The sequence below is a fragment of the Artemia franciscana genome, chromosome 1 (genome assembly GCF_032884065.1).
Source record: "Artemia franciscana chromosome 1, ASM3288406v1, whole genome shotgun sequence".
Classification (NCBI taxonomy): domain Eukaryota; kingdom Metazoa; phylum Arthropoda; class Branchiopoda; order Anostraca; family Artemiidae; genus Artemia; species Artemia franciscana.
In genome coordinates this window covers 11,790,529-11,862,617 of record NC_088863.1, presented here as the reverse complement: position 1 = coordinate 11,862,617, position 72,089 = coordinate 11,790,529, and the positions used below count along the sequence as shown (strand labels likewise).

Sequence of the window (72,089 nt, the reverse complement as noted above, 5' to 3'; positions counted from 1 at the left end):
TGATATAGGACAAATGTTTTGCAAGTGATTGGGAGGAGTCTATGTGGACACCAAGAAACTTGGTAACTTCGACCTGCGGGATGAGATTGGTATAATATTCTAGGCTAAGTGCTTGCTGAGCTTCATTTTTTTGTAAGGGGTTCGAAATAACACAAACTAATTTTTTGCTGTTAATGGTCATGCGGTTAACAAGATACCACTCCTGTACTCTATTCAAAAGGGTTTGAGTAGAGGTGATGACCGATGGTATATTAGGACCGGTGATAAAAAGCTGCTATCGTCAGTAAAAAGTAATAGGTGTACTGATGGAACCAGGTCTGTAACCAAATCATAAAAATCAAGGAGAAAGAGTATTGGACCAAGAACAGAGACCTGTGGGACGCCCCTCCGGACTGGTGAGGGATGTGACGTCACCCCACCCAGACTCACACTCTGTACTCTACCAGAGAGATAAGAGCCTAACCATGAGAAAGTAACTCCACGAATACATAGGCTGTTGAGTTTACTTAATAAAACACTGTGATCAACCAAGTCAAAGGCCTTTGAAAAATTCAGAAATAAGCCCAATAAAATATTTTTAAGGTCAATTTGGGAACGTTTAAAATGTGTGGCGTCTATTAGTGCATGAGCAGTTGAAAATTTGGCACGGAAGCCATATTGATGATGAGAAACCAACGTTTCTGAAGAATGAATCCCAAATGAAAAGGAAGAAAGATGTCGGAATATAAATCTCTCAAGCACTTTAGATATAACTGGGAGAAGTGAGATTGGACGATAATTACTTATCTCAGACGGATCGTCTTTTTTATGAATCGGGAAAACAATTGCTGATTTAAATATTTCTGGGAAGACACCATTGGTCATAGACAGGCTTGCTATGTGCACAATGGGTTCACAAACATAAGAGATACGGTCCTAAGAAGCTTATTACTTATGCCAAAAAAGTCAGGTGTAGTACTATTAGAGAGAGATTCGATAACTTGAAATACCACTTTCTGATCAGTTGGAGAGAAAAATATGGATCTGGGATTCTTGCTAGGGTGTACTGACTGGGAGAAGGAACAGGAGATAGCATTTGGAATATTAGTGAAATAATTATTAAAAGCATCCAGTAGTGAAATTGGGTCAATTAATTTGCCACTGATGTCCGTAAGGTTAATAGGTACAGATCTTGAATTCCTTTTTTTTTTAAAGAATTTCATTTATTGTGGACCAGATTTTTTCCAAGTTACCTTTGCAGTGAGAAATTTTTGAATAATAATAATTTTTCTTTGCTTCCAGACGAGTTTAGTATACAAGTTTCTGTATTTTTTGTAATCAGTCAGGTCAATAACGTTACTGGTTTTGCAAGCTAACTTATTGAGGTCATTTTTTCGGTATGAAGAGATTATCAAGCTATTGGACATCCAAGGGCGTATATGGGTAGTTTTTCGGTTTTATTTATGGACTGGAAAGGTTGAATTGATAAAATCACTCAGTCCCTGTGTATAACTATTTGTGGCTGAATTAACATCCTGATAATCCAAAACCTTGGTCCAGTCGAAGGATTTCAAACTGGTAGGGAGGATAGGCTTGAGGAGCTGGTAGGGAAAGTGATCTGACAGGTTGGAAAATGTTATTTTGGACGACAGGTGGTTTCCCAGGGAAGTGGATACAAAAATGTTGTCAATTACAGTAGCTGTAGACCTCATAGGATCAACTCTAGCAGGAAAAAGGATTGTGGGAAGAAGACCACTTGAGGTGAATGTTTCAAAGAAGGTATCACAATCATTATTATTGCTAACATTTAGTAAATTACAATTGAAGTCCCCAAAAACTATTGTCTTCTTTTGTGGTAAATTAATAGAACTAGAAAGGGATTCACAGTCTAATAGCCTGGTGAATTCTAGACTTTACTGGATGTGAAGAGAAATGCCGCCAGAGGACTTGGTTAATTTTCTTTCAATATGAATAGCTTGAAAGTTAGGGTGGGAAAATTCATTAGTATTAGAGTAAGACAAAGTAGTAATTGTACTTTCTTAAAAGCTTTCACTCCTAAAAGACGGGGATGAAAGGGGACCGAGTCGGCTGAAGAGGCCTAGAATTTTACAGAATTCATTGCAAAAATACAAGCCAAAAGAGTAAGATAAACTTGTATTTGTTCTTTCTTTAAAAGCTTTCACTCCCAAAATACTGGGTTGAAAGGGGACCGAGTTTTGTCAAGAACCCTAGAATTCTACAGACTTCATTGCAAAAATACGAACCGAAAGAGTAAGACAAAGTTGTATTTGTTCTTTGTTTAAATGCTTTCACTCCTAAGAGACAAGAGTTTAAAGGGGGCAGAGTCAGATCGAGAGATCTAAAATTCTACAGACTTCGTTGCAAAAATAAAAGCCAAAAGAGTCAGACAAAGTTCTATGTGTTCTTTCTTATAAGCTTTAAATCCTAAGAGACAGGGTTTAAAGGGGAATGAGTCGGGTCAAGGGACCTAAAATTCTACGGAATTCATTGCAAAAATACAATTCGAAAGAGTAAGACAAAGTTATACTTGTTTTTATCTGCTGTCACTTCTAAAAGATTGGGTTTAAAGGGGACCAAGTTGGGTCAAGAGACCTAGAATTCTAAGGACTTCATTGCAAAAATACAAGCCAAACGAGTAAGACAAAGTTGTATTTGTTCTTTCTTGAAAGCTTTCACTCCTAAAAGACTGGGTTGACAAGGGACCGAGTTGGGTCAAGAGACCTAGAATTCTTCGGACTTCATTGCAAAAATACAATCCAAAAGAGTAAGACAAAGTTGTATTTGTTCTTTCTTAAAAGCCTTCACTCCTAAAAGACTGGGTTGACAGGGGACCGACTCGGGTCAAGAGGCCTAAAATTCTAAAGAGTTCATTGCAAAAATGAAACTCAAAAGAGTAAGATACAGTTATATTTTTTTTACTTTTAAAGCTTTTACTCCTAAGATACTGGCTTTAAAGGAGACCGAGTCGGATCAAAAGACATAGAATTCTACACACTTTTTTGCAAAATAAAAACCAAAAGAGTAAGACAAAATTGTATGTGTTCTTTCTTAAAAGCTTTCAGTCCTAAAAGACTGGGTTGACAGGGGACCAGGTCGGGTCAAAAGACCCAGAATTTAATAGATTTATTTGCAAAAATACAAGCCAAAAGAGTAAGACAAAGCTGTGCTTGTTCTTTCTTTAAAGCTTTCGCTCCTAAAAGACTTGGTTTACAGGGACCGAGTTTTTTCAAGAGGCCCAGAATACTACAGATTTCATTGCAAAAAAAGGCCAAAAGAGCAAGACAAAGTTGCATTTGTTCTTTCATTAAAGCTTTCACTCCTAAAAGAATTGGTTTACAGAGACCGAGTTTTTTCAAGAGGCCCAGAATTCTACAGATTTCATAGCAAAAATACAAGCCAAAAGAGCAAGACAAAGTTGCATTTGTTCTTTCTTTAAAAGCTTTCACTTTTATAAGATTTGGTTGATAAGGGCCCAAGTCCGTTCAAGAGGCCTAGAATTCTACAGACTTCTATGCAAAAATACAAGCCAAAAGAGCAAGACAAAGTTGCATTTGTTCTTTCTTTAAAAGCTTTCACTTTTATAAGATTTGGTTGATAAGGGCCCAAGTCCGGTCAAGAGGCCTAGAATTCGACAGACTTCTATGCAAAAATACAAGCCAAAACAGTAAGACGAAGTTGTATGTGTTCTTTCTTTAAAAGCTTTCACTTTTGTAAGATTTGGTTGATAAGGGCCCAAGTCCGTTCAAGAGGCCTAGAATTCTACAGACTTCTATGTAAAAAAAAAACAAGCCAAAGAGCAAGACAAATTTGCATTTGTTCTTTCTTTAAAAGCTTTCACTTTTATAAGATTTGGTTGATAAGGGCCCAAGTCCGGTCAAGAGGCCTAGAATTCTACAGACTTCTATGCAAAAATACAAGCCAAAAGAGCAAGACAAAGTTGCATTTACTCTTTCTTTAAAAGCTTTCACTTTTATAAGATTTGGTTGATAAGGGCCCAAGTCCGTTCAAGAGGCCTAGAGTTCTACAGACTTCTATGCAAAAATACAAGCCAAAAGAGCAAGACAAAGTTGCATTTGTTCTTTCTTTAAAAGCTTTCACTTTTATAAGATTTGGTTGATAAGGGCCCAAGTCCGGTCAAGAGGCCTAGAATTCGACAGACTTCTATGCAAAAATACAAGCCAAAAGAGTAAGACGAAGTTGTATTTGTTCTTTCTTTAAAAGCTTTCACTCCTAAAAGGCTGGGTTGATAGGGGACCAGGTGGGGTCAAAAGGCCCAGAATTCTATTGACTTCTATGCAAAAATACGAGCCTAAAGAGAAGTACAAAGTTGTATCTGTTCTTTCTTTAACAGATTTCAGGGAACCCCCTCGGGTCAATAAGTCCAGAACTCGACTTCTATTCCAAAATGCAAGCCGAAAGAGTAATACAAAGTTGTATTTGGTCTTTCTATAAGTGCTTTCACTCCTAAAAGGCTAGGTTGAAAGGGAACCCAGTCGGGTCAAAAGACCCAAAATTCTATGCAAAAAGGCAAACCGAATGAGTAAGACAAAGCTGTATATGTTTTTTCTATAAATGCTTTCAATCCTAAGCGGCTGGGTTAGTTGGGGACCGGGTCGGGTCAAAATGTTCTGAATTCTATCAAATTCTATGCCAAAATGCAAGCAGAAAGACTAAGACAAAGTTATTTTTGTTCTTTCCATGCATACTTTCACTCGTAAAAGGCTGGGTTGATAGACCAGGTCAGGTCAAAAGGCCCTGAATTCTATTGACTTCTATGCAAAATGCAAGCCGAATAAGTAAGTAAGACAAAGTTACATTTTTTCTTTCTATAAATGCTTTCACTCCTAAAAGGCTGGGTAAATATGGGACCGGGTCGTGTCAAAAAGGTCCCATAATTCTATTGATGTCTATACAAAAATACAAGCCGAAAGAGTAAGACAAAGTTGTATTTGTTCTTTCTTTAGCAAATTTCAGGGGACCGGCTTGGGGTAGCCCCTTAGTAGTTTTTTAGTTATAAATTTCCCGGTGCTTGCACGAGATTGCACGTATTGCTCGAGAAACACTTGAGAATTTGGATCGCGAACACGAGACATTATCTGCCTTTCGCGGTGTATATACCAGACAATTAGCTTCGACTCGCTGGGCAAGTACATAGTAGCTATATCTTAATTTAATATTTAGTTGGTATTTTGGTTAGTTTAGTTTAGGTTACGTATTTAATATAATGCCCTCTGGGCATTATATAATGCCCTTCAATAATTCTTGGTTGTAGTTTTCATAGTTTTGTGAAACTACATATACTAAAGAAGTATTATACCAAAAAGTATACCACTATGTATAGTGCTAAAAAGTATTATTTTTCATCATGTTTTGTTTTATTTCATTAGCATTTACCAAACTTTACTTCTCGATTGTTATTCGTATAATAATAAAGTACCAATTTCCCTACTGTTTACGCATATTATTTATTATTGTGAGAGTATGTATACATTCTCGTATGGAGGGTGGTTAATTTTCTGCTTAGGATGATTTTCCATGGAGAGGGAAGTTTCCAGGGGTAGAACTTATCAGGGGAAATTATACACTGGAGTATGGCCAGTTTGGAATTTCGGGACTCTAAAGTAATTATAAGGAAACCACAAGAAAAAGAGCTGAACAGGGAAAAACCATGGAAAAAAGTGTGCTGCCCCATGGTTGGCTGCCTGCTAATAGAATTTTACGCTTAATATGGAAAATGTTTTATCTAATTTGTGACTGAGTGACCCCTTTTCAGTTTTTGCCATACATTTTTTCTATATTATTTGGTTGGAACCAAAAAAAAAATTCTTAGCAATGAATGGTAAGTAAACAACGGTCATTGTCAATAACGAAAGTATAAGAGCCGAACTATTGATAACTTTCACTGAGAGAATCAGCTTTTTATGGTGATCCTAAACAGGTACTTGGTTATTAGTAATTAGTTCAGTTATTAGTACACAAGAGAGTTCATATAATTATAGAAAACATAAGGAAAAAACTTAATAAGGGGTAATTTCGGTAAAAAATGTCACCAGCTTTTGCTTGCATTGCAAGAGGACCCATGAGCTGATATATGAAGCCACTATAATCAGAAATGTTTATCCGTAACGGAATGCTGGAAATTTTTATATTTTCCTTCTGAGCATTTTTTTATTATTATTAACATTTTTTTTTTAGGAGTGATTGTACTTATCAAGTTGTCACTTCGAAAAAGATGTAATATTTTTCAGTTATGAAGCGTAAAGGGATCGAATATATTAGTTTTTGGTCTTCAAATTTAGATTAAACATATTGAATTAAAAACTTTATTTGATTTTAATAATTTTAGTTTTAAATTTTTACTTTTAACAAATTATTTTGACAATACGTTACTTCTTATAAATAATTGAGTCTAAGGGCCAAAAAATGAGAAAAAAACAATTGAGTCTAAGGTCTATCAATATTGTCAAAAAATATTGTCAATATTGTCCAACACTTCGTCATTGCTCCACAGAACTTAATAATGGGATATCTTAGTATCTTAATAATTTATCTTAATATCTTAATAAAATAAATGTATCTTAACATCTTAATATCTTAGTTTTTGTAAGTAAGCTATTGTTTTGTGTGTTTTTTGTAATTAATTACTTTTTTTCCTTACGATATACTTTTGCTTTAATTGACATACTTTTTCCATTGCCATTAGAAAATATTTGTCTCTAAGCTTCATTAAATTAAAAAAAAAAAACAAGTTTTTTCAACTGAAAGTAAAAATCAACATTTAAACTTAAAAAAACAGAAATTATTACGCACATGAAAGCTTAAATTTTATGAAAGCTAAAATATCTTAATATCTTAATAATAGGATATCTTAATATCTTAGTTTTTGTAAGTAAGCTATTGTTTTGTGTATTTTTTTTGTAATTAATTACTTTTTTTTCATTTTGATATACTTTTGCTTAAATTGACATACTTTTTCCATTGCCATTAGAAAATGTTTGTCTCTAAGCTTCATTAAATTAAAAAAAAAAACAAGTTTTTTCAACTGAAAGTAAAAACCGACTTTTATATTAGCTTATGGAACAAAAACCAGTTTTTTGACGTAACACCTAAGCGTACCACTTTTCGAAAGGGTCCTTTTTGGTTTAGAACCGACATGTCATCACCTTCCTATTAGCCTATGAAGCAAAACAAGTGTTGTAACGTCAGGTCTTAAATGTGCCCGGATTCCATATTTGTATCTTTTTTAATCAAATTGGCATGGCCGCAAGAAACCTGTTTTGTAGCATGCCATGAAAGGCTCGGCCTGTTTTCGACTGACCTCAATAGATGCCATAAATTCCAGGAAAGAAACACTTTTACATACAGCTGTTAAGAATAGAAATCTAAATATATGTCATCTATTAATTTCTAAGGGTGCAACAATAGATGCCATAGATTGTAGGAGAGAAACACCTTTACATGTAGCTGTTACGAATGGAAATCTAAATATATGTCAGCTATTAATTTCTAAGGGTGCAACAGTAGATCCCAAAGATCGTTGGAATAGAACACCTCTACAGACAGCTGTTAGGACTAGAAATCTAGATATTTGTCAGCTATTGATTTCAAGGGGTGCTACAATAGATACATTAGATACTTGGAATATAACACCTCTACATACAGCTGTTATGAATAAATATCTAGATATGTGTCAGCTATTGATTTCAAAGGGTGCTGCAATAGATTCAATAAATTATAGGATAGAAACACTTTTACATACAGCAGTTAAGAATAGAGATCTAAATATATGTCGGCTATTAATTTCTAAGGGTGCAACAATAGATGCCATAGATTGTGAGAAAAAAACACCTTTACAAAGAGCTGTTGCGAATTTGAATTAGAAATTTGTCAGCTATTAATTTCAAAGGGCACTGCAATAGATGCCATACATTCTTGGAATGAAACATATTTACATATAGCTGCTGCGAACAGAGATATAGATACTTGTCGACTACTAATTTCAAAGGGTGCTAGAGTAGATTCCATAAACTCATTTCTTCAAACGCCTTTACATAAAGCTGTTGACACTGATCTAGACATTTCTCTGCTATTGATTTCAAACGGTGCTACAATAGATGCCATAGATTTTATGAATGAAACACCTCTACATTATGCTGTTTTGTCTGGAGAACTAAAAGCCTGTCAGCTATTGATTTCAAATGGTGCTACAATAGATGCTATAAATTCTAGTAACTCAACCCCTTTTTATCTTGCCGCGCAGAACGGTCACTTGGATGTGTGTAGATTACTATTGTCAAAGGGAGCAGGCATTAATTCTTTAAACTCAAATAGTGAGACACCTTTAATGCTTGCTTCTTTCTCTTACACCTCAAACGTAAGAGTGGCTAAATATCTTTCAGAAAATATCGCAGTTTTTCATCCTTACACGTTGAAATCCATACCCCCAAATTTGCGATAATATTTTGGATATACCGGAAAATTTGAAAAAATACCTAAGTTATAAGGATGAACTTAAAAGTTTTACGACTAATTTTTTTTTATTCATTTTGTATGTTTCGTTGGTATACCGTAAAATACACCAGAAATATGAGAATTTGGGCTAGGAGAAGGAGTGCTTTAAACATGATTTTCTATAGCCATAAAAAGCCATATTTAGGTAGATTCATTAAGACTACTGGTTTGGTTCATTCCCTATAAGTTTTGTTTAAGATATATTTTATCTGGTTAAATTTTTATATATAGTTGCATGAGATTGGTCATTTGATTTGTTAGATGAAGACTCAAATTTATGAGTTTCAAATTTGATTTAGATCATATCTAATATGATGCTCTGTCTGTAGTGACTTGTCAAAATTCCAAAAGAAGATTCCTTATAAATAAAAAATCCAAAACAGTTACTTTGCAAAAATTCGTATTACCTTTATTATTACATTCATATCTTGACTAAAATGAGAAGCAAGAAGGGTTTTATTTTCTGAGATTATATACCCTTCTGCTCTCCAAATGGCACTTGAGATATTTTTTTCTTAAAAGAATTCAAACATGTGGAAGTTGATCACGCATGAAAAACGGCACTTAAAGTGTAAAAACACTAAGCTAAGCATTAATGTAATGGATATTAAATGAAGGTTTTTTTTCTGAAAGTAAGGAACAGCATTAAAACTTGGAACGAACAGAAATTATTGTTTATGAAGGGGTTATTCCCCTCCTCAATACCTTGCTCTTTACGCTAAAGCTTTTAAGTGCTTTAAAAAAACTTCCTTTTCTAATTAAGCGACCCATGTTTCAGTAGCTGTTCTTAAAAAATTATGACAAACAATCAAACTAGCGTAAATAGCAACGTATTGAGGGGGGGGCAGCCTCTTCATATACAAAAAAATTCTGTTCATTTGTTTTAATGATCTTTACTTATAGTTAAAAAATCGTATTTTTAATTCTTTCAAATCGCCCCAGGTAGAAATTCCTAAAAAATTCCCCCCAGAAATTTCACTCTCCATGAAAAACTCTACCACAGAAAGTCTCTATGCTTCCCAATAACAAATGATGTACGTAGATTTTACAAATTTCATAGCTTAAAGGCGTCTGAAAGGCCTTAGATATAATACGTAGTTAACATACAGATTGTATATTCTTAGCTGAAAAGATACTTAGGGATATGCAACCGTTTTTTACGCGTTTCTTTAACTGATCATAACGGTAAAACATATTTGTTTTAGAATGTCAAGATGGAGTTTATTCCATCATAATCTTAAGATTTAGTCATTTTTAAATAACAAAATGTCATAACAAATTTGTAAGTTTTTGCACTTTTTACTCCTACAAAACAATAATTATAATGGATATTAACTGAAGTTTTTTTCGGAAAGTAAGGAGCAAAATTAAAACTCAAAACAAACAGAAATTGTTTATGAAGGAGTCGCTTCCTTCCTCAATGCTTTGGTCTTTACGCTAAAGCTTTAAGGACTTTGCGAAATGCTTCCTTTTCTAATCAAACGACCAATGTTTATGTAGCTGTTCTTAAAAAATTGGGACAAACAGTCAAACTTCAGTGTAAATATCAGTATTGAGGTGGGGGGTATTCCCTTCATATACAAAGTAAATTCTGTTCATTTTAGTTTTAATGATCTTTACTTTCAGTTAAAAAATATGTTTTTTTTTATTCTGATCATTTTTTAAATAACGCCCGTAAATTTGGTCCACTGTTCTTAAATATTCCCTTCTCACAGGAAACTCATGCGTAGAAATTTCTACCACGTAAATTAATTCCCGTAAAACCCCTCCAGACAGTAAAAAACTCGCCCCCGTAAATTTCCTTGCGGTCGATTCAGCTTGAAAAATCAGATTTACCGACATTATTTTAAAACTTATCAGAAACTTTATTAACTTTTTGTTCGACTGAAAGTAAGGAGCATCCCTAAACTGAGAACAGCGAGAAATTACTCCATATATGAGGGAGTTCGGCTATTTGTCCCAAGTTTTAAGAGCGACTCCTGAAGCCCAAAGGGTATCTAATTAGAATAAAAAGCTCTTTCAAAAGGACTAAAAGCAATAGCTCAAATAGCAAGGTATCGAGGAGCAAGATAAAGAACAAAAGATGACCCCCCCCCCCCTTGTATGCAGAGTAATTCCTGTTCGTTTTTACTTTTAATGCTGCTCCTAATTTTCTTTTTTTTTAAACAAAAAGGAATGGACAATTCATAGTCTAAAAATAGGCACCAACTACAGATTGAATCTGAATATGGCTATGTATAGTACTTTTTCGACGACCAACTTTCAGAAATATGGTCAGTTATGTGAATAATTTGAGAACATTAGCTGGAATAATCATTTTCTCTTACAGCTAGGATTGAAGCTGAATGAGTTCCGTACCTATTTCGTATATTTTGCTCAGAAAAATTAATATTTATAAAAAGCTCCAAAGCTAACATTAAATCTGTTTTGGGGAGAGGGAGCTTCGAAATTTTAATTGCTGTACATGTTAAACAACATTACATATACCTTACAATACATTTAGTTGTTTGACGTCATTAAGTCACTTACTCTGACCTACTATACCAAATGATTACGTTGTTGTTTTTGGGTCTTTGATTAGACTATAACAATCGAAGAAAAAGACAGCACTTATTGAATCGCTATGTAATCAGTAGAAAAATTCGTGAATCTAAAAGAAAGACGTTTTTCCTTGGCTCGTAGATGCTTTCATCAACACTCATTAAATCTACTCGAATTGGGTTCATTTTCTTGTTTTATTTACTATGTTTTATGGCACAGATAAAGGAATAGTATTACAAGTACCTCTTGATGTCATAATTCCCTCATTTTTAAAGAAATTAGAGCTTATCAACGGCCCCTTTCACAAAAGTAATATTATAAAGTTGGTATACATTTCTTAAAGTCAAATTTTATTGAACATAACATATACACGTTTTTTAAACATTAGTAAATAACTCTTAACATGGTAATATTAATTAAATCCTATTCGAAATACTCATTAAGCTAACACACGCTTTTGAAAACATCATGGGATCTTTTGTTTCATTGTTTTAGTTAATTATCAAGAAAACGCTGGATAGATAATGCTTAAAATAAGCTCCTTAAAATAAAAAAGCCCTTAAAATAAAATTCTGACACTTTAAAAAAAGAAAAAAGACTATATTAAGCCTGAAAACAAAGAAATATAAGCTGTGCATGGTTATTTCCCTTAGAATTACTCGTAGATAGATAACAACACATGAACTACTTAAGCTGGGAATGTGAAGGAATTTCTATAGTTAGGACTTAGGTAAAAAGTTGTCCCCTGGCTTCTGTGACATCTCTTGTCTTTTATTTTTAGCTAAAGCACCCTTTTTGGAGTGGTACTATGCAGTAGATTTATACATATGTTATCAATGGTACAAAAAGAGGACGTGGTCTTATCTGAAAGCAAAGTTCACCTCTAACTTCTCAGCAAAAAGCTAGGCAGTTATTTTCATTAATTGGTTTAAAAGTTAGAACGTTCTAACGATCAGATTCTGATGTGAATCTGTCTCTAGGAAAGAAACTCCTTGACTTCGTCTCTTCGTGTGTGCAACCGAATTTTTATTTTAACGGAGCATTGGTGACTTCTTTTTGAGAACCTCAACAAGACCCCAGACCTCAGCCTAAATACTGCAAACCTCCTAAGCAGTTGATGTCAATTCTAGATGCGGTACCAGTGAAAGCGTGGGAAAAATCCCTGGTGAAAAACAAAAACCAAGTGGAGATATCTGGGACAAAAGAAAGGAAGGATCACCCAAAACCAACATGTTAGATATTGTCGGTGACAATTGAAACAAAGCTATACCTCTGGCTATGCACAGTACCAAAAGCAAGAAATTTCGAGTTATGGCCGAAGGAATAGGTGATGGTTCTGATTTTGAGTCAAGCACTTCTGAAAGTGATAATGAACCAAGAGAGTTGTTGGCTGGTGCTGTCGATGTTGCAGATAAAACAGGCAGTGATACTAAACATAAAAGGAAGAAAGCAGGACCAAAAAAGCGAGAGGTTGAAGGAGTAGCTGATACTTCTTATACAGGTTCGAGCAGTTCTGAATGTGAACTAGAAGAGCTGGTGATCGGTACTGTTGCGGATGTAGACAAGCGGAAAACGGGTGCTGGCTCTAAACGTAAAAGAACACAAGTGGCAACAAAAAGACGACGCTTTGTATGCTCGTGGGAACAAGATAAAAAGCTGAAACATTTTGTGATGAGATCACTACATGACGGCAAGACAGCATGGTACAAATTCTGGTATAAAACTCTGAAGGGGTCAAAATACAATATGTTTGTACACAGCCAGAGGGAATCCCACAAAGAGAAGGTAATGATAAGTTCTAGTGCCTTTTTTAAGTGACCCAAAAATTGGAGGTCACCAAGGCCCACTCCCACGGTCATTTTTCCCCTACGTCACCGGATCAAAATTCTGAGGTAGCCATTTTGTTCACCATAGTCGAAAAACCCAATAACTATGTCTTTGGGGACGACTTACTCCCCCGTAGTCCCAGTGGGAGGGGCTGCAAGTTACAATCTTTGACCAGTGTGTACATATAGTAATGTTTAATAAGAAGTGTGCAGACGTTTTCAGGGGAATTTGTTTGGTTTGGGGGGGATATTTGAGGGGGGAGGATTATTCCATGGAGGAACTTCTCATGGGGGAAGAAATTTCAATGGAGGGGCGCAGGATTTTCTAGCATTATTTAAAAAAAACAATGAAAAAATAAACATGAAAAGTTTTTTTCTACTGAAAGTGAGAAGCAGCATTAAAACTTAAAACGAACAGAAATTATTACGCATATAAGGGGTCTACCTCCTCTTAATACCTCGCTCTTTACGCTAAAGCATTTTTAGTAATTTCAACTATTTATTCTACGGCCTTCATGATTCAGGGGTCATTCTTAAGGAATTGGGACAAAATTTAAGCTTTAGTGTAAAGAGCGAGGTATTGACGAGGGTTGAAACACCTCATATACGCTATAAAAACATACGAATATTGAAGTTCGCTACGTAATTTAATTCGTAAGTTACGTATATTTTTCACTTACGAAAACGTTCGTAAAAATTATAAGTTATAGTTGCCTTTTTAAGTAATCAAAATATAGGAGGGCAACTAGGCCTCCTCCCTCGCTCCTTTTTTTCTCAAAATCTTCCGATTAAAACTGTGAAAAAAAAACATTTAGCTCAAAAAATTAATATTCAAATTTCGTTTTAATTATTTATATGTTGAGAGCCAAGATCGAACCATGCATTAATTCAAAGACGTCCAGAAATTAAACCAAAAAAACAAGTTTTTATAAATGAAAGTATGGAGCGACATTAAAACTTAAAACGAACAGAAATTACTCCGTATATGAAAAGGGCTTTTCCTCCTCAACGCCCCACTCTTTACGCTAAAGTTTGACTTTTTCTCTTAACTCTACATTTTAAAACAGTAAAAAACTTTAGCGTAAAGAGCGGGGCCTTGAAGAGAAAAAGCCCCTTTCATATACAGAGTAATTTCTGATCGTTTTAAGTTTTAATGTCGCTCCTTACTTTTACTTAAAAAAACTTTTTTTGTTTGTTTAATTGTAGATAGGAGCTTGAAACTTCTACAGTAGGATTCTCTGATACGCTGAATCTGGTGGTGTAAATTTCGTTAAGGTTCTATGATTTTTACGGGTTGTTTCCTCCTCACCTGTGCTTCCAAACTTTAGTCTCTAGATCGTGCACGAAAGATTCAGGATCAAAAATCCGTCGGTAATCCTTCAATTCGTCGCAATCCAAGTTTCTATCACCAGTCACGATCCGGTAGGGCAATGGGGAAGAAGCTACGGGGTTCTGCTCCACCTCAAAGTTTGTCCCTTGACCTAAATCTCTTGACTTGTCTATTTCTTCGGCGTACCACATTATTAGGTATTTTGGATATTTACATCTACCAAGAATTCAATTCAAGAGTTTAAGTTTGGAAAATATTAAATATGAAAATTATCATATGGTAGACCGGACAACGATCGGAACGGCCAACGTTTACCCAAAACAAATAATCTCAGTATAAAAACCTATTGAGAACTTCTGATGGATTATAAAAGCTCTGACGGATGGCAGTGTATGTTTTTAAGATATCTGGTGTTGATTAATTCTTTCACCAAAAATATCGGATTGGATAACGTCTTATGGTGATTGATGCTAACAATTCAGTCATTCTCATCTCTGTTTTCATCAGCATTTATCTTAATTCACCATGATTCACTATTTCTAATGTATCTGTAATGCACTATTCACAATCTTCATACTCTAATTGTGACCATCAATCCCCCCCCCCCCCGCGAGTAGCTCTGTTTTCTTTTCTGTTTTCACAAAAAAACAGAATAGGAACAGAATCTGGTTCTTGCTTGGCTGTCCTTTTTTATTCAGGCCCTGTTTATTTTTTTTTTATGTTCCTTCAGAAAGACACAACAGTGCCAATACTTAGAGGGGGCTGACCAGGTAGGGAAGGAATCACTTCTCTCCAAAAACTTAATTGACTTAATTGAATTAACTTAATCGACGCTATTGGATCCCGCATAAGATTTTTTAAAATTACTTTACTGAATCTTGACTTAATTTATTTTATCAGTGTGTTTTTGGGTAAGTCAGTTATTTTTATATATTTTTCTTATATAATATAGCATTGATGAGTGCTGTTGATTATATTAACTTAATAAAGCTTTTTAAACAAGACAAGTTTTTCAAAAAAAATTAAAGAGCTCCATTAAGCCAAGAATGAGTAAAAACAAAGTCGAATAATCCTCAAAGCATAAAACTACAAGAAATCACCATCAATAAATAAATGAAAATCAAAACAAACAGAAACTACAATAAATAACCGAGTCAGACTCAAAATGAGCAAAAATTAATATGAGTGGGGCTGATAACCCATAGATTGTCAGTTTCTTTGATATGTACTGACATTTGTTCTTTGAAGTTTTGATAATATTTCCGTTACGAAAGTAAGAAATTTGAAAAAATTTCAAATGTATTTTGTTTTAAGTAAAGCGCAAATTGTGTTCTGGGCCCCCACAAATGAAGCCAAAGAAAAAGAAAGGTTTGAGTTTTGTAAATGAAACCCTACTAAGTTCCAAGCTTTTGTAGGTATCTCCCCATGACTACCGCGCCCTCCTAGGAAATATGAATCCTATTACTTCAAATAAGTCAGGCATATAAGATTTCGCCTTTGGACCGTAGCAGTTGATAGCCTAAATTACAATTGAGAGATATTGCTGAAATACTGTCTGGCCCACAATCTTACCATTGCAAACCCTTGGCTCCAGAGATCTGATATACCTAGTATCGTGCCAATGGGTCAACGAAGAAGATGCTCGACTAGATTATCATGCGTCAGTGATGGCTATCGTCTATACATGATTGTTGCACCTTTCGAGGCGCTGAATTTGGAACACTGCTTATTGCAGTCAAAATCAGATTTCGCTTTAAAGCTGTATAAGAAGGCCAATCACCGCGGAAAATTGACACCTACGGCATCCAGCAAGACCCCACTCTGGCTGAGGCGGTATCCGGTGGAAGTATCCAACAGATTCAAGATCCTTGAGCAGTACAATAATAGTGAAGCGGCATTCAAGGTCTTAAAAGAAGATTTTCTTGCTGCAGCAACTAGTGTTGCTGGATTCCAGAAGTGTAAGAAAAAATACTGGATCAGTAATGAGTGATTTGCCATCATTGTCTGCAGACGAGAAGTCAGCCATTTCGGGAACGACGACATATATTCAATCAAACAACTCATAGTAACAAACTGTGAGTAAGGAGCTATGTGGATCAATAGTAACCAAAACTCAATAAGAAACATATTCTTGATAACAACAGATAAGAGATACAGATTGTAACGCTACGTATCAACAGTTATAAGCCTAAGAATATATGCCCAATTTTTGAGAAGAGGAGGGGGGTGAACAAAAACAAAAGTGTTTTTGTTCACCCAAAAACATTGTGAACATAATGAAAATCTTACGATCAGATTTAGCATAACCGAGAATCCTACTGTAGAGGTTTCAAGTTCCTATAAACAAATGTGTGGAATTTTACTCTTTTTTTGCCAGAAGAAAGATCATAAATGCGTGTTTAGTTGTGTTTTTTTCTCAAAGATGATCGTATCGAACCAGTGATCCTAGAAGATCAGGATTGGGTTCATATGATCTGAAGTTGAAAGTTCTAGTACCCTTTTTAAGTGACCAAACATATTGGACGGCAGCTAGCCCCCACCCCACGCCCCTTTTTTTCCCAAAAGTTACCTGATGAAAATTTGGAGATATAATTTTTATTCAACATAGTCAAAAGATATAATAACAACGTATTTTAAGGATGAATTGACCCCCCCCCCCCCCCGAGTTCCTTGGGGGAAGATCTGTATAAACTTGGCCCACTGTTTATATATAGTATCGGCTATTGGGAAATATACAGACATTTTTGGGGGGAAGGGACCATCGGAGGCTCTTTCCATGGAATGGGGTCAGATTTCTCGGAATTATTTGAAAAACAATCAGAAACTAAATAAACAAACAATTTTTTTCAACTCAAAGTTAAGAAGCAACATTGAAACTTAAAACCAACAGAAGCCTCATTACCTCGTTCTTTCCACTAAAGTTCTTTTTTAGAACTTAGAGCGAGGTATTAAAGAGGGAACAGCCCCCCTTATATGCGTAATAATTTCTGTTCGTTTTAAATTTTATTGTTGCTCCTTGCGTTCAGTTGAAAAAACTTGTCTTTGTATTTATCAAACAAAGGGCATAACATCTTGAAGCACTAAGATTTTTATTGAAGGCAAGGCATTCGAGCTTCAAGAGGCCGTTATAAAAAGGATATAGGAGTCACATACAAGATCCTTTGTGAGAACTCAACACAACACAAGGAGATTACGACTTATCTCCAAAACGTCTTTTCGAGGAACACGAATAAAACTTATGACCAATTACAGTGCCTCCGCCTCTGGGAAGATCACTTTGAGAAGCCACTAAATTAAGAGCCACCCGACCAAATTGACGACCAACTTACTGCTTCTGCGCCCAATGCTACACCTTCCCCAATGAGACTGAATTCACAACAGAAGAAATGCAGCCCGAAAACTGAAGAACAGCGAAGTGCCAGGAATATGCGGCCTGACACAAAAAATCCTAAAAAATGACCGTCCATCCATGATCATGTGGCTGCATATGCTGTTCAATATTGTGTAGCGCTCTGAAGTAATCCCATCAGACTGGAAGACTACTTGTGCCAGTCTACAAAAGAAAAGGAAGCAAAGCAGAATATAACAACTTTCATGGCATAGCTTTGTCAAGGGAGACGCTCTCTAGGCAGAACAATTTCAAAAATTGAACGCTGTTGATTGTTTGACAGAGCATAGAGATACTCCGGTCTTTTAAATTGCCATCCTTTTCGAAGCAGCTTGAGTATTGCTCGCTGACCTGTACTTTGCAGGTCAAATCAAACAACCGTTTGACTCATCTTCGACCCAACTACATAAGGCTTTAAACATGTCAGAGGTAGACCACGCACAAGAAGGGTGGGTGTCATCTTGCGATTAGCTTACTATCGGCAACATCAACCCGATGAAGCTCCAACTCTTTAACTCAGAGTAATTCAAGTCAAAACAGTGCCCATGGATATTGCCTTGGGGGAGGGGTACGAGCCATGCAGACAGTATTCTTTATACCCCAAACTCTATGCACGTACCTCCCTTTTTTACGGATCAGACACAAATTTTGAGGGAGGGTTCTAACCTCTTCCTGGATACGGCTGTGTATGTATATATGTTTACTTCAAAGCTTGCAAAATTCTATATAAAACTACAACAAAGAAAGTCTTTCAAATAATCCCATTTAGAAGTTCCTAGGCACTAAAGCTCACTATTTAATCAAAACTTCGAACACTCTTTAATATGTAGCCAATAATATCAAAAAGTAAAAAGCCCTGTTTTTCATTGAAGGTCGTTTTTCTCTCTTTTGCCGATAGTGTCTTTGCATATATTCTTACCTGTAGTACCAACTGCTTGATGTCTATGTTTTGCCAATGTAGAGTGGGCTATCTATTACAGAGAAACTAACGATCAACTTTTATCAAGTACCTGAAGAATCTCCTACGACTCCTTCTGACAACGCTAGTGAACATGAGGTGTTTCGATTTAGTTCAACATTCCCCTTAATATTCTCTGAAAGGTTCACCTGAATGCTCTTTAGCCTTGTGGACACCGAAGGTCAAACATGCCAACCTTTCTCAATAGTAAATACTATCAAACAGTTCGTGGTAACGAACTTTGACCGGGTTCGTTTTAGCGACGAGGCTTAATAGCAACCGAAACTCTAAAAAACAGAATTTTAATACCAGTAGATTTATCAAAAGAATTGGCTTGTTATGGATCCCAAATAAATAAGATTCATTAAGTTTATTGTTACCCGTCAAAGGTTACGAGCCAGTGAAAATTTGCCTGATTTCGAAAAAGGAGAGAAACACCCCAAAAATTAAGGGAATTTCCATGAAAATTGCCCCATCAGATTAACCGTATCAGAGAACTCTACTTTAGAGGTTTCAAGCTCCTACCTAGAAAAATGTGTAATTTTATGTTTTTTGCCAGAAGAAAGATCATAGACGCGTGTTTATTCGTTTTTCTTCTTTTTTTTCGCCAGGGCTGATCGCATCGACTCAATTGTCCAAGGATACCACGAGAGGGCTTCTTCGGAGGGAAGATTATAATGCCCTTTTTAAGAAGCCATGACGATTTGAGGACAGCTAGGCCCCCTCCCACGCCCCTTTTTTCTCCAAAATCGTCTCATCAAAATTTTGAAACAGTCATTTCGTTAAGTATAGGTAAACAGCCTGATAACTCTGCATTTGGAGATGAAATGATCCCCTTCCTCACAGCCCCTAGGGGAAAGGTCTAAGTTATAAGATTTTCCCATTGTTTAAGTATAGTATTTTTACTGGGAAAGATCTCTTTGAGATTCTCTTCGTTTGAAATTTTACTATTTTTTACTATTATTACTTACTTTCAGTTTTAAAAACTTCTTTTCTTCATTTAATATGTAAAGAAGGAGTAAATTTTTTCCGTGAAGATGGTGCCGGGTTTTCTGGCATTATTACATGTATAATGGTCACCCCCTCCTCAACACCTCGCTCTTTGCACTAAAGTTAAAATTTTCCCCCAATTCTTTATGAATGACTCTAGATTCACGAGGGCCGTTTATTTAGGATAATAAGAAGCTTTTCTAAAAGTACTAAAACAAACTTAAGCGTAAAGAGCGAGGTTTTGAGGAAGAGACGACCCCCCTTATATTCGTAATAATTTCTCTTCGTTTGAAATTTTACTATTTTTTACTATTATTACTTACTTTCAGTTTTAAAAACTTCTTTTCTTCATTTAATATGTAAAGAAGGAGTAAATTACATAGCTTACGGACTTTATCCAGAGGGCTACGGATTGGGGGGGGGGGAACCAAAAGACATAGTTACTAGAATTCTAAACTATATTCAACAAAATAATAATCTCAAGATTTGATTGGATGCGTTTAGGGAATTGATTGGCTCGGGAAGGGATGGGATGATTGCTCTCTAACCTCTTCTGACTCTTAAAAAGGGTGCTTGAAAAAGGAACTAGAGCATCCAATTTCTAATCGAATGAGCCCCCTACAAGATCAATTTGACCAATAGCTCCACAGAAGCCCTCCAATATGTAAGCAATGAGCAGCTTGCATAAGTTACAGTCCTTTCCTCAGAGACTGGGTGGATTTGTCAACTCCTGAATAGTAGTTATTTGAAACATCTAAACTTTTATCGGATGCATTTTGGGAAAAAAGGGCGTGAGGGAGAAGGCTAATTACCCTCCAATCCCTTTTGACTCTTAAAAAGAGCACTAAAACTTTTGATTTCATATTGAAAGAGTCCCCTTCAAATTTTACGTGATCATCTATTCCATAATAATATTGTATGTTAACAATGGGCAACTGGCATAACTTGCAGCGTGAGCCCCGAGTGTTGGCGGAGATTTACCGAACTTAGAACCAAATCTATTTGACCTTTGAACCATTTTTAACGAAATTGCTATCTCAAAAATTTGTTTGATGAGGGGAGGTTATTAAACCTGGAACCAGCTATTTGACTGTGGTAATATTTTAAATAAAAAGAACATCTCAAAATTTAATAAGAACCAGCTGTGGGAAAAGGGAGACAAGGAGAGCAGGCTGGTTGCTCTCTGATCCTTTTGTTAACAATGAGCAACTGACATAACTTGCAGCGTGAGCCCCGAGTGTTGGCGGAGATTTACCGAACTTAGAACCAAATCTATTTGACCTTTGAACCATTTTTAACAAAATTGCTATCTCAAAATTTTGTTTCGAAGTATCTGGGGGAAAAGGGCGATAGAGGGGTGGGGAGAGAAGAATGGTTGCCCTCCGATCACATTTGACTCTTAAAAAGGAAATTACAACTTACGATTTCCAATTCAGCTAACTTCTATGTCGAACATACAGGAAAGAGCCCTCGAAGGACAATATGTGCACTCAAGATATGTTTCGCATCTTATGCAAAAAGAAAGGCCATACATGCTACAACATGTCCGGCTAATAAAGCGACAATCAATACGAATTCCCTACCAAAATGAATCTAGAACCCGCCGGTGCTAAGCATGCAGTTGCAATGTGAAATTTAAATAGAAAATCTCCTTAACTGCTCTGTTTTTATCAAGGACCTTCTTTCAAGATATGATATTGTGTGTTTGCAGGAACATTTTGCAACCTCTCTCAGTCTTACCTTATTGAACCTGTCACCAAACTATCAGGTTTTTACGATCGCAGCCAAACGCTCTCACACTCATGGCCAGCCATCTGGCAGCCTTGCGACTTACGTTTGATCCTCTCTATTTACTTCTGTGTTTGACTCGGGATTAGACTTTCTCGCTGTCAAAATCCAAGATATGGTTATTGTGAACCTGTACCTCCCTGCGGACTATCGTGATGATCGATCAGATAGACTGTTTGCAATAAGCATTGTAAGGCTATCAAAGTGTATTGATAAAATAAAAAAGTATGAACTATCGTGTCTGATAACAGGTGACTTTAACTGTGATCTGGATAACATGAGCGGCAACAACTGTTCAAGTTCTAATCGTGCTAATATGTTACTCGCTATGCTAGGTGATGAGTTTATACTCACGTCTAAGAATAAGAATTTTTTATATATTCATAATTCGGGAAGTGTGTCAAACCTAGATCATGTTATGCACACTCGATCAGTTACATCGAGTGAGCTTCTTGTTTCTGATTCAAACTTTACGTCACACCATTTCCGTTTTTTTTTTTCAATATTGATTTAAATTTTAGTGTTTTGCCTCCTCCTGGAAGGCTCCAGAAGTGTCCTTATTTTGTTTGTGATTGGAAATGTGCGCCTTTGAATTAATTTCAGTCGACTAGTGATATACTAGTTTCAAATATCCGTGTTCCTTTTGATCTGCTGATAGTTAGTTTAACGAAATATCCGATGGAATCACGGATTTGGTTGAATATTTATTTTAGTGAGCTTGTGCACGAATTATGTCTCGCTGAACAGTCAGCAGTACCGTCTAGACAGGTCTGGTCTGGTACCGAAGTACCAGGCTGGTCTGCAAATATTAATCTGCAGAACGTGTGTAACTCGGCAAAATTTTGGCTTTCGGTTTGGCGTGAGGCTGGCTGTCCACGAGACGGTTGGGTGAATAAGGTTCGAATTCATAGTAAACGTAATTTCACGAAAGAATCACACTACACAGTAGTGCAATTATTCGTTCTTCATCTCAGGCTGTCCTTACCCACCCGAATAAACTTTGGTCTTCATTGTTTAAAGAAAGGTCTCATGTAACAATGACCTCAGTATCTCGAGATAATTGGGTTCAGTATTACAGATGAATTTTCGGATCCTGATATCCGGCTACAAAAAAGTTTCGGTGTGAAACTGGAGGATTTCTTCTCACGTAAGCGAGAAAAAAACAGTCCGGGTATTATAATTACGAGGTGTTTTGTCCGTACTGCTATTAGAAAACTAAAAAAAGGAATCTTGTGGTTGTGATAGTATATCAATTCTTCACCTGCTGTTTTGCAGCGAGATGTTCCTTGAGCACCTTGCCCTTCTTTTTCAAATGATTTTTAACCTGGGTATTGGGCCTGATTCTTTTTCAATAGGAATACTAACACCTGTGCCTAAAAAGGGATAGCCACCTTGCCAGTGCTCGTCATTCCGACCTATAACTGTGGCTATAGTTTTTTGTAAGTTATTTGAGGCACTTATTGTTGACGAACTGCGGTCAAAATGCACAGTTTCAGACCATCAATTCGGTTTTCAGCCTAGTCTAGGCTGTGGCCATGCTTTTTCTGTTCTAGTTTCGGCCTTGATAGATACTGAGAAAAGCTATGAGAGCATAGCTCTCGCTGCGTATGATGTTAGACGGGCCTTCGATTCACTAGTTCATGAGCAGATTTTTTTAGACATGGGCCTAGCAGGTGTTGACCCATGTATGTTAAACCCTTTATATGATATGTATCAAAATTTTAAAGCTGAGTTTGAGCTACCGACAACCCTAAACTTGACAAATAACCGGGTGCTTCCTGTTAAAAAAGGTGTAAGGCAGGGTGCATTGACATCACCTACCGCATTTAATAAGAGCAACGTCAAACCGTAATCTAAGTCAAATATGACATACATTCTGAGAGGAATTGATCCATCACTAATAAATTATGCAGACGATGTACTTAATCTGAGCCGTCTCCTTCGCGGTTTGGAGAATTTTATTCAGTTCCAAGTAGAATGTGGAAAAATAGGCCTTCAGTTTAATGAGAAGAAATCAGAAGTGATGTTATTTAATGCTAAGCAAGGGTCTGCCTTTTTTCCTTTTTCATTCAGGCACTGTTTATTTATTTTATGTTCCTTCAGAAAGACACAACAGTGCCCATACTTCGAGGGGCCTGACCAGGTAGGGAAGGAATCACTTTTCCCCAAAATTAGCTTTTGAGGATGTTTCTTGGGGGGGGGGTCTTCCTCCTAGCCATGGGAATGATTGAATTCATCACATAACCAGGTCCTTATCTAGACAGATTAAAAAAAAAAAAAAACCTGAAGTTCGATTTGGCTGCACTATCCAACACGGCCTAATAAATTCTTCAGTTCATTGGTCAATTAATTTGCCTACAAATTAGTCAATGAAACTTAGAAATCTTGTAACCAAATTCGAAAAAAATTATTATAAGCGAGGTAGTATCAGAGTGGTCTGAATTTGCGCTGTTTTGAAGCGTTTGCGCACTATTTCTTTTTTTTTTAATCGGAATTTTTTTTTGGAGGGAGGATCATTCAGTTGGCGCATTTTTACTGAAAAAAATGGAGGTTTCGGCGCATTTTCACTTTTACAATGGCGTAACTTAAAATCAAACATCTGGCAACAATGGACTATATACACAACAACAATTTATGACCTTAACGTTGGAAATCTCTAGTACTAGATTTCAAAAGGATAAATTAAGAGAGAGTATGTCTATCAACCATTTATTTCAGCTATAATTTCAAAATTTGATACACAAATTTAAAGAACATACAGGAACTAAATAAGAGGCACAAGAAACAATTAGCACAGCGATTTAAATCAGTATCTACACATACAGAAAAATCAGCATAAAGCTCACCTATTACAAATTATAAAATACTGGCTATTTTAGTTATTACAGGCAACTAGTATCATTGAAACTTGGAAATTTATATATATATGTATATATATATATATATATATATATATATATATATATATACACACTTACAATAAACATTCTCGGTCAAAAATCCTTTTTTTTTTTTTTTAAATAGCCTATAGATCATAATAAGCACATATCGGTCAACTAGCTAGGAAACTTTCATTTGAAAAATCAATAGAAAAAAAATAGTTGAAAAGAACCAACAAATATCTTGACTTAAATGTTAGATTAAACATAGAATCAAGTTCACAAGAAAACCGTCAGATAAAAAAAAAAACCATTCAACTTCTTAGTGGTTTTCAACTTAGACCAATAAGGATCATGAAAAATTAAATATCATGGCTTTAAATTAGTAAAAAAATGTAAATAAAGAAAAAAACAACAGAAAATCAATAATACAATTAAAAAAGTTTTTGTTTGACGAAAGTTTTTTTTTATGCTTCTGAGGAAACTCCCCACGCTAAATTAAAATACAATAATAACTTTTAACTGAACAGTCTTTGCACATAATTTTCAAATTCCGCAGTTTCGAAATTTTGCATTATTAAGGACGGTTTTACCAATTCAGCTTTGTGCATTAAAATACACTCAACTTTTATAGCACCAATAATCTTTGTACGATGATTACGCGAGTTTTACCGTTGAAATTTGCATACTTAATGTTATTAATTTAAAATCATATGCACAGAGGAATTATTACAGAAATTTGTGGGAGAAGAGAAAATTATAATTTCATTTTAGTGTTCAACTAAAATCATAAATAGCAAACAAAAATCATTACTTTAGTGTAATTATGGTAATTATTTCTCCAATTTTAGGTGAGTAGTTAAAGTTACGTCCGAAATTTTATACATATATATATATATATATATATATATATATATATATATATATATATATATATATATATATATATATATAGGCTATCCATTGATATAATCAATGGATATTAAAAAAAAAGATTATATTTTGAATTAAAGGAACTCAATAAAACATTCCTAACATTAAAATACAAATGAAAAATTCCAAATATACGAATTTTGCCGAAAAAATCAAAACAAGGACGATGAAAAAAAATTACTGTTGCTTTTAAAATTTAGCGTGGAAGGTTTGGATTAGTGAAATTAATTCAAGAGCTATTAAATGAAATACAATTTTGTTCCCGAAGTGCAATAAACAGGAAATATTTAGAACAATTATAGTGTCATAGCAGAAACGGATAGCTTCGAAAATAACTTCATGGCAGACAACTGCTACTTCTTACAATGTTCATTGCTTCTTTTGAAGTTCTTTTTTATTTCTTATTTTAAAACATACCAAAAAATGAAGAAACTTTATTAAGGAACTTACAATAATGAACATGAATAAATGTTTGACCTAAATGAAACATTACCAAAAATAAACAAAGAAGAACAAAGCAATCTTGACATGCAAAATACTGGAATAACGTTTTCCATATTTATTAATATGAAAGTAAATTCTTCAAGAATGTGGGGGATATAAAAAGAATCAGTATTTAAAATTGGATAAACAAATTATTGATTGCGTAAGAATATATCAATAAATAAATTATTAATTGGGCGAGGAAAATTTTTAAATCTTCTAAAAAATTGTAAGTAGTACCCAAGGCAATATTCTTTTTTTTTGAAAAACTTTGAGCATACCAAACTATTATAGCATTATAAGAAATTACAAAAACTTTCTCCTAATCTTTCCAAGTATAATAATGGTTAATTTTCCCAGTGCCTTGCAGCCCAATACATTTCCGAAACGTATTATCTCAACTTGCTAAATTTGTTTTAGATTAAAATGAGTTTGGATCATGATCATTTTATGTCTTTTTACTTTTTTTTTATTATTTTAAAAAAAATTATAAATTCCAGTTTTTGAGGCTTCAAGTCTTAGGCCTTAAATATGTAATTGTAATTTTAATTATGAGCCATGTAAATTTTTTGCTCATTTTGCTAGATTCTATTATCAGACAGACACCCTGCTTTGCAGTGTGGAGTATAAAAAGTTGAGTTATCCTACTACACATCTTGGAAACGTGAATTTTTCTTCTGTTTTCTTATTGTTTTTTTTTTTTGTATAGTGTTTGTGTTACTTTTCCCTTTTTGCATGTTTTGTTTATTTTAGGTTAGTTTATTTGTTCTTTTCCTTTTTTTTCTGTTGGCAAAGGCTTCCAGAGATGAAGCTGAGATATTTGGACTTTTAATATTATCAGTGACAAAAAAAAAGTTTTTTTTGTTATTTTCTGACTGTCTTATTAGAAAATTAATACCCGTTTTATATTTTATTTTGTTTTAATTTTTCCCAAGGTAATACACTAATTAAATTGAGGATGGACGAATATGCTAAGCAAGCCATTTTATTCCAATTATCCAAAGAAAATTATTCGCGTCAGTTCATTGAACTGTTTGATTATGCTGACATGAAGATGAATAGTGTCAGAAACTCTCAAACTTATCACAATTAGATGAAGCGACTCGTTTGTCAATTCTATACCGTTACCACCAATTCCCAAATGAAGTAAGAAAATTTATCAAGAGTGAATGTCTACGGGCCATAAGAGACCCATCTTTTCCTATAAGAGCATACGTGGAAATACTTATGACAACAATAGCATCAAAATCCATATTGGTCGGGCCAACAAATTCAACAATTTGGGCAACATACCACACTAGTCCCTACATTTTTCAGACATGGTATCGATTTGGATTTAATTTGAAAATTGATGCAATGGATCTCATGATAGCTAAATTTGGTGCAATAGATCTTATGGTAGCTATGGAACAACTAAAGACAATAAACAAGCATTAACCTTCACACAAATTCCTACATAAAATTTAACGATTTGCACAAAATACCCCATTAGTCCCTAATTTTTCATACAGTCCTTTGATTTTGAAGTAAAAGTAAACAAAGTTATCCCTCTTACCTTCAGCAATATAACGTCTAATTCTGAATATCTCATCCCCTTTATGAGCACCGGTATAAGTCGGGGCAAAAATGGTCCCAAAACATCTCGACACACTTGTTGTTCAGCCAAATTTAGCCAGAATTCACAAGCTTCTAATGCAACTTCGAGGAGCAACACAAATGCTCGACATACATTTTTTCGAATATCCGGGTCATTGTCCACTGCCAGAAGAATAAGTCCCTGAAAAACGAAAAATTAAAAAGAATTATATCTCTATTAAAAAAAATTATTTTAGATTGCCTATAATTACCATTAGATTACCGTTAGATTGCCTGGTAGATTTCAAAAACAAGAAGAACAAAAGGGAATTTTTTCCGTAAGACGATGGAAATCTATTTTGAATGAATATTTCGGCCCTAAGTCCAAGGGCCGTCCTCAGCAAAACTTATTCAAATAAGCAAATATTCATTCAAATTAGATTTCCACTGTCTTACGAAAAGAATTCCCTATAGTTCTTCCTGTTATGGATGTTGGTGATGGAAAGGCAGTGTAGTCTTTGTCACTATTTGCGTCTGATAGATTACCGTTAGATCGAATCAAATGAAAATCGATTTTAGCCTTGTAAATTTTCGTTGTCTCTTCCACCTTGGACGAAACGAAATAGAAATCTAGAAAAACGAGTATAATATTTCAAATAAGACAGTCGAAAACAACAAAAAAGTTTTTTCCCTAGTAATAATAAAAGTCCAAATATGTGGGCTTAACGTCCGGAAGCCTTTACCAACCGAAAAAAAAAAACTAAACTAGATTGAACAATACAATTACAAATAAAAAACAAAACACAAACGACAAAAACTCACACCTTAACGATGTCCATTATGAAAATATTCACCATGCAATAGCACAAATACAAACATAAGTACGTCAAATATATAAATTTCATTAAACCGGATCAATTATTTTAGATGGTGTATTTTTTTTTCTTCTGCCTTAAAAGAAAACGAAAAAAAAAAAACGGATATAATATTTCAAATAAACAGTGGAAAATAACAAAAAAAAACTATCTTCACTAATAATAATAAAAGTCCGTATATTTTGGATTTACGTCCGGATGGCTTTACCGACAGAAAAAAAAATTAACCTAAATTAAACAAAACATATAACGAAAAGGAGAAACAGAACAACCCACAATCGAAAAAAACACACCTTCATACAAAGCAAACATAAGTAGGGCATACACCACTTAATCTCATTAAAAAGAATCCGGATCAATTAGTTTGGATTTTGAAAATTATTTTTGTTTCTTCTGCCTAGGTCGAAATCAGGATGAAAATGTAGAAAATGGGGCATAACATTTCAAATAAGACAGTGGAAAATAAAAAAATGAAACCCTTAATTTACTAATAATAGTAAAAGTCCAAAAATATTTCAGCTTCATGTCCATCAGAAAAGGCCTTTATCAACGATAAAAAAGAAGCCACCCTATTATTTAAGAATTGAACTGATTAATATGCATGGAAACCTGGGCTATGGATTCGGAGTCGTGGAGTTGAAATTTAGTCAGTTTTTGCTGAATGGGGTTGGTATATATTGAAAATGTCTGGAATCAGAGTCGGTTATAACTTATAACCGAATCCAGAGCCTGGATGAAAACTATCTAAATATAGATAGATAGATAAGTGTATTTTAAAGCCAAATATACAGCCATGAACACAGTACCATAACATAAACAAAAGACATGAACAAAAGGAAGTCATAGTTTAAAGGAAAATTACAGGAAAGAAGAAGAAAATGAAAAAAAAAATGAGGAACAAAATAAAAAAGTGAAGCTAAAATTTAACCTACTTCACAGACATTATAATCAGTTGAGTCCAGTAAATTACTTAAAGTTGGTAACAATTCTGGCCAGCATGAGAGTTCGCCTCTTGATGCTATTGTTGTTATAAGTATATCTACGTATGCTCTTATAGGTAAAGATGGGTCTCTTATGGCCCACAGACATTCACTCTTGATAAATTGTCTTACTTCACTAGGGAATTGGTGGTAACGCTATAGAATTGACAAACGAGTCGGTTCATCTACAAAAGACACGTGTTAAAATGCTCGGTTATAATTCTAACAACAAAACAGTAAACAATAACAAGAGCTAAGAGCTCATATGGCACTTGTGACGAGGCGAGAAGAGCTAAGAGCCAAGAGATCATATGGTATGAGCTCTAACAAAATCCTATGAATCAATAGATTGATTTAAAAAGGAAAATAAGAGGCTTAATGCCGGTCAAGATTTAAAATAAGAGCTCTGAGTCACAAAGTCCTTCTAAATATCAAAATTCATTAAGATCCGATCACCCACTCGTAAGTTATAAATACCTAATTTTTTCTAATTTTTCCTCTCCCTTTTGCCCCGCAGATGGTCGAATCTGGGAAAACGACTTTATCAAGTCAAATTGTGCAGCTCCCTGACACGCCTACCAATTTTCATCGCCCTAGCACGTCCAGAAGCACCGAACTCGCCAAATCACTGAACCCCTCCCCCCAACTCCCCCAAAGAGAGCGAATCCAGTACGATTCTGCCAATCACGTATCAAGGACATTTGTTTATTCTATCCACCAAGCTTCATCCCGATTCCTCCACTCCAAGTGTTTTTCCAAGATTTCCCCCTCCAACTCCCCCCAATGTCAAAAGATCTGGTCGGGATTTGAAATAAGAGCTCTGAGACATGAATTCCTTTTAAAAATCAAATTTCATTACGATCCGATCATCTATTCGTAAGATAAAAATACCCCAATTTTCATGTTTTCCAAGAATTTCGGTTTCCCCCTCCAACTCCCTCGAATGTCACAGGATCTGGTCGGAATTTGAAATTAGAACTTGAAAGCACAAGATCCTTCTAAATATCAAATTTCATTAAGATCTGGTCACTCTTTCGTAAGTTACAAAAACCTCAATTTTCAAAATTACCCCCCCCCCCTCAATTCCACCAAAGAGAGCAGATCCGGTCCAGTTATGTCAGTCACGTATCTTAGACAGGTTTCTATTCTGTTTCTGTTCGGAGACCAAGCAGGCAAAGCAAGACAATGCAAGGCAACAGGACAACAAAAGAAAAAAAAAATTAGAATTCCAAGTACTGACCTTTCTTTATTATAGCTTTCTTAGGCGAAATTGGTTGAGTGGAAACAATTTTCAAATCCGCTTAGTTGCTAAGAAAAAAAAATCAGAAGCGCGAAGTCTTTTCCTGAAAAAGCCTCATTGAAATCATGGCTCAAATAAGATTTTTTTTGAAAAATTATTATTTTCTTTTTTTCTGTGCATAGCTTCGTTTTTTTTCCGTGTCCTTATTCTCCCGTATTGTCAAATAGAGACGGTTCAGAAACTTATATATCTGTGCGATATTTTTACATATTATTTCTCCTTATTTGAGTTCCAGCAATTTCAATTTAAGAAACTCATTTATCGACAGCATGAGAAAATATTAGAAAACGTGGTAGTTTGCAGCCAGTTGAAAAGCAGAATAAATTTCAAAAGCAAAGGCAATTTTCACATTCAGCCGTGTCTTTAATAAAGTTTTTCAGGCAAAGCTGGTGTACTTTTTTAATTTTTCAGGGCAACTACAATGAAAAGGCCTTAACTAATTATGGTGTTTGAAATGGAAAAAGGAAAAATTATGAACTTGTATAAAGCTAATAGATTGGTATTATGTGAATTTTTGTTAGGTAATTGGGGGACCACTGTTAGTTGATTTGAATTTTGAATGAGGGTATATTTGTTTCACGTCTACTGGACTGCCCTTCTAAAGAGCCTTTTGTCAGGCACTTGACAAGATCAGAAGAGTATTATATTGTAATGCATACTGTAAATACTTAGTTCAGTAAAGCACTAGGTATCAGTCAAGGGCCCTGTTTCTATATCAAGCATTGTTAAGATTAAAAAAGAAAGTGGAACGAAACTTGAATTGGCTCTCACTACGTTTGTTACTAAAGAGAACCCGTCCATCAGCAATATGGACACCCCGCCAGAGATATTAAAACAACATGCACGATTCGTAAGGTGTTCAACTTATGGCGTGCTGACACATTCCCTCCCCCCACGGCAAAATAAAGTTTAACATTTTATTTTGCACTGATTTTATTTTCTTTGGCCAAATTGAATGAAAATTTGGCCAAAAATGGCCAAATTGAATGGAACTACAATTAGTGTTACAAGGATTGTAGACAGGCAGATACACAGAAGAAATGTCTCAGCCGAAAGCACAGAACAATTTTAAAGAATTAACTTATTCATCTTCTGGATTGAAAGTATAAAACTTTATAGAAGAACGTCTCTTAAAGCACAAGAATATTTTAAAAGGGTTTCACTGTTTGCTTCACACTTATCCACAGAATAGTGAAGAAAGTAAAGAGATGAAAGAGCCATTTTTGAAGTTGATCGAAATTTATGAAGAAGATGTAGAAAACAACACCTTAAACGTTTGATGGCGGAAAGAAAAATTTGGCAAAAATTTCTCTAACGGAACAAGGCACACCATGTCAATGCAACTGATTTTCTAAATATTTGTGGCAAAGCAATCTCTCCGAACATCCATATCTTACTTAATATTTTAATCACTACACCTGTATCGACCAGCACAACAGAGCGCTCCTTTTACACTTCGGAGAATCAAGACATACCTAAGAAACGTGACGTAAAGTAGGCTAAATGGCTTTGCCAATCTCGATGTCCACAGGGAAATTCTAGTTGACACAGACAGTGTATATATCCATACTGACGAAGACTCAATTTTGTTTTGTAAGACAGCTAATTTAGGAAGATTGTGTCAGAATAAAACGTAAAATCGTATTTAATCTGCTGGGTTTTATCAATCATTCTTATAGCCCCTACTCGAAACTAGCATCCAAAGAGCTAAAATAAACTAAGTAATGCCTTAAATTACCGGTTTTTCTGAGGATTTTTGAAGTTTTTTGTTGATTAGCCCGCACTAGACATCACCACCCTTACTTACGGCAACTTACGTTCATTCTAAGCTTGCTTTCATTCACTCTTTTCATTTTTCTTCATTTTAAGTTTCCTTCTCTTATGGATTTCTGCTTGATTTATCAAAATTATTTTGCTCAAACTAAGAGTTTATGCAAAATCTTTTGGATTTTACTGTTTGGTTTGAACTTTTTGCTTTGTATGCAAAACTTCCTGTTTTCAATAATATAATTCAAAAGAGGCCATTAACCATTTTTATTTAAAGGACAGGTAATAATCTTGTCAACAGAAAAAAAAATCGGCTTATGTAATTTAAAATGCATTATTGTGCAAATATTAAATATTAGTGGAGAACACTTTCTTTTTGATTTTTTCAACTTTTATCATGACCACATTTATGGACAAGCAGGGCTTAACCGTATGCAAGGTGCAATACATTAAAACAGATTGGACTAATTGACAGTGTTTTCAGATCGACGCTGTTTTGAGGTAAAGAATTCTCTATACTTTTTTACTGATACTGACAAATGTCCTTAGAAATGGAGACACAACCTAGGTTTTCCAGGTACCCACAGGTATATCTTGTGGAGACAGAAAAGTTATCTATTGCCAACAGGTTCAGTTTCCAAAAATCAAAGACAGAGAGAACACAAAAAAATCAGTTAGTCAGTCAAAGATCGTGCAAAAGCCTGGTTTCATCTTTGGAGGTAAAGCTATAAAGAATATTGATTAATCCCATCTCCTCAAAAATGTATTTTCACCATCCATTCACGCGGTAGATATTCTCGAATGGGTTTGTTCCTTCTGGTCAAGAAAGCATGGTGAAATTATATCTTCTATGGACACAATGCCATCCATCTCAATTATACTTCTCTGCAAATTTTACACAAAGCTTGTTCCCAAAAATGAATGCCCGTGTTCAGCAGAGCTCATAGAAAGCTGTTTATACTCCTCCAAAGGATTAATAATACGGCTTCTAGAGATATAACAGGGTGTCAATGGATATTCTTCTCAGTACCCACCATTCTTACTAGCTATATACTAGTATCACCGTTACGGTAGGTAAAGAAACACCTCACAAGGGATAGTCAATTCCTATGTTTAGACAGCCTGATTGCACTAAAGTCATTACTAAAAAAATACTACTGTTGCCAATAATCTATGAAAAGGGGTTGAGCCTTATATCTCGAATCGGCAAAAAAATTGTTATCAATTACAACAGCAGAAAGAACTTGTTTCCCAAAGAGCAAGCTTATGAAAAATGATGTTGCACTTATGCTATAAATAATTAACGCTTAATGCTATAACCTCTTTTGTTCTATTACTTTTGATTTACAATCAACTCAAAATCTATTATAACCAAATTTTCATGAGTTTTAGAGACCGAAAGCGTTAAGTACAGGTCTCCCCCACAGTCAAAAGTATAACGTCTTTTCAACAATCGACGGTTTAAAAGGCGTTTTATATATTTTTTGCTAATCTTCAACATTTTGTAAAATGTCATAAAATATATGCCATATTTCCACGACCTTACTGCATAGTTCTTTTGAAGGACGATAAAAATTCTTCTTCAATAATTTTATCAGGTTCTTAAAAGTTTCCTCTAGGCTTCTCATACAAGCCTAGATACTCATGAAAACGCCCAAAGGTTTTTTGGGGTTAGGATGCTCATCCATAGACCAGAAGCTATCGTCAACGCAAAAGTACTGTGTACACTGTTATTTGATTTAAAAATTCAATGCATGAAAACGATGCATTTTCGCCAAAGAAAAGACACAATTTTAGAGATCAGAGCGGGCATAAGTCGAATCCTCTAAGTTAACAATCTTAAACCAAACAGACTAAATTGAATGAAGAAATCCAGCACAAAAAGAAACGGAAAAGGCCATTAATATGAGTTGTGCAACCCTCATTTAACTCCCCAAAACAATTAGTAGCATTGCCTCTTCAATGAATACGCAACATATTTTCAATTGAAATTATTCTTTACCCGATGGTCAATATATTTGAAAGAATGAATTATTTTAGACATTTTATGATTATTATTACTTCGCCATTAGTAAGCATATAGATACAGTAAACCCTGGCATTGGGGTTTTTGGACAAGCAAGATCCCCTTTCCTACTTTTATAAGGTTCACTCTATATATAAAATAGTCCTAGCTACATTTTTTAAGTTTAGCATTAATCCGCAAATATGTAATGGCGGGCCCAAAATAGGTCTGTCGAAACTGTTTTTGAAACATAACCACAATATCACTTTTCCTTCATGGCACCCCCTTCTTAAAAGGGGATGCTTAAAGTTGAAAGTATACAATAGTTGTTCGTGTATAGTAAGTGCTCTTCATAAATTGTTTTGATAAACATAGTTATGTATTTATTTTAATTTTCTCTATCTTGTACTCCGTCCCTATGAACTATCCCTAGCTCTAAGAACAACAAGCAGTTTGCAAGAATACAAAGAAACAATATTTTATTGATTAAATTTATATTAAAATATAAAATAAAAAAATGTTGTTTTATGTTGAGTCAGGAAGAGGTTCTTTGGCAGGAGCAGAGGCCACATAATTGCACAGCTTCAATGAGCAGTAAATTCGTTAGGTGAAGGATGAGCAAAAAATTGAAGCAAAATTGATTAAAAAATTTTTTAGGGTTCTATTTTTTTTTTTAGTAAAATACAAAAAGGGGAGCAAAAAAAAAAATATACGCGAATTTTACTGAGATTCTATTTAACTTGAGGTTTAGAACCCTTGTTTTTTTTATTTAAACTTTAAAATTATAAGAAACCAGTTCTGCTGCACTGTCTTTTTATGTAAAAATAAGCGTCTATACACAAAAAGACGAATGCAACAGAGAACAGGCTTATACAGAGAATTTCGACATTTACTGCCCAGCTACTTCATTATCTAGAAAAGAAAAGAAAAGTCAATCATTTGCAGACAATAGACAATATGTTTTTCCGAACTAAAAAATTTATAAAAGGATAAATTTTGAAGACTGGCTAAATACATTACAAGAGCGGAAACCTCAAGATGGTTGCGATGTCTGGTCAAGACCTTTTTTCTTCACATGTAATTATGCTTGCTATTAACAAATCCTTTTAGACTTTCCTGGAACATTTTGTGATATAGGAAAAGCACAGATACAAATGTGTTCCTTAAAACTGAATTAGTCAATACGAGATAAATGCTAAATGTGAAAATGAGCACTACCTAAGGAGGGGCGGGGGTAGCATGGATTAGTTTTTGGCGGAAAAGAAATTTCCTGGGCAAAAACTTTCATGGGTAGATAAGGTGTGATTTAAAAATTTACATTTTCTAAGAGCCCCACGGAAATAAAACCATCGAAAAAGTGATGAAGAACTAACATATTATGCTATATATATATATATATATATATATATATATATATATATATATATATATAAACTGTTTTGAGACTAGAATTGCTAACTGATTGCGCATGCAACTGTTGTGTGACCATGGCCTTGAGGAAGTGAGGTCCAACCCACGAGGCAATCCAGATGTTACTGGTTTCCAATCAGTCTAAAACCGGTTCCGAATGAGACCCCAGTCATGGTCACAGTTGCGTTGCAGTGCTGTCCCAGACATTTTTGGGAGCTACCGCGTTGATATTGTACAATTATTTTGGCTCTCAACATGTCAGACCAGGAATTAAACATGAAAGTAGACTAAAAGTAGACTAATATCATGATTGTCAAAATGGCTAGTATACAATAACTGAGCAGCTAGGGGTTTTTAGTTTAAACTTTAAGGAGAAGGTGGAAAAGAAAATCGAATTGAATCATAAGAATGTATGTGCATCCAGGTAGTCAAAAGAGCACATCTCCAATATCTTAGTAATTTCTAAGGGTATTAAGTTGAAACCTTCAATCATTGGTGAGGAGGGTGTCGAACAAAATCAAAGTATACTATATACACCTAAGTAGTCGAAAGGGCGCGTCTGCAAAATATCAAGAGCAGCTAAGAGTATTTAGTAGACGCTTTCAGAGGATGCTGGGGGATGATTCTAAACTAAATCGAAAGACACTATGTGCATCCATTTCGTCAAAATGATGAACCTATAATATAACAAGAATCGCTTAAAGTTGATATAATATAACAAGAATTGCTTAAAGTATAAAGCTGAAACCTTCGGTGCATGTTGAGATAAATCTCGAACAAATTGTCAAAAGACAGTATCCGCAACATGTCACGAACAGCTTTTGATATCAAGTTTAACTTTCAAGGAATGATCAGAGAGCAAATTGAATTCAACGATAAGATACTACCTGCATTCAGGTTGAAAAAAGGGCATATCAAAAATATCTCAGCAACTTCTTAGGGTCTTAAGGCGACTTTCAGATAATTGTACAGATGGTACTGATCAAAATCAAAACGCACTATGTGCATCAAGGTTGCCAAAAAGACATATTGACAGTATCTCAGGAAGTTCCATGGACCACAGTAGAAACTTTCAGGGAATAAACAAACATTGTACAACAAAGTCAAAAGCAACAGTGACCATAAAGGTAAAAAAAAGGGCGCATTTATAATTTTTCAGGAACAACTAACAGTATTAAGTAAAAATTTCGAGTGAATATCGAGAGGTATATTGAACTAATTCAGGAGACCATTAAGTGCATTATGAATGTCAATATGGCATATATGCAATAACTGGGGAACATTTAAGAGTATTAAGTCGGAACTTTCACCGAAAGTTGAGAGAAATGTTAAACTAAATCGAAAAACACTGTCTTGAGGGAATGCCGATGGGGATATTGAACTAAATCGGTGAACTGTATGCATCCAGGGTGTCAAAATGGTTCATCTGCAATACGGCAGGAACGGCTAAGATATTTGAAACTTTCTGTAAATATTGAAGGTGATGTTGAGCTAAATCAAATGGCACTATCTCAATCCAGGATATCAGAATGAGACGTCTTCAATAGTTCATACACGGTTAATGGTATAGATTAACGCCTTAAGCGACCAACCTGAAACTGTGAGGGAATATTGGACGGAAAGGACAAGTAGATAACAAATTTTGATTTGTTGACTGAAGGGAGCTCATCAACGACAAAGAATGTTTGAAAAAAAAATATGGTTGTATTGATTCTTAGTTTGAAAGTGTGCTATAGTAAGTGTTATTAGTGTGTTATATTCTTAGTGTGATCTCTTTTTTTTTATCTCATTAAAATTTCAGGCCGTGAAGACACCTTAATAAAAGTTTCAGAACCAAGGGAATCGTAACTGGAAACAAATCTTGTCAGGGATTCTTCATCTCCTTTTTTTTTTTTTTTTTTTTTTTACAACAAATTGGAACTATATAAGCTAATATACTAGCTCAAAATGCATAAATGTAAACAAACAAGCTATTAAAGCAAAATATAACACACACAAAAAAATTCCTACAACGAAGTGTGTGATCATTATTCGTCTATATCAAAGGTTGTAACAGTAGATACGACGGAACAGCTTCACCCCCCAAAAATTCCCAAAATTGTTCACATTTTTTTAAATAATAGTACCCGTATCCAACCACTTGTAGTTCTATAATATAGCTATTTTTAGAATTCCTAGCAAAATTTTGTCCAGAATATGAAGAGCAACTCAAAATCTTTTTGCTTTTATTCATCAATAAAAAAAATATCAAGAAAACTTACAGAAATTAATTTTTTTAACTTAACAAACAGATGATGTTTCAACAAAAGAAATTTTTTAAAATAAGTACAGAACTAATTTAAACCAAAGGGGAGCAGAAGTAGTGAAAAAAAAGTCATGCTTAAAACGTAAATAAATCATTATAAATAAACTAATGAAACCCTCTGACAGACCGTATTTCAAACAGTAGGTGGTGCAAATATCGTAGGTCCCCAAAGACATAGTTATAAGGTTTTTCGACTACGCTGAATAAAATGTCTATCTCAGAATTTTGATCCGCTGACTTTGGGAAAATAATTAGCGTGGGAGGGGGCCTAGGTGCCCTCCAATATTTTTGGTCACTTAAAAAGGGCACTAGAACTTTTCATTTCCGTTAGAATGAGCCCTCTTGCAACATTCTAGGACAACTGGGTCGATACGATGACCCCTGGGAAAAAACAAAACAAAAAAAACAAACAAATAAACACGCATCCGTGATCTGCCTTCTGGCAAAAAATATAAATTCCACATTTTTGTAGATAGGAGCTTGAAACTTCTACAGTAGGGTTCTCTGATACGCTGAATCTGATGGTGTGATTTAAGTTAAGATTCTATGACTTTTAGGGGGTGTTTGCCCTATTTTCTAAAATAACGCAAATTTTCTCAGGCTCGTAACTTTTGATGGGTAAGACTAAACTTGATGAAACTTATATATTTAAAATCAGCATTAAAATGCAATTCTTTTGATGTAGCTATTGGTACCAAAATTCCATTTTTAGACTTTTGGTTACTATTGAGCAGGGTCGCTCCTTACTACAGTTCGTTACCACGAACTGTTTGAACTGGAAATTTTTTCGATTTTCAAACGTTTTCTATGCCTTTTCAACAGACTTTTCAGCCTAAAAAGAAATACAAAAAAAAGTAAAAGAGAGGAATAGGAGTGAATCATTTTCGACAAGGAGCAATTAGAATTAAAAAGCAATCATTTGAAAAAAAAATGATATCCGGAACTTATTTTTTTAAGAAAAAGAGCTCAAAATTAAAAAATGTAAAAAAAAGTAAATGTAACATAGCAGATCATGGTGCAAAATACGGCTAGTTTTACTTAGAAAAAAGTTAAAAACGACATGTCTGTCCAGCTCTTACGAGAAACGTGAAAAAAAAAATTAACACAACAGACAGGTAAAGGGACTCGCAGACATTTTTCCAGGGAGGTTAAGTGCGAACAAATTTTTATAGGGGGAAGGGCTAAGGTTCGAATTTTTTAAGGTGTTTTATTTAAAGGTAGTTTTTTTTTTTAGGGTAGAATATACTAAAAGATATATCAATCAATCAATTTATTTATAACCCATCTACAAAAAAAGGGCGGAACGCCCTTAAGATGGAGTAATAAGAGAAAAAAAAGGTACAAATCAACACAATCAAACAATTAAATAAGTAATGCTGACCATGGGTAAGACACTATCGACATAGAAGAACGAAAATCATGAAGCTTTTTATCAATAATAGATGTAGGAGAAACTAGGCGGAATTTGTTCACTAAGTAACTATTTCTAGTCCAAGGAGGGTAACTGAGAAGGAATTTAGCATAACGAAAATATACTCTACGAACAGAAAGTTTCTGAGGTTCACTAAAAAACTGCCAAACTGGACAAAGAGAAAGGAGATGAGGTACAACTAGGCTATTATAAATTTTCGCAAGATTTAATTTATCAATGTGTTTAATATTAGATACAATTGAAGCATAAGCAATTCTCAGTTTTTTCTTCAAATTTTCAAGGGATAATTTCACAGTTTCTTTCATATTTTTTCCAATAGGCATTCCAAGGTAAACTAATTTTTGAGAAAGGGATACTTGAACATTAGCTAAAGATAAAAAATAGGGCCATTTGTCTCTTTAAAATTGAAAGCTACAACTGCAGTTTTTTCAACTTTGAAAGAAAGCCCAATATTGTTATATTCATTGTAAAGCTGATTAAACGCATTTTCACATCCACTAAAAGTACGGCTAAGATTCAAAACGTCATCTGCAAAAGTGATTAAAGACAAGTTAAATCCACGGTGAATACAACTAAAATTAACAGAATTTTGGGCATTTAAAACAGAGTTATTAAATAAAGAAGGTGAGGTAAGGCTACCTTTACTTCTTTCTGCATCAGCAAGAACATTCATTAAAGCAAAAAGGGCATGCTCCCGGCTAATACCTTTTTGGTAGCCAAACTGGTGGGGTGGGACATAACATTTAGAAACAATTTCATCCAAAATAACTGACTCAAACAATTTAAAAATAGTACAAGAAACTGTTATAGGTCGGAAAGAATTACACGCAGTAAAATCCTTTTTGCCTTTTTTCGGGATAGGGGTTATTTGACCTAATGTAAATTGATAAGCAACAACTCCGTTTTAAATAGACATTTGAAAAAATAGAGATAAATGATTAAAAAGAAGAGCACTTGCATAATCAAAATGTCTGGCAGTAATTCCATCAACTCCCGCGGAATTTCTTTTCTTTAGCTTTTTACAATAAAACGATACATCACTTGGCTTAATTATAAATGTCGAAGGTTCGTGTTTTTTCAGACAAGCACTTAATTCTTTTTCAAATTTTGACTCAAGAGCAGGATCGGGAGAAGAAAACTCATGCTTATAATAATTTATCCACTCAGGCTCAGGAATATTATTTGCACAAATGTGTTCACAAGGGCGTTCAAATTTTTTCCAGAGCTTCGAAGGGTTCTCTGCAATTTTATGAGCGTTTTTCTCAATAAGATCAACCTTATGTTTTGGTAAAAGATTATCGTCTCTACCTGACATATAGCCAATATTTTCATAATAATTAATTCAGTGTCCAAAGAATTATAAATAAGCGGATTATTTTCAGACATGAGTGAAAATTCCCTTGGGAACAGTGATTTCTCTTATCGATATTTTCATGACCTATATATGATATAAATCAGGATTAAGCAGTTGCGAAAACAATTATAATTTCCGATATTATAGACGATTGCGTTACGATAAAGTTGAGAGGAGAAGAGTAAGCAGAAGGGTGGGGGAGAGCTGTTTGCAAGAGCCGTGGTACCCGCCGGGCTTGTCCCTTAAATTGCGGGGACAAGGTAGGCAGCCTCCAACGCTTCCCTTATTTCTCTCGCAAGTGAACCTTCAATCTAGAGAAAATGGGAATTGGTAATTGGTGCGAAGATGAACTTTTTTACAATCCTATCCTGTGCTTTGTACAGAAAAATCTTGCTAAAGGAATTTCGCCCGATACTATAAAAGAGTACTTGGCCGATTTCTTCGAGTCTTCTTCTCTTTGTGAGACCCGTAAATTGCTTTTTTTAAAGCTTTTTCCGAATGAAGTCCCATCGAAGCGCGTAGGAGCCAATGCTGCATTAAACTGTGCTTCGGACATTATTTCTTCGCTTGTAAAGTGCAATTCCCAGAACATAAAGCTTCCGGACTTTGTTATCAAACGTCCCAGCGAAGTGCCAATGATCCCTGTCGATGCCTTCAGTACCCTCAGTGCCAAGGTGAATTCTTGCCTTGAACAGCTGCGTGATATTGCGTCCAAGGTTACAGAGGGACAGTCTAAGCTTGTAGCCCCTACTCAAAATACGAAAAAACCGTCCTACGCTGTCGTTGTAAGAAACCCGGCCCCGGAGCTCAGCGACCCTATCCTTTGCATGAAGAAGCTCAAAACGTTGGATGGTCATGACGGAATTGTAAGTCTAAAATCTAAGCCACAAAGCAAAAGCTGGGTTGTGATGGTACGCGATAAGCGCTCAGCCGACTCGCTTGCTGAAGCTGTTACTAGCTCCATCCCTAACGTTGAAACGAAAGTAATAGATAAAAAGCCTGTAGCTGTGGTCCGGGATATACCCCATAATTATTCAAGAGCTAATTTAGAGGCCTAAGTGGAAGGACTTATTAGTGCCAATCAGATCGGCAACTCTCGTACTTTTCGCCTCGAGTTCATCGACAAAACCGCTCTGAACGCGGTTCTGGAGTCGGGAATCCGTATTGGGTATGAAATTTTTCGCGCTAAGCCCTTTCAATCCATTTCGCGTCGATGCTTTCGCTGTCAAGGTATTGATCACCTGATTGGAGCTTGTCCCCGCTCACCAGCACATCCCAAGTGTTCCAGATGTTCTGGCCCTCATGTGAATTCCAAGGAAAACCCTTGCCAAGCCTCACCAAAATGTGCAAATTGCACTATGGAACACGTAAGTTTTAGTCTGAAATGCAAAGTTCTCCGATCGGCTCTCAACAACGCTAATAAATGAATGCTCAAACTCCATTTAGGTTTGTTTCCCTTAATATTAATGGTACAAAAGACAAGGATCTACTGATAAGTGAGCTACTTGAAAATGATATTGTGTTTCTACAGGAGCACCTTCTCTCTAAAGTGAATGTTGATAGCCTAAAGCGTTCTCGGACCCATTATACCTTCTTGAGAGCCGCCCAAAAAACCCGTGGAAGACCATCAGGAGGTCTGGCCATATATTTCAGACATAAGACTCAGCCGATATTATTGCAAAGCGACGCTAACATCTTAGCGATAAAATGTGGTGATACCGCATTTATAAACATTTATTTCCCCTGTAATAAAAAGACTGCGCAGTCATTGTCTAGTTTTCACAAGCATGTAATCGCCTACGAACACTACTTAGCGACCTTTCAAAACAAAATACCAAATGGGTTCTCGCCGGCGACATGAACACTGACTTATTATCTAATTCTGACCGATCTGAAATCTTTCTCGATTCACTACCTGGAGGATTCCATCTTGCTGATAAAGATCTTCTATTTACTTATATTCACAATCGTGATGGTCTTACTTCCAACCTTGATCATGTAATTGTGTCAGATTCAACTCTACTTTCATCAATAGTTCATGTGGAAGACTCTAAAATCGACGACAATCATTTACCAATCACGTGCCAACTATCTTGCTCCATGGCGACCTCTGTGCAACGTAACTCTCCCAAGTGGTTCTCAAAGTTAAATTGGGAAAATACAAATGTCCCACTTTATGCATTGACATTGTCCCAGTTATTATCATCTATTAAAGTGCCTTATCACTTATTGCAAACATCTGTATCTACAACTTCAACTCGGATAGATATCAACTCGTATTATCAGCAAATAGTGTTCTGTCTAAAGTCTGCCGCTAAAACAGCTGTACCCTCCGAGTGCATGCGAACAGGTACTCGCAATCCCTTTTGGAAAGTTGATCCTAAAGTGAAGATAGCTAAACAAAAAGCTAAGTTCTGGCTCCGTATGTGGATAGCCTGTAATCGTCCTTCTTCTGGTTCAGTACATCAAATAAAACAGAAAACCAAACGAGAGTACAAATATTCCCTGCGTAGAGCGAGACTGAATGCCTGGGATGGTCCTTGTGACAAGAAATCCTGGGATCGTGTTATAAACAGTGTTAAGTGTTCACCTCCAATTAATTCGTCTCTTCGGCTATGTGACTTCGTTTCTCATTATAAAAATATTTTGCTTTCGTTTAATATTAATCTCCAAAATCATTTTACAAAGCTTGTCAACTCAATCCTCCCAATTCGTATCAACCAATCTCAAGTGTTGTCGGTGGAATCTGGTGTTATACTCCGAGCTCTTATGCAAGTGAATAAGTCTGAGTCTCTCGACAGTGATGGTCTTTGCTTCAAGTTTTTTGCTTATGATTGTCCTGAACTGCTGAAGCATTTGCAGTTATTGTTTCAGATGTGTCTGGCACAGTCCGTTGTGCCAGATAGTTTTTTGTCCGGTTGTATATCTCCCATAGTCTAGAGGGGTAAGGACCCCAGTGCTTGCTCTAATTTTCGTCCTATCACTGTGTCTTGTTTTGTTAGTAAGCTATTTGAATATGTACTGCTACCGGCCATTAACTCCAAGTGCAATTTTACACCCTTCCAGCTTGGTTTTAGAAAAGGTATGGGCTGTGTTCAAGCTCACCATATTGTGGGTCGGCTAATGAAACAAGCTGTTGCTCAAAAAAGTCCCCTGTATTGTTTGACTGTTGACATATCTAGGGCTTTTGATAATGTAATTCATTCAAATGCTTTGTTTTCTCTAGCAGCCTCGGGTGTTAACCTTTCTATTGTTTCCGTGCTTAAGTATTGGTATGCTAATTCTTCAGTTAGGGTGAAGTGGAACGGTACGGTAGGGGAGTCAATTCCTGTTAAAAAAGGCGTTAGGCAAGGTGCCGTGTTATCCCCGAGCATTTTTAAATGTGCTTTAGCTTCGTGTCTCCAACGTCTTCAACCGTCAATTTTTTACAATGATAATTTAGGCATTAGTCACATTGCATATGCTGATGATGTTCTGCTTCTTAGCCGGACAAAAAACAGTCTAATTACCAACTTCTACCGGCTTTCAGCCGCACTATCCACAGTAGGCCTTTCAGTTAATGCCTCCAAATGTGAGTTTTTGTGTTTTGGGAGTCCTCCACCAGCATCACCTCTTTGCTTGGGTTCTTCAACTATACCATGTTCAGCAAGTATTAAATGGTTGGGTCTCTCTTTTTCCACGTCACTTTCGTCTACTTGCTCCGCTATTACGTCCAGCGTGCTGAAAAGTATGCGGGTTGGATACGCGAAAATGTCACCAAATCGTGGTCGGTATAACCGAAATGGACTATGCCGTCTTTATTCTAGTTTTTGTGCCCCTGCTATTTTTTATCTTTCTGGTTTTGCTTTCCTCCTTCGCAAGAAGGATACAAAGAAAATACGCTCAGGATATTTTAAGTATTGCAAGTATTTGCTGCGTCTGCCTCGGCGGTATCGGAATCATACAGTCGTCTCTAAATTTGACATCGTTGATGCGCCCTCGCGACTGAAACATTTATCTAAAGATATATGTCTTAAAACACGGCAAATGATTGGTGTTTTTGACCCTCTTTGGCCATTTTTTGAATGGAGGTAAGTTAATTATGTTGTATGTTGTTATGCTGCTATGTTATTTATGTTGTTATGTTTTTTGCCTTGTTTTTTCTTTTTTTGTGTGTTTACTCCACAGTTTAATGTATTTTGTGGGTTATAAATAAATTATTATTATTAATTAGACTTAGGCCTGCCGCAATCCTTCCAAATATTCAGCCAAATTTTAGAAGACTCGCACGCGGAAATAAGGGAAAGGTTTTTTGACCAACCCTGAACTTGAGAGCCTTTCCTAATGCACTTGCACGGGACAGCTGAAGCTTCAGTACACTTTAATGCATGGTTAATTTCAGCTAGATAGGTGGTAAGTCCGATAGCTAATTCTTTTCCACTAAGGCCCGAGCGCGTGCACAACAAATGAAAGGGCACCTTTATTTTATTTAATATTCTGTCACATTCAAAACGAAACATCTCGCGGTAAACTTCTTTCCAGTCTTTTATACAAAACCACTTTTTATCTGGCTGTTTAGGGGCATGAAATGAAGCATTTATTTTCAACTTTATTGGAAGGTGATCCGAATAAACGCCATCACAAATTACCTGGACAGTTTCACAGGGGAAAGATGCAACAAAATGATCAAGGTTAGAAGTCGCTGACAGGACACCAATAAACGTGAAAGTTTATGTTTTGGCAGCAACTGAGTAGGAAGGGGGGAGGGAATTCAGAAGGAGTTGGGTTCTTGGCGATGAATTGTCTGTTAAGTCACAATTAAAGTCTCCTGTGATCAAAACTCGAGCATTTGGACGCTTTGAAACTCCCTTCACAAAACTCGCTAGCTTTTTGCAAGCATTTATGAATTTATTCTCTGATTGCGAAGAGCAGTAATCAGTTGGCAGGTAATCGTTTATACAGATAGCCTTGCTAGCTGTAACAACTCGCCAATTATCTTTTCTGGGCTGAACTTCGACAATTTTAGAGCACTCTCTGCCACACATTTTTAGATCCGCAACAAAAGGTTGTCTTTTCAATGCGAAAGGGTGAAACAATTAATTGAAGTTTTTGGACTACGAGGAAAAAATTATGAAAGAGATACGGAATATATTTTAAGGGGTTCTATGAGGAATAGTCATTTATCTTAAAGGCTCTGCATCGGCGAAAACGTGAGAAAATATTGCTTTAAATTGTCTTTATTGGCTCGTCACATCTAGATAGGGACTCACTATCAATTAGAAGTTTCAAAACAATAAAAATAATAATAATAACAAAATTTAAAAATATTGAATTTCCACTGAATGTCGGCACACACATAAGGAGAATTTAGGATGGAAATCAAACCGTTCAAGCAACTCAAGATGAATTCAGATTATCAATCAGGTTTCGGAGATGAATGCAGATTAGAATCATTAGAATCAGATCAGTAGCATTAGAATCAAAACGAGCAATTTTATCTAAAAATAATTGGAAAATGAAGCCAAAATTCTTTATTTTAAAGTTTGATTTTTCAGATACGACAATTTCCCTGACTGTTTGGTAAAATGCGAACAAAAGAAAAAAAAAATTATCACAAAAATTTGCATATACAGCTAGCGTAGAAACAGACATGTTTAAGCAAGAGACACACACGTATTTACAGACACAACTCACAAATACGGAAAAACTGCCAAAGAGTTAAAACATCTCACCTGTTCTCGTAATGGAGGTCTAGCCCTAATTCCATATGTTGTAGGGCGAGAGTCAGGATCATGGTTCAGCATAATTTCCAACAGCAACTTCTAAATAGAAAATGTTCATGTAAAACAACAAGAAATTCTTTACTTACAACGTTTTAGGAAATTAAGAAAATCAAGCTGATGAGTATCTTCAATCATATAATCCATCAAAAAGTAAGATGACAGGTCTACAGGGTATTCAACATCTACATCTACGATATATTATTTCATCTGCATTGATATTTTGATTTTATGTAGTATGACTTACAAGCATTAAATTCAAGAATTATCAACCCTTCAAAAGGGCACGCTTTGGGAGCATGAGAATAACTTGTCTTATAAATTTGCCGGGATTATCTCTATGAAATGAAAAGTAACACATCTGATATAGAGATGCTGTATCATTTGGAGTGGCTACATTTATTCTGCCATTAATCTAGCAGCCTCTTGTGTCCCTTACTAATTGTGCACTAAAAGACAGTTTCTTCCTACTATGTTTTAAAGTAGCTCGTGTGACTTTAGTCCATTAAGGTGGTGAGGATAATAGCTTGGGAAATTATAGACCCATTTCAATTGTTCTTTTATTGTCAGATTTTCTGGAAATTTTTGTTTCTGTCTACCTTAACGCACATCTAAATTTGCTGTAAAGCGTTAAATCCGTCTCGAAATGGATTTAGGCGTCATAACACAGGAAACCAGCTATATCATATTTAATAGTGAAATCAATAAACCAATGAACTAAGGATATAAGATTCTAGCAATATACACAGATTTAACAAAGCTTTTGACATAGTAGACCATGAGTTGCTGCTTATCAAGGGTGAACCTTATGATATAAAAGTTCGCATGCTTAGCTTCCTGCGTGCATTCTTAGCAGGATGGCTTTAGTATATTCAGACTGATTAAAGACGTTTATCAAGTTCCCTCATAACAAGCGGAGTTCTACAATGTTCCGTTATTAGATCGTTATTATTTTTATATGTCAGAATATTTTAACTATCAAAAATAATCTTGATTTACACCATGATCCAAAAGAAGTGAGAGTTCTAATGTTTGCTGATGAAATGTCGTTTGTTTGTCTTGCAAGAACAGAGAATAGATTAATTGTATTGGCTGAGTCATCGATAGATAGAGTTTCAATAGTGAGTAAACAAACAGAACATCCTGTTAAAAGCAGTTTTATTTTATTTTCGAGAAGAGATACATATTATTTGTGAATTACTCGAACAAATCACAGTTTTGATGAGACTAACAGGAAGTTATGTTTTAAATGTCAAAATATTACATTTAATGATACTTTGTCGTTTAGGAGCCATGTTAAGTATATATCATCGATGTTATCACGAAAAATAGGAATACTTCAAAAGCTAAAACTTTTTGTTCCAGGTTACATTTTAAAATTGTTCTATTTTTCTATATAGCCTCCGTATATTTTATATTGTAATCCAGTATCGATTGGGAAGTTTCAGTCACTAGTGAACCCGAATCAATTTCTCCAAAATAATACGATCCGTTTACTTTGCACATAATATTCAAATGACTTTCTGAGATTAAAGTATGTATAGCCACAAATTTTACCTGCTGATGGCAAAAAAAAAGAAACATTTTATAGCACCCACTAATGATGTTTAAATTTAACAATAAGTAACTTTTATTGTTTTCAGGTACGTTTCCGGTTAGGTATATGGTCGAACGAGCTGCCTGGTCTAATCACCATAATTACCAAGCATATGTTTTCGTTTGTTAATCGAGGAAGAAAACTATGGAATACTATTACAAATAGAATTAAAGAAATGAAAATGGTAGAAGAATTTTGAAGTAAAGTTAAGGAAATAATGTATTCTCTCAACGGATTTAAATTTATTATTTGAAGTAGTTATTTTCTGGTGGTGCTATGAGGCGATAAGAGAATTGTGGAATCGCGGAAAGTTTGGTTAGTTAGATTGTTAAGTTTTGGATCAAGGATATGCTCAAACATAATACTTAGCCAATATGAGAAATCACACATCCTAAAATTTTGTAGAGTATAGAGACACACCTCTTTGGGATGGTATTTGGAAAATAGTGCTGGGAACTTTATCTGCTTCAATTCCAAGTCGTACTGCCACGTGGCAGCAAGTTGTGCTGCCACGAGAAGCTCAAAAAAAATAATTCCTAGGGAATAAATGTCCACTTTGTAGGTGTAGAAACGCTCCCCATTGATCTGTAACAAAGATAGAGTGTGATATAAGACATTATGGAAAAACAACAAAATATACAAATGGGTGCTGTTAGTAAGAACACAAGATGACCTATGACGGAATCCAGAAAAGTGAATAACCAATATATATGTATATATATATATATATATATATATATATATATATATATATATATATATATATATATATATATATATATATATATATATATATATATATATATATATATATATATATATATATATAAAAAAATATACATATATATATATATATATATATATATATATATATATATATATATTATAAATTAAAAAAAACACCTAATTTAAGGTATTACGTCGAAAATGCGTGGTATATATGGGGAGATGTGACTAATCAAGTTTATAGCTATCAGATAACCGTAAGTTATTATTTTGGTCTGTATAAATATAATAGTTTTAATTTTAATACTTGAGTATATCTGCTGAAGACGATTGCTGTATATGTGGTCGAAATATACATACTTTTGTATCTGCTTTACCCGTCTAATAAACGGACTAATCCCCATTTGAACATTTAACTTTTTTTGTCACCAAAAGGCGGTGTGGTTGGAAAAAAAAACCTAATCTAAGGTATTACGTCGTATATATGGGGACATGTGACTAATGAAGTATATAACTATCAGATAACCGTAAGTTATTATTCTGCTCTGAAAAGAAAACCTAATTTAAGGTATTATGTCGAAAATACGTCGTATAAACGGGGAGATGTGACTAATGTAACTATCAGATAACCGTAGGTTATTATTTTTTTTCTGTATAAATGTTAGTTTTAATTTTAATACTGAAGTATATCTGATGACGACAATCACTGTATATGTGGTCAAAATATACAGATTTTTGTATCTGCTTTATCTGTCTAATAAATGAACTTATCCCCATTTGAACGTTTATTTTTTGTCATTGAACGGCGGTGTGGTCTTGAAAAAAAAACCTAATTTAAGGTAGTACCTCAAAAACACGTCGCATGTACGGGAAGATATGACTAATCAAACATAGGGGAGAGTGGGGTTGGTTCGGACGCGGGGTGAATCTGGACAAGCGCTTCTCTTCCTTCATCGCCGTCTGCTAGTCACGAAAAAAACTTGCGCATGTAGTTTTGTTACCCCATGTGCAGTCCTGCCTTACTTTGAGATTTAATTCAGCCTATATTAATAAACATTTAGCCTTCTTAATGCATGACACGTTTAACTTAGACTTTATTAAGTTGTTTCGATTTCGGTTTTGGCGACATCTGTAAGTTCTGAGGCGTAGGTGAGGTTTCAAGCTTTTTCTTTCATGTGTGGTTGGTTCGGACTTCAGTGGGATGCCTTCGGACATTCGAACACGGAACTTAGCGCTAAAAGACAGAAGGTAAAAATCTACAAAAATTTCCAATGAAGCATCAACACATTCTCTTCCGTTTCAGCCAAGAACGGAACTAAAAAAGTGATTCAAGTAGAAGCCACAACCAACCCAAAATTTATGTCCGAACCAACCCCGCCCTCCGCTATAAATAGAAATTTTACAACATTTCTTTTTAAATTAGAAGACGAAAAAAATTTTCCACCTTCATTAGAAATTCAACTTACGTTTAGGCAATATCAATAAAGAAAATTTACAAATCAAGACTTTGGATAAATCAAGTTATTGAACTCTCTCGGACAAATCTAGTGAATGAACCGGAAGCTATTATTTTGATTTGCATAAATATTTTAATTTTAATTTTAGGGCTTTAGCATATCTGCTGATGACAGTCGCTTAATATGTGATCGAAATATCCAAACTTTTGTTACGGCTTTTACTGTCTAATAAAATAGACTTATCCCTATTCGAAATTGTATTTGTTCGTCATAGAAAGGTATGGTGGTCTTGGAAAAAAAAAAATTAACAATTTAAGGTATTACGTCAAAAAATACCAAGAATTTAACAAGAGTTCTCGAAAATCAAATTATATTCCATCGATTTATGTTGCAATAAATAGAAGAATTGATATTCTTCTATTTTCCGCTCTATTATTTTCCGCTCTCTGTTTCGTGATGTTGCAATTCGATCGATGAAAATAAAATCGGACTAGCTTTCAGCTAAAAAGTTGGCGGCTGGGAACTACGGAACTAAAAGACCCACTTTGTGTCACCAATTAGATAAAATGAAAATCCTTGCATAATTCTGGTTCAAAGAAGGAGCCACATACCTCCTACTTGTCTAAAGTTCTGGTAGACAGGTATTCGAAGGGGGATTACGATAACTTTTGTTGCTTAAAGAGTTGACTAGAACTTTCAATTTTAGATCGAATGAATCCATTCTCAAGTTACTATTACCATTCTTTCAATATGCAGGGCAATAATTATAATAAATAAGATAATATATAATAAGATGATAATAAGGACGCGCATCCCTCTTCAATAAGTTAACGCTACTCTGTTGACTCTGAGATATATTTAATTCATAAATATTCCTATTTTTGTGCTAAAACCTAAAACTGTGACAAAAAATCATGTCACAAGATAATCTAACAGGATTTAATGGCGATGAAAGAATGTAAAAAGGAATGATTTTCATGTTGTTTTAAATTAGAGCCGTTTATAGGTCGGATTGACCCTACTTAAATATTTTAAAAAATATTGTATGTCCTTAATACAAAGAATGAAATTGAACGTTCTATTTACGTTTTTATGAGTCACGAAGGATCAGACGGCATCTACCCCCCCCCCCCCCACACGCATAAACGAAGAAAAGGAGGATAGACTTCGTCTGTGATCCAAAAAAAATATTTACTTTCTTTAAAAGATACTATTACCGTTTCTTGTTGATGATTACCAGTTGTTTATTTTCATGAACCCTTATTAGGTCCAAGGCCAAATTGTGAAATATATATGGTAAAGAGGAAAAAAAATAAATACAAAAAATGTGGAATGATTTTCTTACTTTTTAAATTTAGAGCTATTTAGAGGTCCAGAAAACCATATTTAAACATTATGCCAAACATTACATTATCTGTCTTTAATACAGATAAAGAAAACAAAAATTTTACCCAATAGCGGATTTTCTTTTCCATTGAGCCATCCGTGTTGATCCACCGTAACTGTATTGTTGTAAAAAGAAGTTGAAAAAACTTGATTCCATACTGCCACATGTTTTAACTGAAAAATAAACAATTATTATTTGGGAAAACAAACAACAATTATTTGGCAAAAAAACAACTTAAAACAAAACATAGGTAATTTTTTCTAGCCTTTTTATGAAGCTTTTTCTCCCAGAGTCGTAACTTTCCAGATTGATTGACGGGCACTTGAGAGAAAGGGTGTTGTGTGCATGTAGCAGATAATATTTTCGGGAGCCTTTATTGCTCTGTTTTGGGTGGAGCATAGGAATGCTTTTGGACAAAGGAATTTATAACATAAGTTTTTGGCCAATCGAATAAAATATAGGTTACACATCTGTTTTACAACTTAATTTTCAGGTAAAGTGTTTTTTTTCGCATTTTTTTTTGTGTGTATCGAGGTCATGATTGTCCAAGTAATCTTAAATTAAATGTTAAGCCAAATGGAGAAAATCTATGTTTGTAAATTTTCTTAGAGACCCAATTCCACCTTGATTTTTTAGGGTTCTCTCGGCGCAGGTACTAAGATGTCTTATGCACAACTTATTTCTTAAATAGTATAAACATTTCCTTACGACATCCTTCAACTCCATTCAGGGACAAACTGCTTTTGATTTGACCCTAGACGGAAGGTTGAAAGCCCTTTTGTAAGCAGGCAAACAATTTGCTGTACACCGTTTTTCGCTTCAACATACCCCCCTGTATAAATCACTTGCCAGAGAACATCATGATTTGCAAAGCTACAAGAATGTCCTGGATTTGTAATAGCATAAGACTAATAAATAAAAAAGCAGAAAAGAACCAAAAGGAGAAGAACACAGTAAAAACTTTTATGTCTGTGGCTATGAGATAACCTCTCAGTCCTAGCCTGCTAAAGGAAAGGGGTAGCATGGCACCCTTTATCTATTTTACCCTTAGATTGAATTCAACTTAGATTAAGTAGTAGTATTAGTAAAAGACTAAAGTAGTAATGGATTAATAGAATAAATAGTGGTAGTAGCAGCAGTAGCATCGCATAAAAATTGTTTTTTGATAAGTTGAACATCCGCCACAAGTTTCGATTTGATGCTCTAAGCCGTACCTACAATAGTGTTGATATGCCCTTTTGACAAAGTACAAACTAGCAGTGTGTTTTGATTTACTTTAGCTTCCCTCTCAATATTCATTAAATTTTCACCTCAATACTTTTTGCCTTAATATTAGCAGTAGCTGTAGCATTAGTAGCACAAGCAGTAATAACAGTAAAAGTAGTAGCAGCAATAGGAATGTGCAAGTATTGGTTTTTGATCAATTGATCAAAAGGCATTCATCATTTTATGACAATTCCAACTTAATACCCAAAATAGTTTATGAGACGCGCCATTTTGACAACCTCCTTGCGCATAACATGTTTTGGTTTAGTTCAGCACTATTTTCAGCATTCCTTGAAAGCTTCACCTTAATTCCTTTATCCTCTTTGGATATCAAAGGTCAATTACAGACCCCTCCCAAAAATTTGAACCTTAGCATCTTTAGAAAAAAATCTCTAAGGGTTAAGCCACGGAGCCTTAAGGCAAGTACTCTCCCTCCTTCCAGCAGACTGGGACTGAGAGGTTATCTCATGACCGCTGATGGAAAAGTTTTAACTACTTTCTTTGACTTTTGGTTCCTTTCTTTCTTTTAGTCCCACGGGGTCACAAATATAGACTATTCAAGCTACTTTTCTAATCAAGATGTTTTCAGGTACACCTAAATATAAGAAGTAGTAATTAGGAGAAAGGGATAAATTCAACTAAAATATAAAACGTTCTGCAGAAGAACAATGATATATTGCTAAAGATTTTCTCTGTCGGCGAGCCATCTAGGGTGAAAAGAAAAGCAGGTCGTTCTCGGATAGGATGGGAGGATATCGTAAGGAACAATTTTAGGGACATAACAAGTTTTTTTGAGGGTATAAAGAGGAACGCTTTGAATAGATTGGGAGGGATTTTTGAGCCCCTGTGTTTCAGTAGCCGTTCTTAAAAATTAGGACAAATAGTCAAACTTTGGCTTAAGTAACAAGGTATTGAGGAGGGAACAACCCTTCATATATAAAGTAATGTCTGTTTGTACTGAGTTTTAATGTTGCTCCATAATTTCAGTCAAAAAAAAAAATAAAATCAATTTTTGTTACTTTTCCAAATAATAAAGGTAAATCTGGCTCAGCCTCCATGAAATACACCCTCCCCCTACCTCACTTAAAACTCCACGGGGAAAATTCAATCAAAAGTGAAGTACACCCACCGTCGAGTTTCATCCTCGCTGAAAATTTCCTCTCCACGTAAAATTTATTACAGACGATTCAGCCTAAGAAATTACTATTAGTACATTTTCATTGGCAAAATACTTTAGTCTTCAATCGGCTCACTCAGGAAATCCCCCCTTCTATAGACGCGGAAAATAGCCACCGGATAATTCCCCAAGAACATCTCCACACGCAAAATTGAGTTGGCAAAGACAATGTCAGACAATTAACAAAAATTTTGTATAGGAATTCTGTCAAATCCCCCAGTGTGAAATTTTACCTTTCCATCTCAAAAAATTTCCCTCTCAAAGAGAGATTATCCCAATAGAAATCCACTCAAAGCACAAAATCCCCCCAAAAATGTCTGTATACTTCCCCCCAAAAAAAGACTATTATGCGAAAATAGTGGGCAAAGTTCATAACTTACAGACCTCTTCTCACGGACCGTGGGGGTTATTTGACCTCTAGAGGACATAGTTATTTATTCTCTTAAATATAATGAACAAAATTGCTATTTCAAAATTTTGGTTAGATAGCTTTGGGAAATACATAGGCGTGGGAAAAGGGCCAGTTGTAATCCAATGTTTTTTTTGTCATTTAAAAAGGGTACTAGAACTTTTCATTTACGTTCAAATGCGCCGTCATCTGATCTTTTAGGACTATTATTTCAATAAGATCACACCAGAAAAAAAACCCATCAGTGATCTGTTTGTGTGAAAAATTGTTAAATCCCACATTATTGTATATAAGAGGTTGAAACTTCTTCAGAAGAGTTCTCGGGTACGCTGAATCTGATGGTGCGATTTTCATCAAGATTTCTTGAATTTTAGCGGCCTTTTTTGCTCTATTTCAAAAATCAGGCAGATTTTCTCAGGGAAGTAACTTTTGACGGGTAACACCAACCTTGATCAATCTTATATATCTGGAATCAGCATAATAAGCTGATTCTTTTGATGTATCTATTATCAAAATTCCGTTTTTTAGAGTTTCGGTTACTATTGAGCTGAGTTGTTCCTTACTTACAGTTCGTTACCGCGAACTGCTTGCTTCAACACGATTATTGCATAAATTTAATTATCTCGCAAATCAAAGTTTAGGACAGTTCTTGAACTAAGCTTTTGATTCCAAAGCAATCTCTGGATAACCCAGAAAAATCTTACTTGGAGAATGTTCTAAAAACAATGTATAAATGAAAATGGAATGAGAGGTTAGATATGTATCAGAGGTACTAATCAGCTCTCACTATATTTGACTCTAACCTCTTTTATTTGAGACTTTGATCTGACTCTAGGCATGGTGTTTTTTTTTTTTTTTTTTTTTTTTTAAGGTCATTTTGACAATCTGTATGCATATAATGTCTTTTGATTGAGTTCAAAATTTCCTCAAAGTTCTAACTTTACACTTTTAAGAAGAGCCCTTTTGAAAAGTCAAATTGTATGCAGTTTCTTTAGATTTTGTTTAGCATCTACCCAGCATCCACCAAAAATTTCAAATTAAAACCCCTTAGCTGTTCCAGAGATATTACATATGCGCCCTTTTGAAAACCCTGATGGCTTCTTTTGTTCAAGTTCAACATTTTCTTGAGTATTTTCAGAAATTTTAAACTTGATAACCATTCCTGTTACAAAGACACAACACACGTGTCCTTTTGACAACCTGGATGCATGTAGGACCCTTCATTCTAATTCACCATCTCTCTATACATTCCCCGAAATTTTTACTGCTGATGATGAACACTGTAAATGTGTTCGAAATATCCAGTTAAATAATTTTATATCTATTCACTGTCAATAAAAAGGTATCATCCCTATTTTTAACTGTTTTACTTTCGTCTGAGATTTTAACTGAAATCCCTTGCTGTCCCTGAGATAGTGGGGACATGTCTACTCTTTTTTGACACCAATGCCATATATTGGATCTTTTAATTAAAATTCATCATAACCCTCAACATTCCTTAAGAAATTTAATTTAGCCCTTCCTGAGATTTTGTATATGCACTCTATTGACAACCTGGATGAACATAGTGTCTTTGGATTGATTTCAACACACCCCCTACGCATTCCCTGAAAGTTCCCACGTAAAAACCTAAGCTGTTCCCGATACATTACAAATACGGTCCTTTGACAACCAGGATGCCTGTAAGTTATTAAACAAATCTCTCAATAGGACAGAAAGTTTCAATTTAATGCCCTTAAGTAATCCCTAGAAAATGTCAAACGCCCCCCCCCCCCGATTTTTCATAAAAAAACATGCTTAGATAATTACCTGTTTGCATTATTTACAGTCTTTATCTCAGGGCACGAGGGGTTCACGTGATCTTCAAGAGGCATTTAAATTGGATATTTTAACTATTTTGAGTAAAATGGCAATCTAAAACTTAAGATTGAGTTTTTGAGAATCAGAACACTTTTCAGATCATATAACCTTTTAGGATGTACAAAATTTCTTAAAAAATAATAAAAAAAGAGAACACACACTATGTTAAAAGAACTCTTTATACCCAAAAAAAGTTTAAACAAGCTACGAATCACCTCAAAAAATTGACAAGAAAAGTAACTGCAGAATATGTAGAATTTTTTGCAACAGAGACATAAGAATAATCCGAAATTTTTTTGGAAATGGGCATCACAGAAAATACCATTGTAACCATTATAACATATTGAATTGAATTTATTTATAACCTGTTATAATACACATGAAAAACGGAGAATAATGTGAATAACAGAAAAGAGGAAAAAGAAGAAAAGGACTAGAAAAAACTGAATGACACTTCCTACTTTCATTGCATCAAAATAGCACCCCAAAGGTGCCGACTACTTCTACTATTATAAGCTTCTATGCTTTTTCTGACAGAAACATTCGGGTATAGGAATGCAAGGTATGCAAGGTATAGGAAATTCGGGAGTGCAGAAGCATTGTAAAGTTTAGCTAGCAGTTTGGGGTTGAGTCAAAGTTTGTTTGCTATCAAGCTTCCGTTTGCAGTTGCTGCTGGACACTGGAAATGAAAGATCAAGATCCTTCTAGTTGCTTTAAGAGTGTCACCGATAGGAAACCCTAAATATATCATTTGTGGTTTTAGGGAAATTGATGCGCCGTTGAGATTAACAGTAAATCCTGCATGAGCTTCACCCCAGTTGAGCAGAACCAAGTCCGATTTTTCTCTATTGAATGCAAGGCTAGTCTTAGCATATTCTTTACTTAGAATAGCAAAATCTCTTTTGAACGACTGTACTGCTCGACTGGGGTTAAAAATATCATCTACATAAGCGATAAGCAACACATCGATCCCTTTTAAAATTCAAAAAGGAGCTGCACTGGACTGGGCGTTCAGGATACAGTTATTGAAGGCAACTGGAGAAGTCAGGGCATCCTGTCTGACGCCTCAACAGACTGGAATAACGAAACGTGTTATGGTCCCATCAGGTAGCCTGACTACAACAGCAAGAAGGTTATATATATCATACAAAGAACAAATAGCAGACGTGTCAATCCACGTTTATATAGCAGAAGAAGAATTTGCGCGTGAATTAGAGAGTCGAAAGCACAGCTTACATCATGACTCCCTAGGAAGAGCGAATCACCAGAGTTATCAACATCTATAAGTATTGACAAGTAACCTACCACAGCCGCAAGAATTCAAAAAAAATTGGAGAAGGAAAAATATATTTTAAAAAAATCAAGAACGGAGGGGGGATTTGTCGTTGTTTTTAACTTTTTAATGGAAACACAATTAAAAGGCATTTTCCAATGAAAATGCTCTCAAGAATTTAGGGTCGACGCATAAATCTAAGGGTAGCTCTCAATTAATATCCTTGGGCCTTTTGCAGCACACAAGTATCCCTCATTTGAGAAAAGTGAGAATCAAAGATTTAAAACGCATACACAAAAATGCCTTTGGGCCTGATGAAGCAGTAAGTCAAAGGAAAGAGGATAAATTTTGAACCAATGTGTACTTTTTACCGAGTGCTCAAATATTTGCTTTTTTTCTATAATTTGCCTTTTGTGTAGCCTTAACAGATCCCCCTTCATAATAATTCGATGCACATAAGCAGGACCGTTCCTAGGGTAGGTGATGTCCAGGGCAAAATTAATTACAGTGCACACACCCGCCTCAAACATAAACGAAAACAGCCGAATCAAAGTGAAAATATACTCAAAATTAGCATTCCCCTAGCCACGGCACCTAGAGCAGCTTGCGCCGGTCCCCCCATTGACACAGGCTAAGCTACACTATATTTTTCACCCTACTAAGTACAAGTAACGTAATTTCGTCAAAATCTTGGGGGAGGGGGGAAAGTTGGAGCCAATTTTCCCAAATTTAGTGAAAATGACAGTGAAAACTGCAAAATGATCGATATATTACCATAAAGGCAAAGATATACTACAAAAAACTGACCTTTTTTTCTGGATGCTTGAATAACGCAGACTTTTTCTTAGTTTTGACAAAATTTTTTGTAGAAAATAAATTTCTACCTTGGGGCAGCCGCCCCCCCCCCTAACAAATTACGCCTCTGTTAAGGAATAAATCCTCGATACATTACCGGTCTAATGAGTAGTTTTATACCCCTTTTCCTCACCATGTTAATATAACTAATTACTTCAATTCTATGACTTTATCCTAATCATTACCTTTTCTAAAAATAGTAGAAAATAATTCAATCCTTTCTATTTGCGAGATACTAAATGACTAGTTGCCTGTGGTAAACAAGAAAACCTGGAAGTGGGGTGTGACCAAAAAATGACTTTGGTACTTTAACAAATGTACAGTCATTCCAATAACACGGTTCCAAGTCCCCCACCCCTAAGGAAAACCATATACTAATTATTCCAAAACACTTAAATATAATTTATTGTGTCATCTGCAGTATTAATCAAACCCATCCCAAAATTTAATGAAAACATATATTTTTAGACATTTAGTCAGAACTTAGCATTCTTTAACTTAATCATGACAAATTAATAATTATTACACCTTCAAAAAGGATCTATAATCAAACTATAAGTTTGATCCTTTTAAGGACCAAAAACTACAAACATTGGTAAAATTCTAGTTAATTGACTTCTTGCTATTTCAGAAAAGGTTTAGGTTAGGAAAACAAAACTTTCAGGGATGAATCTACAAACTAATGTATGTCCTGGGAAACTATTTTGAAGCAACTACCTCTACTCCTTCTCCCTCTAGAGGGCCCTGACCTTTGATGACCTTTAACAATATGTGTGCTATAAAAGTGAAACCTTGCAAATTAGATCTTCTGCCTAATTGAAGTACAAGAAAATTGTTTTCAGCTTCATAACTTGGTAAAAATGGTGCCAACAGTATTACTGGCTTTCATATAAAGTGAATATACCACTCAATGCCTTTTTTTAGGCTCTTTACAAATATAATAATCCCTTCTACCACAAATTCAGATTTAAGCACTTTTTGACCTCTTAAAAATGACCTTTTTGATCTCTTAAAAATAACCTAAATATGGGGTCATTACAAATCTGTAATAGTTTAGAAACAAATTTTGGCTATATATTTGCACATCAGGGGGTGGGGGTAAAGCATAGCATATATTAAATATGTAAACTAACCATTACTGTATTTTTTTTTGTGTTTGTGCACATCAAATTTTAATGAGAAGAGAAATCACCAGTGCAACAGCACAAACATGCATAAAAAAAAATACAGCAATGGTTAGTTTATGTATTTAATATAGGCTATGCTTTATCCCCACACCCCCCTGATGTGCAAATATATAGCCCAATTTTGTTTCTAAACTATTACAGATTTGTAATGACCCTATATATAGGTCATTTTTAAGAGGTCAAAAAGTGCTTAAATCTAAATTTGCAGTAGAAGCAATTATTATATTTGTAAACAGCATTAAAAAAGGCCTTGAGTGGTATATTCACTTTATATTAAAGCCAGTAATACTGTTTGGACCAATTTTACCCATAACTTTACTCAGTTCCATTTTATAAGGTTTGAAAGATGTCAGTTTCAGTTCATCTGGGTTTATTAAAAAAAAAATTATAACAGTCATAACATACATAGGCATAATCTCTCATCTCTATGCAAAAACTGCATGCTGATTCCCATATCACCTCAAAAATAAATACACACTATGGCTCTCCCTCCACTTCTCAATACAACCATGGCCCCTACCATAAAAACATCCTTACAAGTCCCCACCTCTTCATCCAGGAGCAAACCACTCCGACCCCCACAAAAAAAACTCAATAATAACTAAAATCACTTTTCTAATTAGATTCTTTATTTAGATTAAACTAATTCAAAACAAGAAAAGTTTTTTTATTCTCTTTTTGAAATAGCCTATATTTCCTACATTTTGAAAAAAAAAACTTGATATGGCTCAAAATTCTACTCAAATAACAGGAATTACATTTTCAGAACTAAAGGCAGATAAAAAGCAAATAGTAACTGAAAATTGAGATAAATGTTGTTTTGTCAAAATTTCAATAGGTAATAGACCTGTCATGTAGGCAAACTTCAGGGCCCTCTAGAGGGAGGAGTGAAGGCTGGTACTTTGAAATACCTTCCTGGGACATACTTTAGCCTGTAGACCCATCCCTAAAAGTTTCATTTTCCTAACCTAAACCCTATCCAAGATAGGCTAGCAAGAAGTCAATTAATGAGAATTTTACCCAATAATTTATTATTTTTGAGGGTCGATAAAGAGCTTAAAACAAAATGTAAACCTAAACAGCTGTATTTGTAACTAACAAAAAAAATGCACAAAGTGGTAGGCTATACTCTCTTTAATTTAAGGTACAAAATATAGACTGTCTCATAGGCTATTTACCAGAAAACTGTCAGTTTTACCTCAATGAGAACAATGAATTTTGGATTAAGGATGCAATTCAGGGTATATATTTGCACATTAATGAAGTGGAATATGTACTCTGTTAATCTAGGCCTATACAAGTTCAGGGTGCTAAAATAGGCTTGAAAATTAATGTTAAGAAGACTAAGTCACTAAGGCTAGGAATAAGTGAAGATGAACAGGTGACATTAGGGAACAAAAAGATTGATCAGGTTGGGAGCTTCAGTTACCTTGGTAGTATAATTAGTAAAGATGGTGGGAGCAGTGAAGATGTTAAAAGTAGAATAGCTAAGGCAAAGGGTGTTTTTTCACAGTTAAAAAAAGTTTGGAAGAATAGAAAGATAAGTCTACAAACCAAGATTAGAATATTGGAAGCTACAGTGATGACAGTGGTCAAATATGGCTCTGAAGCATGGGCACTCTGAAAAGCAGATGAAAATTTACTAGATGTTTACCAGAGAAATTGCCTACGGATTGTTCTGGGTACCCGGCTGACTGACCGTATTTCAAACAGTAGGTTGTACAAAAAGTGTGGTTAAATCCCTCTTTCTGGGGCTATAATGAAAGAAAGGTTGAGATGACTAGGCCATCTTCTATGGATGAAGGATGACAGATTACCAAAGATTGTCCATTTTGGCCAACTGTCTGGGGCTACACAGAAAGCAGGTTGTCCTTGTCTGGGTTGGGAGGATGTCATAAATAAAGATTTAAAGGAAATGGGAACTTCCTGGGAGGGTGTAAAAAGGGAGGCTTTAAATAGATTAGGTTGGAGGAGGAGCGTGCGTAGCTGTGTTGGCCTCAGGCGGCTTGGTGCTGCAGTGAGTTATTAATAGTAGTAGTAATCTAGGCCTATAGGTTAACCATGCGCACCAAAGACCTGCAGCTTTTGTTAGCATAGTTTTCGATTAGAACAGGTCGAAGACTATACATCTATGGAAGGTAAAAAGAGCTTTATACTTACTATTTTAATAGGTCTCAGCCAGCCAAAGGGCTGGCTGAAAGGGCGGACAGTGCTAGTACACTATCCTCTACACCCAATTTAAAGAAAAGGTCCCGGAAGTATTGATGATGGTGACAAGAGAACAGCCGAGCAGGCTTGCCACGTTTTTGGTCTATGGATATATCATATATCCCCCTAAGTGTCCGTAAATGCCATACTTAAGCCCTGTCATAATTGATGTATCGACTTGTCTTTAATTGGTAGATAGTGGTAATAAGACAAGGCTCCTTGAATTAAGTACTAAGAATTTTCAATTCAGTCACATCAGCAAAATTAATCCTTGTCAATTTTATTTTCTTCAAAGCCACCCAATCTTCTTGTTAAATAATGAGCGAGATTTTTGATTCACAATGAACTAAACTTCAGTAACTATGCTTAGAAATATGTGACTAGTTCACTATGACCTTTCCACTCCCTCACCAAAAGCCATAAGCCTTTCGTATGATGGTCTTTTTGGTTCCAGGCTTGAAACTGTAATATCTATATACTATATTAAAAGAAACATACACCAGTTTTTAAAGACGTGCAACCAAACTCAAATCCAGCCGAGGGAAGCTTTCCTACTCTTCAAGACTAGCTAGGCTAGTTATAATATCTTATGAGCTTAGCTATGTAAGAAATAGACAATCAAGATAAACTGATTAATTTCTCCAATGCTGAATTTTGTGCAAATGAGTTATAACACGGAAATTAATAAAGATGATATTATTCGTTATGGTTTGGACTTTTTCTTGTGGCGCTGAAGTTTTTAAAATGAAGTATAATCTTTGGAGTAAGATTTTACCGATAGACTTTTCTTTAAGTGGTTTGGAACTAATGCAAAACCGAACAATCTGAAAAATTAGTTGACCCTTTCAGGAAATGTGATGCTAATGGTACCAAAGTCCCCGATTTCGGGCTTTACTGACCAACCGATGTACTTAATATTCCAGCAGTGGTTTTTTCTTGCCTTTCATCTAAAATTAATACATGTGAACAAATTCTTAATGTCATTTCGACTCAGTTGGTTGGTTACATTAAATATTTTCCTGAGCTTTCATCAGCCACAGCGGTGAATTCTCTAATCTCTGATGACGTTACTGTTATAATAAACAAGTTACCTCCTGAAGTGAAGAATCCAGCAAGGCGTAAGAAATTACTCGATGGCCTTACCGGCCATGAGTCAATGACTAGTGTCCGGGCTATTCGTGAAAAATTAGTGATTAAGCTGGATAAAACCGTCTCCAAAGATTTCTATAATGCCCTACCAAATATATTGGAAAATGCTACTGCAGAAGTCACCGCTTGTAACTACCTTGGCATTGCTTTCTATTTCAGCACTTACTTTGATGTTTTGCTTTTTAAAGAGTGCCCAAGAGTCAAAGAGACTGTGAGGATCAGGAACTCTCGTGCTGTAAAGCAAAGTTTTGCTTATGCTCAATCGCTGGAGCTAAGAATAAGAGATGGTGTGAAAGTAAAAATTTTTTGTCTACAAGTCACAATCATTACAAAAATGGGTGGTATAATCAAATTGAAAAAAAAAATCATTGAAATTACAATCTAAAATTTCTCAGCAATGGATTTATTGATACTACATCTGATTTTTTGATTAAAATTTTATGCGTATATAAAGTTACAATTGTAAAAAAAATAAAGGATAACTGTAAGAAATATATAAACTTCAATTCAATTTTCAATTTATTTATAAAAAAACAAAGCATATAACACCAATAATAATAAAGATCCTAGAAGCGAATTTGTTAAGGACCATAACTCGTTAAGGACATAAAAATTCAAAATGAAGAGGAGAGAAAAAAAAAGTGAAAGCATGTGTAATTAAAGCAAATTTAATTAAAATTTAGAGAATTATAATATCAAAATTTTAGTACACTGTTATACAGCGTGCGAAAACTTGTGAATAGCTCGACTCTGGAGGCTATTAAATTCCATCGAAGTACAGATTTATAATTGGAGCATCGCTGGGTGAAACTAGAGACACACTTGGGGACAATGCAGAAACGGTTTGATGAATGGAAACAGAAGCCTTCAGAATTATTACTATTAAAATCAGATAATAAATGGGGAGGAAAATTTTTATGGTAAGCTGTGTATGCAAGGGATTGATTTAATTGGTTGATGATTTGTTTAAAAGGGATAATACCGAAATTGGAGTACAGGTCCCGGGTGAGATATAGTCAGGGCAGCCGAAAAACTGCTTTGACGGCACGGTTTTGGATAGAATTTAATTTATTGGTAACTGAAGGATAAGTATTGCCCCAAACAGATCCGCATTATGAGATATATGGGTAAATAAAAAAAATAATAAAGGGTGACAAGGATATCGGGAGGAAGAAAATAATTCACACGATTAATCATGCTTACCTGTCGCAAGATTATGACTCTGATATAGGACAAATGTTTTGCAACATGATTGGGAGGAGTCTATGTGGACACCAAGAAACTTGGTAACTTCGACCTGCGGGATGAGATTGGTATAATATTCTAGGCTAAGTGCTTGCTGAGCTTTATTTTTTTGTAAGGGGTTCGAAATAATACAACCTAACTTTTTTGCTGTTAATGGTCATGCAGTTAACAAGACACCACTCCTGTATTCTATTCAGAAGGGTTTGAGCAGAGGTGATGACCGATGGTAAATTAGGACCGGTGATAAAAAGCTGCTATCGTCAGTAAAAAGTACTGGGTGTACTGATGGAACCAGGTCTGTAACCAAATCATAAATATCAAGGAGAAAGAGTATTGGACCAAGAACAGAGACCTGTGGGACGCCCCTCCGGACTGGTGGGGGATGTGACGTCAACCCAACCAGACTCACACTCTGTACTCTACCAGAGAGATAAGAGCCTAACCATGAGAAAGGAACTCCACGAATACCTAGGCTGTTGAGTTTACTTAATAAAACACTGTGATCAACCATGTCAAAGGCCTTTGAAAAATTCAGAAATAAGCCCAATAAAATATTTTTAAGGTCAATTTGGGAACGTATAAACTGTGTGGCGTCTATTAGTGCTTGAGCAGTTGAAAATTTGGTACGGAAGCCATATTGATGATGAGAAACCAACGATTCCGAAGAATGAATCCCAAATGAAAAGGAAGAAAGATGTCGGAATATAATTCTCTCAAGCACTTTAGATATAACTGGGAGAAGTGAGATTGGACGATAATTACTTATCTCAGACGGATCGTCCTTTTTATGAATCGGGAAAACAATTGCTGATTTAAATATTTCTGGGAAGACACCATTGGTCATAGACAGGCTTGCTATGTGCACAATAGGTTCACAAACATAAGAGATACGGTCCTAAAAAGCTTATTACTTATGCCAAAAAAGTCAGGTGTAGTACTATTAGAGAGAGATTCGATAACTTGAAATACCTCTTTCTGATCAGTTGGAGAGAAAAATATGGATCTGGGATTCTTGCTAGGGTGTACTGACTGGGAGAAGGAACAGGAGATAGCATTTGGAATATTAGTGAAATAATTATTAAAAGCATCCAGTAGTGAAATTGGGTCAATTAATTTGCCACTGATGTCCGTAAGGTTAATAGGTACAGATCTTGAATCCCTTTTTTTTTTTAAAGAATTTCATTTATTGTGGACCAGATTTTTTCCAAGTTTCCTTTGCAGTGAGAAATTTTTGAATAATAATAATTTTTCTTTGCTTCCAGACGAGTTTGGTATACAAGTTTTTGTATTTTTTTGTAATCAGTCAGGTCAATAACGTTACTGGTTTTGCAAGCTAACTTATTTAGGTCATTCTTTCGGTATGCAGAGATTATCAAGCTATTGGACATCCAAGGGCGTATATGGGTAGTTTTTCGGTTTGATTTATGGACTGGAAAGGTTGAATTGATAAAATCACTCAGTCCCTGTGTATAACTATTTGTGGCTGAATTAACATCCTGATAATCCAAAACATTGGACCAGTCGAAGGATTTCAAACGATCCGTGAACCAGTTCGTATTCACAGTATTATATATTGTATTAGACGTAGGGGTATTAGCTCTATAGGCTTGAGGAGCTGGTAGGGAGGGAAGGCAGAGATGGATTAGAAAGTGATCTGACAGGTTGGAAAATATTATTTTGGACGACAGGTGGTTTCCCAGGGAAGTGGATACAAAAATATTGTCAATTACAGTAGCTGTAGACCTCATAGGATCAACTCTAGCAGGAAAAAGGATTGTGGGAAGAAGACCACTTGAGGCGAATGTTTCAAAGAAGGTATCACAATCATTATTATTTCTAACATTTAGTAAATTACAATTGAAGTCCCCAAAAACTATTGTCTTCTTTTGTGGTAAATTAATAGAACTAGAAAAATCATCAAACAGATTTCAAAAGAAAGGTGTTGGAAATGAGGTTGGTTTATAAAATAATGAACAAATAAAAGAATTCTCGTCTACACTTATGTCTGCAATTATTGAATAAATGCATTTATTATCTATATGTTGCGAGAATAGGGATTCACAGTCCAATAGCCTGGTGAATTCTAGACTTTACTGGATGTAAAGAGAAATGCCGCCAGAGGACTTGGTTAATTTTCTTTCAATATGAATAGCTTGAAAGTTAGGGTGGGAAAATTCATTAGTATCATCAATTTCTGAAAGCCACATATCTGTTACTCTAATTACGTCTAATGGGAAATACCATTAATTAAAATTAAATCTTTAAAATTAGCCCACTTATCCCGTATGCTTCTGATGTTAAAGGAAATTATATTAAGTTTGGTCTCTTCCATTAGCTTAGGTTTTACATTTGTCGAAAATCAGAAGTGTCGAGATATTCACAGTTAATCAGGTTTAAAGGGCTATCGGGCTGGCTAAGGGGTGGTTTGTGGGCAAATTATTTTGGTCATCATTATAGTTAAAAACAACATTATTGCACAGTGATAAATTCGTGAAAAACGTAAAATCTTGTATAGTCTAATTCATTCATTCAAGGTTTGGAGTTTTCTTTCTGCTGTTAACAATATCACGTAGAATAGGGTACCGTAGGCTATAAAAAACATGAGATCCATCACAGTTAGTGCATTTGGGCTGAATTTGACATGGCGAATCACGTGTTGCCTCATGAGGACCAGTACATCGAGAGCATTTCGGGGAAGAACTTTCACACGCCACGTGTTGGTGGTTGGGTAAACGGCACTTGTTACATCGTCGTGGAAGATCGTGAAAAACAGATACTCGAATTAATTTATACTCAATCCGAATACTCCTTTTCAAAGCATGGTCGAGTGACCTGGCATCCGTAAAACAGAACTTCAAAGAATTCGAGTTGCCAAGATGAGTAGCATCAGTGATCCCAGGGATCTCCTTAAACAAAGCGAGTTCAAAATCACTTTCAATGCCTTTAATTAAACCAAAGTACTTTTGGATTTCATTTTCACAATTGAGGAGGGTAGGAAAGACTGGGCCGAGCCACATAACTCTGGGGCAGCGGTTTTATCTTTGGACACAATCATCTCGTCACCAACAGGGTTAACCAACAGAATCGATTCATGACCGCAAACTTGTTCCAGAGCTTGTCTGCACTCCGTAGGATTGCTCAGATCATATGGAACCTAGGAGATAATCACAGTGGCATAATTTTCATCGTTGTGAGACGATAAGGATGGGAAATTGGTTTCATAAGATGCCATTTTAGAAGACATAGCTTTTAACATCTGTTCAGAGCTATTTACTTTCACAGCTAGTCTATAATATGTTACCGCTGGTACACAGGGGACTTCAGTAGGTACAAGAATGGCGTAGCAAGGAATATCCAAATCGTCATTATCACCCTTACGTAACAGATCGAGAATATTCTTAATATTATTTGACGCCGCCTTAGCACCAATACGCTTTGTTGGCTGGATATCATTGTTAACTGTGTTCGAAAATTTCACCTTAGCCGAAGAAATGACTGATCCGTCAAAAAAAAATCTTTTTTTTTTTGATCCGTCAAAAGGAAAAGAATTCTACAGTTTTCATTGCGAAAATACAAGCCGAAAGAGTAAGACAAACATGTATTTGTTCTTTCTTTAAAAGCTTTCACTCCTAAGAGAAAGGATTGCAAGGAGACCGAGCCGGGTCAAGAGGCCTGGAATTCTACATATTTCATTGGAAAAATATAAGCCGAAAGAGTAAGACAAAGTTGTATTTTTTCTTTCTTAAAAACTTTCACTCCTAAAAGACCGGGTTGATAGGGAACTGAGTCGAGTCAAGAGGCCTAGAATTCTACAAATTTCATTACGAAATATAAGTCGAAAGAGTAACACAAAGTTGTATTTGTTCTTTCTTTAAAAGCTTTCACTCCTAAAGCACTGGGATAAAAAAAATTGAGTCGGATCAAGAGGCATAGAATTCTAGAGATTTCATTGCAAAATGCAAGCCAGAAGAGTAAAACAAAGTTGTATTTGTTCTTTCTTAAAAGCTTTCACTCCTAAAAGACTGGGTTAATGGGGGACCAAGTCGAATCAAGAAGCCTAGAATCATACAGACTTCGTTACAAAAATACAAGTCGAAAGAGTAAGACAAAGTTGCATTTGTTCGTTCTTAAAAGCTTTCACTTCTAAAAGACTGGGATGAAAGAGGATTGAGTCGGGTCAAGAGGCCTAGAGAGCTACATACTTCATTGCCAAAAAAAAAAAAAACAAGTCGAAAAAGTAAGACAAAAGTTGAATTTGTTCTTTCTTTAAAACCTTTCACTCCTAAAGTACTGGGTTGAAAGGAGACCAAGTCAGGTCAGGAGGCCTAGAATTCTACAGATTTCATTGCAAAAATACAGGCCAACAGAGTAAGACAGAGTAGTAATTGTACTTTCTTAAAAGCTTTCACTCCTAAAAGACGGGGTTGAAAGGGGACCGAGTCGGCTCAAGAGGCCAAGAATTTTACAGAATTCATTGCAAAAATACAAGCCAAAAGAGTAAGATAAACTTGTATTTGTTCTTTCTTTAAAAGCTTTCACTCCCAAAATACTGGGTTGAAAGGGGACCAAGTTGTGTCAAGAACCCTAGAATTCTACAGACTTCAATGCAAAAATACGAACCGAAAGAGTAAGACAAAGTTGTATTTGTTCTTTGTTTAAATGCTTTCACTCCTAAGAGACAAGAGTTTAAAGGGGACAGAGTCAGATCAAGATATCTAAAATTCTACAGACTTCGTTGCAAAAATAAAAGCCAAAAGAGTCAGACAAAGTTTTATGTGTTCTTTCTTAAAAGCTTTAAATCCTAAGAGACAGGGTTTAAAGGGGACTGAGTCGGGTCCCCGACTCTTGTTCTATGCAAAGAACAAGCTGTGCTTGTTCTTTCTTTAAAGCTTTCACTCCTAAACGACTTGGTTTACAGGGACCGAGTTTTTTGAAGAGGCCCAGAATTCTACAGATTTCATTGTAAAAAAAAGGCCAAAAGAGCAAGACAAAGTTGCATTTGTTCTTTCATTAAAGCTTTCACTCCTAAAAGACTTGGTTTGCAGAGACCAAGTTTTTTCAAGAGGCCCAGAATTCTACAGACTTCTATGCAAAAACACAAGCCAAAAGAGTAAGACAAAGTTGCATTTGTTCTTTCTTTAAAAGCTTTCATTTTTATAAGATTTGGTTGATAAGGGCCCAAGTCCGGTCAAGAGGCCTAGAATTCTACAGACTTCTATGCAAAAATACAAGCCAAAAGAGTAAGACAAAGTTGCATTTGTTCTTTCTTTAAAGGCTTTCAGTCCTAAAAGACTGGGTTGGCAGGGGACCGACCCGGGTCAAGAGGCCTAAAATTCTAAAGAGTTCGTTGCAAAAATGAAACTCAAAAGAGTAAGATATAGTTATATTTTGTCTTTCTTTTAAAGCTTTTACTCCTAAGAGACTGGCTATAAAGGAGACCGATTCGGGTCAAAAGACCCAGAATTTAATAGATTTATTTGCAAAAATACAAGCCAAAAGAGTAAGACAAAGCTGTGCTTATTCTTTCTTTAAAGCTTTCACTCCTAAAAGACTTGGTTTACAGAGACCGAGTTTTTTCAAGAGGCCCAGAGTTCTACAGATTTCATTGCAAAAATACAAGTCAAAAGAGTAAGACAAAAATGTATTTGTTCTTTCTTAAAAGCTTTCACTCCTAAAAGACTGGTTTGACAGGGGACCGAGTTGGGTCAAGAGACCTAGAATTCTTCGGACTTCATTACAAAAATACAAGCCAAAAGAGCAAGACAAAGTTGCATTTGTTCTTTCTTTAAAAGCTTTTACTTTTATAAGATTTGGTTGATAAGGGCCCAAGTCCGTTCAAGAGGCCTAGAACTCGACAGACTTCTATGCAAAAATGCAAGCCAAAAGAGTAAGACGAAATTGTATTTGTTCTTTCTTTAAAAGCTTTCACTCCTAAGAGGCTGGGTTGATAGGGGACCAGGTGGGGTCAAAAGGCCCAGAATTCTATTGACTTCTATGCAAAAATACGAGCCTAAAGAGAAGTACTTTCACTCCTTAGCAGATTTCAGGGGACCCCCTCGGATCAATAGGTCCAGAACTCGACTTCTATGCCAAAATGCAAGCCGAAAGAGTAATACAAAGTTGTATTTGTTCTTTCTATAAGTGCTTTCACTCCTAAAAGGCTAAGTTGATAGGGAACCCAGTCGGGTCAAAAGACCCAAAATTCTATGCAAAAATGCAAACCGAATGAGTAAGACAAAGCTGTATATGTTTTTTCTATAAATGCTTTCAATCCTAATCGGCTGGGTTAATTGGGGACCAGGTCGGGTCAAAATGTTTTGAATTCTATCAAATTCTATGCCAAAATGCAAGCAGAAAGACTAAGACAAAGTTATTTTTGTTTTTTCTATGCATACTTTCACTCGTAAAAGGCTGGGTTGATAGGGGACCGGGTCAGGTCAAAGGGCCCAGAATTCTATTGACTTCTATGCAAAATGCAAGCCGAAAAAGTAAGTAAGACAAAGTTATATTTTTTCTTTTTATAAATGCTTTCACTCCTAAAAGGCTGGGTAAATAGGGGACCGGGTCGTGTCAAAAAGGTCCCATAATTCTATTGACGTCTATACAAAAATACAAGCCAAAAGAGTAAGACAAAGTTGTATTTGTTCTTTCTTTAGCAAATTTCAGGGGACCGGCTTGGGGGAGCCGCTTGGTAGTTTTTTAGTTATAAATTTCCCGGTACTTGCACGAGATTGCACGTATTGCTCGAGAAACACTTGAGAATTTGGATCGCGAACACGAGACATTATCCGCTTTTCGCAGTGTATATACCAGACAATTAGCTTCGACTCGCTGGGCAAGTACATAGTAGCTATATCTTAATTTAATATTTAGTTGGTATTTTGGTTAGTTTAGTTTAGGTTACGTATTTAATATAATGCCCTCTGGGCATTATATAATGCCCTTCCATAATTCTTGGTTGTAGTTTTCATAGTTGATTTTGAAGTGATTACTTTCCCATTCCCTGAAAGTAATATACACTCAAATATCACGTATTCTGCGTTTTTCTCACAGTTACTTCGTTATGCAAGGATTTGTAGTAATTACATTGATTTTAAAAATAGAAGTAAAATCTTAAGCCAAAAATTGATATCAAGAGGTTTTTCTGCAAATAAATTAACTTGGCAATTTAAAAAATTTAGTTTTCATTATAATGAACTTTTAAATAAATATCAAAAGAATTATCTGGAAATACTTAAGGAAATTTTCAACTAATTTCGGAGGTTCGACAAATGATGATGCAGCGCCATTTATTTTGAATTGTGTTTCTAATAGAGTGGATTTAAAAAAAAGCCACATGGTAAAGATGAATTCTATAATTGTTTAGTTCATTAATTTTTATTTTTTTTGCAATGTGTTAATATTTGTGATTTGGTAAATTTTATCATATTTAGTTTACCTATTGTTGCTAAAAAGAGGGATATATTAACAGGATAAGCTTGTTTTGGTGTTACTTGGTTGTTTTACATTTGCTGGGTTTTTTTTTTCATAGGCATGTATTTTGGGGGTGATACCTGACACGGGGATGCCATGGATATTCTGTGGTAGCCACAACACTTGGCTGGGTAGAGAATTTAAAGTGGCGAAACCCTATAGGCCAGTGTATTCTCCTGATGAGCCCTTGTGTTGGGTTGCTGCCTCTGAATTATTTGTCTTTATTATTTTTTCTACTGTTTGGTAAATGACGACTTATACTTATTGACGTCATGACTGCCTGTCCATGGATTATTATTTATGGTTGATTGTGTTTGACTATGCTGTTTGACCTATGTGATTGTATGGATGAGTAGGGTTAAGGCCTCATTCAAGTGCTGGTCTATATTAATCACTAATTTAGGAAAACAGTCTTCCTTTTCTCCTTCTGT

At 35.3% G+C, this 72,089-nt stretch overlaps 1 protein-coding gene across 4 annotated transcripts; it reads right to left on the bottom strand.

Moving 5' to 3' along the window:
- Positions 1 to 24,311: 24,311 nt before the first annotated feature.
- On the bottom strand, positions 24,312 to 61,877 carry LOC136025623 (eukaryotic translation initiation factor 2-alpha kinase 3-like). 4 transcript variants are annotated; one of them, XR_010617123.1, is made up of 6 exons: positions 61,744 to 61,877; positions 51,621 to 51,729; positions 48,407 to 48,571; positions 46,342 to 46,431; positions 29,010 to 29,242; positions 24,312 to 27,404 (listed from the first exon to the last, which is right to left on the bottom strand). XR_010617123.1 is itself a non-coding variant. In XM_065701618.1 (5 exons), exons 2-5 carry the CDS (start codon positions 51,720 to 51,722, stop codon positions 27,123 to 27,125), a joined length of 639 nt encoding a protein of 212 aa, XP_065557690.1. In that variant the 5' UTR covers positions 51,723 to 51,729; positions 61,744 to 61,877; the 3' UTR covers positions 24,312 to 27,122. The 4 variants fall into 4 exon arrangements, 3 of the variants coding, with proteins under 3 accessions (XP_065557690.1, XP_065557696.1, XP_065557701.1); XM_065701618.1 differs by lacking the exon at positions 29,010 to 29,242; XM_065701624.1 differs by lacking the exon at positions 24,312 to 27,404 and having other exon boundaries at positions 28,698 to 29,242.
- Positions 61,878 to 72,089: the final 10,212 nt, after the last annotated feature.

What these genes read in the sequence shown, in the direction of transcription:
- LOC136025623 (XM_065701618.1), bottom strand. Translation starts at nt 51,722, where the DNA reads ATGTGGCAGTATGGAATCAAGTTTTTTCAACTTCTTTTTACAACAATA. An exon ending in CCAAATACCATCCCAAAGAG is followed by an intron (nt 46,432 to 48,406) that starts GTGTGTCTCTAT and finishes TTTTCTATTTAG; the next exon opens with AAGTTGCTGTTGGAAATTAT. An exon ending in GACCTCCATTACGAGAACAG is followed by an intron (nt 27,405 to 46,341) that starts GTGAGATGTTTT and finishes TTCGTTTTTCAG; the next exon opens with GGACTTATTCTTCTGGCAGT.